At 48.5% G+C, this 70,603-nt stretch overlaps 3 protein-coding genes across 4 annotated transcripts in view; all 3 read right to left on the bottom strand.

The window, feature by feature from the left end:
- ASTL (astacin like metalloendopeptidase) overlaps positions 1 to 11,027 on the bottom strand; it is a 12,991-nt gene extending 1,964 nt beyond the window's left edge. The window contains exons 1-8 of the mRNA XM_031692044.2: positions 10,931 to 11,027; positions 10,546 to 10,671; positions 8,826 to 8,887; positions 7,522 to 7,612; positions 6,954 to 7,071; positions 6,053 to 6,234; positions 3,399 to 3,480; positions 3,152 to 3,306 (exon numbers count right to left, since the gene is read on the bottom strand). Of these exons, the coding sequence (XP_031547904.2) occupies positions 3,152 to 3,306; positions 3,399 to 3,480; positions 6,053 to 6,234; positions 6,954 to 7,071; positions 7,522 to 7,612; positions 8,826 to 8,887; positions 10,546 to 10,671; positions 10,931 to 11,027 (913 nt within the window). The remainder of the gene's footprint in view (positions 1 to 3,151; positions 3,307 to 3,398; positions 3,481 to 6,052; positions 6,235 to 6,953; positions 7,072 to 7,521; positions 7,613 to 8,825; positions 8,888 to 10,545; positions 10,672 to 10,930) is intronic.
- A 3,069-nt stretch (positions 11,028 to 14,096) lies between these two features.
- On the bottom strand, positions 14,097 to 16,499 carry DUSP2 (dual specificity phosphatase 2). The gene is made up of 4 exons (XM_072951435.1): positions 15,971 to 16,499; positions 15,737 to 15,858; positions 15,097 to 15,316; positions 14,097 to 14,979 (listed from the first exon to the last, which is right to left on the bottom strand). The coding sequence occupies exons 1-4, from the start codon at positions 16,356 to 16,358 to the stop codon at positions 14,765 to 14,767; spliced, it is 945 nt and encodes a 314-aa protein (XP_072807536.1). The 5' UTR covers positions 16,359 to 16,499; the 3' UTR covers positions 14,097 to 14,764.
- Positions 16,500 to 43,128: 26,629 nt separating this feature from the next.
- STARD7 (StAR related lipid transfer domain containing 7) lies at positions 43,129 to 63,334 on the bottom strand. Of its 2 annotated transcripts, none has more exons than XM_006220523.4 (8): positions 62,407 to 63,334; positions 53,377 to 53,585; positions 52,991 to 53,040; positions 51,618 to 51,728; positions 51,455 to 51,537; positions 50,917 to 51,016; positions 45,718 to 45,802; positions 43,129 to 44,907 (listed from the first exon to the last, which is right to left on the bottom strand). In XM_006220523.4, exons 1-8 carry the CDS (start codon positions 62,733 to 62,735, stop codon positions 44,723 to 44,725), a joined length of 1,152 nt encoding a protein of 383 aa, XP_006220585.2. In that variant the 5' UTR covers positions 62,736 to 63,334; the 3' UTR covers positions 43,129 to 44,722. The 2 variants fall into 2 exon arrangements, with proteins under 2 accessions (XP_006220585.2, XP_072807535.1); XM_072951434.1 differs by lacking the exon at positions 62,407 to 63,334 and adding an exon at positions 54,976 to 55,095.
- Positions 63,335 to 70,603: the final 7,269 nt, after the last annotated feature.

Raw genomic sequence — 70,603 nt, 5'->3', positions numbered from 1 at the left:
ATTCTGCCTCTGCCCCCCGAATCCACTTCTGCTTCTCCATTGGGTCATTATTTCAATATCCAAACATGCTTGTGGGTCCACCATCTTGGTAAACTTTCCATTGACCTATGACCCCTCCTAGCTTCCTCAATTCTATTCCTCATGCTAGTCAAACCTCTCCAGTGGTTACCCACAAAGCTCTTGCCACGTCTCCTATTCTGTAATTTTTAAGAGGGTATGGAATACTTGATGTTATATATGGGAAAGAATAGTCTAGGAAATGGTGCGAGAGCTGGATAGTCACATGCCAGAAACACAGGATTACATCTACATGACCTTGAGTTAGGCAAAGCCTTCTTAGATGTGACACCAAAAGCAGTGATAAAACAGGTAAGTTGGAATTCACATCAAAATTGAAAATGTTTGCATTCAAAGGACATCAAGAATGTTAAACCTATAAAATGTGAGAGACTGTTTCTAAATTATGTATCTGATAAGGGACATGTATCTAGAATGTATAAAGAACTCCTGCAACTCACCGGTGGAAAGACAGTCCAGTTGAAAAATGGGCAAAGGATTTGAACAGAAGAAGATATACAGATGACCAATAAACAAAGAGATGTTCAAAGTCATTGGGGAATACAAGTCAAAACTACAATGAGATCCACTTCACACCTACTTAGGTTGGTTATAATTCAAAGAATAGGTGTTGGCAAGGGTGTAGAGAGATTGGAACCTTCATATGTTGCTGGTGGGAATGAAAAATAATGCAGCCAATTTGGAGAAACAATTTTGCAATTAAATATAGAGTTACCAAAGGACCCAGAAATTCCACTCCTAAGTATATATCTAAAGGAAGAAGAAAATATGCATCTAAATAAAATCTTACACATTAATGTCTATAGTACCGTTATTCAAAATAGCCAACAAGTAGAAATAACCCAAATATCTTTCAACTGATAAATGGATAAACAAAAATGGTATATTGTTGGACAACAAAAATGAAGAGTGGCTGACCCTTGAACAACACGGGTTTGAACTGCATGGGTCCACTTATACGTGGATTCTTTTCAGTGAAGTTGCTCATAGTACTCCGTGGTTGGTTGAATCCATGGATGTGGAGGGCTGACTATTAAGTTATAGGCGAAGTTGACTGCACGGAGGGTCAGCACCTCTAACACTCATGTTGCTCAAGGGCCAGCTGCACTGATCCCTGCTACAACATAGATGAACCTTGAAAACATTATGCCATGTGAGAAAAGCCAGTCACAAAAGATCACATATTGTATGATCCATTCATATGAGATGTCCAGAGTAGGCAAATCTAGAGAGACAGAGTGTAGATTAGTGATTGCAACTCTAATGTATGTTAGAGTCAGGGGTACACAGATGCAGCAAGACCCGGGAGTAGGATTCTGGGCCATGGGACAAACACACTTCAACTTTCCAAGATGTCAAATTGTTTTCCAAAGTGCTTACAGCAATTTATACTCCTATCAGCAACGTATGAGTGTTATCATTCTTCATATTCTTACTAGTATTTGGTATTATCTGGCTTTTAAATTTTTACCAATTTAGGATATATAAAATGGTCTTTATTTGCATTTCCTTGATTACAAATAAGGTTCAATGTCTTTCTCATTTGGTTTCTTCTGTGAATTGCTTGTTAAGCCTCTTGCCCATTTTTCTACTTGGTGGTTTGTCTTTTTCTTACGGTGTAAAAGTTCTTTATATAACTGAAAACAATTAACGTTACAAAAATTCTCTTCTGATCTGTATCTTGTATTTTCACTCTTATTTAATAAATAGTATTTATGATTAATGTAGTTGGATTTATTAATCTTTCCAGTTTTATGGTTTATGTTGTCTTATTTAAGAAATCCTACCTATTCCAAGGTCATGATGATGTTTTACTATATTTTCTTCTAGAAGTTTTAAAGTTTCTATTTATGTGTAAGTCTTACATACATCTGGAATTTCTGTGCATAAGTTAGGAATTTTGTAAATGGGTGACTAGTTGTTTTAGAGCCATTTAATGGCTAGTCTATTCTTTCCCAGACATCAGCATCCCTTGTCAAGTTTCCACTTCTGAGTAGGACTGATTCCTGGATTCTCTGTTCTGTTTCAGTGGGTAACTATCTACCCTTGTAGCAACACTGTATGTTTATACAGAGACATTTTGTATACTGTACATTTTATGTACATATTAATATATGCATTTATATGCTATGCATTTATAATCTGTATAACTTCATATCTGCTAGGGAAGTCCCTCCACTTTTTTCTTCAGGAGTGTCTTGGCTATTTACTATTATGCCTTTCATGTTTTTAACATTAATGTTAGTCACCTTGTCAAGATCTTCAAATGCGTTGGGGTTTTCAGTGGGAATTTACTGAGTCTGTAGATCAGTAGAGAATTATTTTTGCATTGTGTTCCTTTTAATCGGATACACCTCTATGCATTTAAGTATTCTTAAATGATTTTAATAGTTAATTTTTTATAGAGCTTCTGTTCTTTTTATAGAGGTTTTTATACAACCTCTGTCAGGTTTATTCCTTAGGACTTTTATCTTCAATATAATAATGGTATCTTTAAGAATTCTGTTTTCTAACTTTTAATATATAGAAATACAACTGATTTTTATATGTTGATTGTATTTACCTTTAAAAATTCTTATTAGTTCTAGTAATCTGTTTATAGATTTTTTTTTTTTTTACTTTCAATGTAGAATCATCATCTATGGATAGTTGACAGTTTTTGCTTTCTTCCCATTCCTCAGGCTTAGCTTTTCTTGTCATGCCACAATGCTTAGGACTTTCACTGCAATATTGAGTAGGTGGGACAGCAGTGGAAAAAACTTGTCTTGGTCTTGATTTTAAAGTTTTGACATTAAAAATGATTTTTGCTTTGGGTTTTTGGTAGATAGAAATAGGTTAAGGTTAAGAAAGTGACCTCTATTTGCTAACAGTTTTATAATCTGCTAACACTTTTTATAATTGTGAGTGGTAACTTTTTTTCAAATGCTTTTCCTGCGTCTCTTGTGGCGAGCCCCTGATCTCGCCCTGCTCACCTCTGCAGCCTCAACTCTCACCTACTCCACCCTCGCTAACACCACCTCAACACAGGAACCTTCTTCTGGTTCCTCAAATCCCTCTGCCCCTTGTCACTCACCTTTCCCACGGGGGTCTTGGCCACTCGAGCTGCAGTCATAAAACCGGACGACCCGTGTGATGTCAGAGGTGCTCAGGTTCCATCGCTGGCCAATGTGGATGCTGGGGGCCCAGAGCGGTGTGATGGTGGGCAGCCCGCGCCGGCTGAAGGCGAGCCTGAAACCCAGTGGGCAGGGCCTGAGTCCAGACAACAGCAGGGGCTGGCAGGGCAGCGCCGAGGGAAGAGAGCAAGGAAAGGGGCTCCTCACCTCCCATAGTGCATCACGGACGAGTAATCATAGGGCACCAGCATGTTGCTGCTCAGAGATTTGATGAAATTGATTTCAAAACCTGAAAGGAGAAAAGAATCCTTGGTGATGGGGGAAGAGGGCATAGGGAGGAAGCAAAAGTGATAGGGGGTTTCTGGGAACTTATAACCTACCTGAGCTGAGAGGGTCCAAGACTACGGCCAAATGTGCATCTCCCCACCCCAAGTACTGATCCCTGACCCCCATCTCCTTGGTGCCCTGGGAAGGTTCCAGACCTGCACCAGCTGACAAGCAAGCACAGAGACTCGGTGGCTGGCCCGCCATCACTTCCTACAACTTCTCTCCACCTCTTTCTCCTCTCCAGCTCACCTTATGTGAGGCTATCTTTGTATGAACTACAGCTTCCAAAGTCACATGCTGCTCAGAGCATCCTGGATGACCCCTGCCTGCAAGATGACGCGCCTACTCCCCAGCCCAGCTGTAGAAAACCTGCAAGCCCATCGTCTGTGGTGAGGACATCCCACTCCCAGCAGCAAACCCACCTGCTCTTCCTGCCTCGGGCCAGCAGCACCCGCCCCCAGGTGTGGAGTCCAGCCCTTCCCCACCGGCCACAGCACCTGCTGCTCCTTGTCACTTGGATCTTCCAGGACCGGGAGGGACAAGGTTCCCTCCCTCGATTTCTCCCCTGCCCTTCACAGTGAGCCTCTGAAAGGACAGCTGAGTCCTCGGTCTCTGCTCCCTCAAACCCCAGGCCCAGCGAGCCACCTGCACACCCACCCATGGTCCCCAGCAGCCTCCTCATCACTGCAATGGCATCCCTACCCCTTTATAGCCCATCACCTGCTTAAAATACCTGCCCAGGAAGAGTGCTTATTTCTTCCTATTAAAGACCTTTAGGTTAAACATAATTTTGACTAGGCAACATATTCATCTGGTTCAAAAATGAAATGTTAAAGATGCATCGTCTCCCATTCCATCCCCCTTCTGAGTTCCCATCTCCCCACCCCCCACAGTTAATTACTTTAGTTTGAATATTTTAGCAGTTTGTTCTAAACATATTAACTAAATACAAACGTTTCCATTTTCCCCCATTCTTAAGCAATTTTTTCCATTAGGGTAGCTGGTTTTAACCTGTTTTATTGTTAAAAAAAAAACAAAAAAAAAAACAGCTTTTCCATTTATTTGGTGCTATTTGTTTTCCAACTCAAGTTTCTGCTTTTACCTTCACTAATTCCCTCCTGCTTTCGTTAATTTTTTCTTAACTTAGATTGAAATGCTTAATTGGGTTCCTATTTTTATTGACATAAGTATCTACGTCTGCACATTTCCCCCAGCATTGCTTTAGCTGTGAACCGCTGGGTTCTAATGTGTTGTCCTGCTTTAAGAATCCCTGTAATTTCTTTAACTCCACAGCTAAAAGAAAAGTTGGTTGTTTTTTAAAATTTCCAAGTGGGAAAGTTTTTTGTTTTGATTTGTTGTTAGTTTCTGCTTTTTACGTCATTATCAAAACATTTGTATTAACTCTGCTTTTTGAAATTTAAAGTTTATGGCTGTCATACGTTTTTACAGGTATTCCATGAGCACCTAGAAGGATTATGGTCTATTTTCAGGATATGGTGTCACTATGCCCCCTCTTCTCTTCCCTAGACTAACCTCTAGTTTCAGTCTCCATCCCACATCCCACAGAAAGGTGCTACCCATCTGCCCCCACGGCATCCCACTCTTAGGGTGGTGGCGTCTGTGCATGCTGGTCTCTCTTGGGCACTCTCCTCTGACCATTTCACCTGGCAAACCCCACAGCAGCAGCGGAGGTGCTCACACCAGAAGCCCTCCACCTACAGGAAGCTTTCCGACTCCTCCCACTCTATTCCCTTGTCCCTGAACCAAACTCCTTACGTAACTCCTTCTGCTTCCTTCCTTCGTGAAGCCATTGTCACTGCTCCTCTCACCTCCACATCAGGCTGTCCCTGCCCCCTACCCCACCAAGGGCAGGGTGCCACCATTATGGGAGTCCAATCCCCAGCACACAGCTGGTGCTCCCTGGCACCCAGTGCAGTGGCCCACTCCCCAGACCAGCCTCAGCTTTCCCACTGCCACCTCTTAGGACGTGGTCTCCTGTTCTTTCTGTCCCATGTGCCCATCAGCGCCCATTTCACAGGCACTGCATCGCTACAGCACTGCCCTCAGCTCCTGTGTCTGGCACTTGGCACACGCAGCCCACTACCTCCAGGGCTTCTGTCTCAGCTCAGCATCCCCAGCTGAGCACAGCCCCTTCCCCGACCCCACACAGCAGTGTCTGGCACGTGAGGGACTTCTGGATGGGTACACAGCGAGCAAGAGTCCTAAGACCATCAACTCCATCCTCAGAAAACTGCAGTGTCAGGGAAAGGAAGGGAAGGGAGACACAAAGCAAATTGATGCCCTAGCTCAGGGTGACTGTGGGTGGGCAGCGAAGGCTCAGGGCCCAGAGCAGTAGCCTCTGGACCACTGTCCAGGTCTCAGAGGGAAGCAGGAACCCCATCTTTCCCATGGGAGACAGGCAGCTAGTGGGGAAGATGGACAACCTCTCGCAGTAGCCAGGCAACTCCTCAGGCCTGGCACGTGCCTGCGCCCTCTCCCCTCCAGGACTCCCACCCCGGCCTGACCTGGCTCACCTGGGAGGATCTCGTTCCAGTTCACACGGATGTAGCGGTCCCGGTCAGCCCGCGAATGCTCATGCCAGAAGCCCAGCACGTGCATGAGCTCATGCAGGACGATGCCCCGGCCCCTCTGGAGACAGCTGGGTGCCAGGGATACCAGCTGCATCCCTCCACTGCGTCCTATGCTAGAGAAGCACCTGCAGGGCCGTGAGAGCGCTGAGTGGGCACCAGCCCAGAGGGTCAGCAGACCTGGGCCCCTTGCCCCTCCCCCCAAGACCAGGGACAATGAGCACCACAGGGAGGCCCCATCCCCACCTCCAGTCCTGGGCTTGCTGTTCCCCAGTCTCTTCACTGCCTGGCCTTCTGTGAAGAGGGTGACTAAAGCCCCACTTCCAGCCTGTGCTGCAAGGAGTTGGTGGGAAGTAATACTAACGGGGATGGCGGAAGCAGTTTATTACCTGAACATCCCCACATGGGGAGCCCGGAGTCAACGCTCTCACGTTCTCTTAGGCCCTTCACAAGCTAAGAAATCAGCATTACCACCACCCCCATTTCAGAGACAAGGCAGGAGGGGCTTGGAAGCTAAGGGACTTGCCAGAGTCCCCTGGCTCCTGCACCGGGAACCGGGATTGGAGGCCAAATCTGTCCCATAAAACCTGCACCCACTCCCCACACCACGACATCTCCTGGGAGATGGCGATGAGGGTTCTGTAAAGGAGGGTCAGGTACCTCCTCTCCTCCACTCTCTGCCCTGAGTATTTATAGGTCCAGCTCAGATGGGCCAGGGGTCTCTGGGACCAAGGAGGACAGGCCCAGACATTTAGACAATGGCTTCGTTAATTCCAGGCTGAACTCAAGACGGCTGAGGCGCGCAGCCTGCACGTGCACGCACGCACACACACCCAGCAGCACTTACCCAGACATGGGGACGATGGAAATGAAGTCCCTCTGGCCCTCGTAGGGGACAAACCTGATGCACGTGAAGCGTTCAAACTCAGCAAATGCCTCCAGGATGACTTGGCGGCTGGGCTTATCTGGAGGAGACATCCTGGCTCGAGCCCCAGCCAAGCCCCCAGCCCTCATGGGCCCTTGGAAGTCTGTACTCGGGCAGGAAACCGAGCTTCAGATCGCTCTCCCAAAGTGGAATGTCAGGTAAGGGCATCATAGTGTTGGGAGAAGAAAGCGGGACTCCAGACAGACCCTGGCTGTGTGACCTTGAGCAGCAGGTCACTGTCCTCCGGACCATTTGGTCTCGAAATGGATCAGACAGTTCCCTACGTGTACCTTCCCCACCAGCTCCTCCAGGATCTCAACCTCCCAGCTCAGGAGGCCCTCAGGGGTAGAGAGGGCTTGTGGGTGATGGTGGTGGAGGGGTGAGGGGATGCACGGAAAGAGGGCAAAAAAGCCCAGGTTGCATGTGGAGCGGGGGCTGGCACAGGGAAGGAGGCCCTCGGCTTCTGGGATGGGGGTGCACACTCACTCACCATACTTGCTGGAGAGCAGGAAGGGGATCTCCACGATGCCCGCATTCTTGGGCCATTTGTCGTTGGTGGCCGAGAACAGCCGGAAGGGACTCTGAGGAGAGAGGGCAGATCAGGGACCCAGGCCAGCCAAGCTTCCGACCCCTAAAGGTGCCCCACCCCAGGCCACAGGAGCCCTAAGGATGTGAGAAGCAGGCCCGGGTACAGAGGGTGGCTGGTCATTAGCAATAGGATGGCAGCAAGGGAAGTCAGCGGGCCCGCTCTGGGAGTTACCATGCACAGCACAACCCTTTCTCGTAGGTGATACAGAACTTGCAACTTCTATCAAGCTGATACACAAGACAAAATACTCATCCCTGAAGAGGCTGGCTAGGATTCCTGGCATCCCAAGAGGCCCAGTGCAGAAGGGAAGCCCCACCAGAAGCCCCACTCCACCTCTCCTGGAGCGTGGCAGCGGGCCAAGCTCCCCAGCATGTGCAGGGGGAGGAAGATGGGGATACGGTCCTCTCCTGGCCTTGGCAACTCCTTTATTCTTCTGCCAACAAACACCTTTTGAAGCATAGGCTTCACAGCACCCCAGCACGTCCTGCCCCACTGGCTACCAAAGGTCTTACTGGATTCTGCTTTTACCCTGACACTCACTGGCTAATGGGGACCAGGGGCCTTGCCCTGCCCCAGGGCTGGCCATTTGGCTCTGCAGCCCGGCCTCATGCTGCACCATCAGTGGGCAGCGTCCAAAGTGATACAGCAGTCTTGTTCTCGCCAGGTCACTGTCCTGTTGATGAGCCCCCTGCCATCTCCAGCCTCCTAAAAGATGGCACTGCCAGTCACCCCAATTCCCATCTAGCCTTCTCCCTTTCTAACTCCACCTCTCACCCCAAGCCAGGATGGTTCCTGCATTACTCCCTTTTCTGTGTTCCCCGACCATCACTACCAACCCTGATGTTTACCACAAACACCTCCCTATGGCCCCACTGGCCACTGCCAACCTGTGCTCATCTCTTCCTTTGTCCCAGCACTTCCTCAGCACCTCCCCCAGGCAGGGTAACAAGCTGGGATTTGAAGTTTCAAACCCCCTCCTACAGGAAGGCCTCCTAGGCTGAATGCTGCCACCATCACCATCAGGCTGGCTCATTTCTAACAGGACATTCACTCTGACTCTTGCAAGAAGAGGTATCTATCAAGTTGTGAGTAACAAAGATGGGTGGACCCCTCACACGTCACATTCATAACACCAAAGGGTGGGCTCAAAGGCCTCTGACACTACCTGTGAGGTTATTTACACCCATGTGCACACTCACACTCACCGGCCGGAGGATGTCCCCCTCGAGGAGAAAGCTGTTCTCTGGAGCTTCCTCTGGGATGAGCCCTGGGAAGGGAGGGCAGGAGGGAAGTGTGCAGGCCCACGTCTCCCAGAACACGCTCTAGGACAGGCCCAGCAGAGGCCTCGGCTGCCAGGCCACGGAACCCCAGGGTCTGTCCTTCCTCGGACTCTGGAGCTAGAGCTCCCCTGGGCACTGAGGCTGTGTGAGTCCCACTCCACAAGTGTGCGTGACACTTCTCAGCCTGCTCAGACAGGGCACTTCCCCCACGACCCATACAGTCCAGTCCCGCTCCTGCCTCCTGTGTTTGAGGTCCTCTGCTCTCAGGAAGCTGCCTCCATCCTCCACTCCAGCCGAAGCCACACTCCACAGAACATGCCCTGGGCTCTCCTGTCCCACCTCACCCCCTACCCACCTGTGTCATCCTCTGGACTCTTACAGTGGCAAATGACACAAACTCTAGCCCACACCGCCAGGGGAGGGCAAGCCCTGGCTCCTGTGGGCCCCCATCTCCCTCCCCTCTGACCCTTTCTCCCCTCTCCCCTCCCCCAGCTTCTTCTCCTTCCACCCTCGTTTTCTGCCACAGCTGGCAACCCTCTCCTCAGCCCCAAGAGGGATCTTAAAAGAGTGCCTGGCATCTCGAGGGGGACTTATGCTGGGTTCCCTAGAAGTGGACCCTGAGCCTGGGGTCGGGGGGTAGCCACGTGCAGGTGATTCCTGGCGGGAGCCAGGAGAGCTAGGGGGCTCTGGGGAGGCTCTGGGCTCAGCTGAGGTGCAGCCTCAGCCTGGCCCCACGAGAGCTCAGGACCCCACGTGGCATTGCAGACTTGTCCCTCCCTGAGGCAAGGGGGTCAGATCCATGTCCGGTATGAGTCACTCTGGCTGGGCCGCCCTGGGCAGAGGAGGGAGTAGCTTCCCAGCTGCGAGGTACCAGCAGCAAACATTGCCAGAAGCTGAGGGTGATGTGTGCCTCCCGGTCAAGGGCAGCATGACCATTCATACACTAGGCTCGCGGGTAGTTGGCTACCAGCAGCCCGAGGTGACAATGTTCTCCACGGCAGCTGAAGAGCAATGCCAGAGAAGCCTCAGATGGGTCTGAGATGGCCAGAACCGGACCCAGTGACCAAAAAGTGACTCACTGCCCTGCTCACAGAGGAAGAGGGGGTGGAACCCACGTGGCTACCGCACCGGGCAGATTCCCATTCACCCAGCACTTCAGCTCCCACATCTGGACGCCAATGTCTGTTTCTACCAGCTTTGTCCTGGGGTGTCTCCAGGTTCTCCCTCTTCAGCCGAAATCCCCAGACCGGGAGGCCTGAGACTCACACTTCCTTGCCTCTGGACCCCCAGCACCTCACACCTGCAGGTCGTCCTGCACCAGGTGGCGGACAGGCTTCCAAACCACCACTAATGACTCCGCTCAACACCAGACGTGGGGAGCCCCCCACTTTCACCAGGCCATTTTTTAAAAACCGCTGCTCTTCCCACTTCTTATAAAAATAACCACCCAGTAGAGAAGATAAAGAAAGAAAAAAAAAAAAGACTTAAGAAGTTGCCCATAGAAGTTCTCCTCCCCAGACCCACTGAGTGAGCTGGCGTGATTCCTCCCAGCTTTTCCCGCTTGTCTGAAAGTCCAGCACGGTCTTCACACATTACATGGACAGCATCATACCCCTCACCCGACGAGAAGACACAGTACCCTCACCTTGGTTAATCGCAGGGATGTCCTTGTCCCAAGACGTCTGGGTCTCCTCAGGGGTGAGGCCTTCTGACACTCTGGTCTCACAGGCTCCTGGGCAGCCAGAGGCTGAGGGTGCTCCTAGGATCAAACCTGGCCCAGACACGGGCGCAAACACACGGTGGCCAAAGTGCCCCCGATGGTGAGGGCAGGACACGGGGTGGGGTGGGTGGCAGGTGTCAGACCGAAAGACCCAGCCCCTTTACAAAGGTTGGCCTCCAGGAAGGAGTCCTGGGAGCCTGGCTGGCCTCCCCTTCAGCACTCCCTTAGCAGGACCAAGACTGGGTTCCAAAAGGCAGCCTCCCCCAAAATGAGGAGGGAGGAAGGCAGGAAGGTAAGGCAACCTGCTTACCTGGCAAAGAGAGCAGAGCCAGCACCCAAGGCCAGAGGCTCCCCCTGCCCATGCTGCCGGTGGTGGGCTCTGCCGGCCCCACAGCCAGCAGGGGCATGAACTCCCGCGAGACAAGGCCTCCGAATTGCAGGCTTAGAGCCAACCCCCACCCCTCCTTAAATAGCAGCTTCTCCAGCCCCCACCTGCATCCCATCCCCAACCAGCTCCACCTGCTCCCACCTGCCCCAACCAACTCCACGTGCAGCCCTGCCCGCCCTACCTGTGCCCCACCCCCAGCCCAGCCCAGCCCAGCCCGAGCCTTCTGGACCCTGGTCATGTCCTTCCTGGCCTGGCTGAAGTGGGTGAGAGGGCATGGAGAAGCAGGGCACAAGGCACTGTGGCAAAGGGGTGGGGGTCCCAGTTGGGGATGTGCCTTTCTCAGGTCTCCTCCCACCACCAGGGGGCAGAGAAACATCACAGAAGGGTGACAGGCGCTGAGAGGAACTTCATCCCCCATCCCCCTTTCCTGCCCCTGCTGTGTGCCCAGATGAACTGCCTGAGACCCTGAGGCGCCTCCAGTCTAACTGTGGAAGGAGCAAAAAGTCACTACGTTTTTATAAGCCTTTCTTGTACACATATGGGAACGTGGACAATCACAAGGGCAGGGATCAGTGAAAACTCACAAACTGAACACCGGGTGTCACCAGCGTCCCCAGAGAAGCCTGCCAGGTGGAAAAGGGGAACTTCTGGATACCTAGACCCTCACGCAGACGCTGCCCCTGTCACCCCAACATCAGCCATGCAAAATCGGCATTCATCCCCATTTCACAGATTCAGAAACTAAAGCTCCTTACCCATACTCCTCCTCTGTACCCCTTGGCCTCTCAAGAGGCCCCTCATCAGAGCTTGGTCACCAAGGGGCCCACCTGGGTTTGAATCCTGGAGGTGGAGGATTTGGGGATGCGCCCCTACCAATGTCCTGTAAACAGGCGACAGAGCCAAGGTCACTCAGCATCCTGCAGTGCTGGGAACCCAGCGTTTCTTTAAAAAGATAGGAGTCAGAATCATAGGGAGAACATGATGAAGACAGATGCCCCAGCTGCCCGGGTGGGGTGTTAACATCTGTAAGGATGGATGGAGCTGAGCTGCTTCAGATGAGTGCAATGTGGAATAATCACCATGATAATCACCCTGCTTGGGTAGAGAAATAGAGTCTTAGTTAAGGGAGGAGGGTATAGCTCAAGTGGCAGAGTGAGTGCTTAGCATACACAAGGTCCTGGGTTCAATCCCGAGCACCTCCTCTAGAAATAAATGAATAAACCTAATTACCTCCCCCACCAAAAAACAAGCAAAGAAAAGAAAGAAATGCAGTTTGTCTTGAGGACATTATGCTAAGTGAAATAGGCCAATCCCCGCAGGATAGTGTATGATTCCACTTACATGGGATCTCTGGGGTAGTCAGATTCAGAGACAGACGGTAGGGTGGTGGTCGCCAGGAGCTGCAGGTGGGGAAATGGGGAGCTGTTGTTTAATGGGGACAGAGTGTCAGTTTCCTAAGATGGAAAAGTTCTGGAGACTGGCTGCCCAACAATGTGATTGAACACGCTTAACATTACTGAGGTGCACACTTAAAGATAGCAAAGATGAAAAAAAGAGAAAAACTTTAAAAAATACAAAAAAGAAAAACCAAAAAATAAAATCTTACAAAGAAAAAATAGTAAAGGTGGTATATTTTGTTACACTTTTTTAACCACGATTTTTAAAATTTTAATAAACAAATTAAAAGGAAGAGAAAGAAATGCAGTTTGTTGGAAAGATGAACTTAAAAAAATGCGGGTGGGGAGGGGTAGGGTGTGGTGGGGTGGGGTGGGGTGAGGCTGAAATAGGAAGGGATGGGGCAGGGGTGGGGATGGGGAGGGGCCACAGCCACCAGGCCTGCTGTGTGTGAGAAGGAGCAAGGGGGCAGGAAGGCCCCCACGACTCAGGGCCTCAGATGTCCCCCATCCACCTTGAGCTGGGCGTCCGACAGAAGCCCTCATAGCAACCCCAGCTCTACGCCTCACCCTCCCTCAGAAAGCAGAGGGAACAGGGCACAGCGGGGCAGACTTTGCCCCTCATTCAGCCCCATGGAGCCAGTGCCCACCTGCGCCCGACTCCAGACACAGGGCTGAGCAGACCACAGGCCCTGCCCTCACGAGGGTCCAGGCTGGTTGAGGTGCACAGCTGCACACCTGAAAACCCTGGCTCCTGGGGCTGTCAGTAGTTAACGTTTCCTGAGCATCTACTATGCGCAGGTGCTGGGCTAAGCCTTGACTCGTGTTAAGTCTCGCTACCACCCTAAGAGGTGGGGACTGATGCTAAAACCTCATTTACAGACCAGGAAACTGAGATCGAGCAAGGTTAAGTGAAAGTGGCCCCCTGGCAAACTCCACTACCCGTACACTCAGGTGTACCCTGCCGGGCGCTCAGAGTGCCCAAGTAAGAGGCGGCATTCCGCAGGGATGACCCTGGCACTGAGGTTGGAAGAACAAAATACAGTTAGCCAGATGACACTGCTCCTGGCCAGGAGCGTCAGAGCGGTGGCTAAAGCAGGACTAGCTCTGGCAGGGCTGCCCTCAGCGGCCTCAGCGCCCTCTGCTACTGGCTGGGGCTGGGCCTGTGCCTCAGGTCTCCCCAGACAGCACCGTCCTGTGCCAGGCACACCGCTCCAGAGCGCCACACCCACCCACGGGCACACGCACTGACACACGCAGGTATGTAGGAACACATGTGTGTATGCAGACCAAGAGCAGACACAACACTCACAGGAACAGCCACAGACGGTCGCGCACGTGCACACACACATCCACATGCTCCAAAAAGGAAGCTGGACCTTCTGACCAGGGCAGTGCTGGGTCCAGCTCTGAATGGTAGGCACGGTCTTCTCCCTCCAGGACCAAAGCCATTTACTGGAATAAGGCTGGAGCCAGTTTCCCAGAAACCACTGCTTTCAGCTCTGGATTCAGAAGGCTGCCTGGGAAGGGACACTTGCATGGGGACCAGGGCCAGGAGAGGAGGTCACCCCTGTACTTCCCTCCTTCCATCTCCCAGACCTGGCCACCCAAGGGAATGTGAGGTCTGATGAAAAAACAGCTTTTGAGCACGTTCCTAGGCACTGACTTGAGATCAGACGCTTAACAAATTCTTTTTAAACAAAACAATATTTTATTGACACATCCTCAATGTTCCGTATAAATATAAAGTGCTAAGTTTCCAACCCCCGCCCACAGGGCTGGGAGGAAGTGGGAGAGGGAGTGTTAAATGTCAGTTGAACACAAATAACTTTCCAGCGCCAACAAAGGCGTGAAACACTTGCGCACACACACAAGCAAGAGGTCCGGACACGGCATCCGCATCACTTCCTCAAGCCCCAGCACAGGGCTCAGGCTCCAGGCCCCGGGGTGGACCACTCCCCATACAGGGCTCCTGGTTGTCACAGCTTGTTCCTTGGAGCCCTCAGGCTGCCAAGGGCTCCAACATGGAGGTGGGACCAACGAGAGTCCCTGGATGTAGAGTCCAGTTAGCTTCTGCCAGAGGACAGGGTTGCAGGGCACAAATGCCCCCCATTCTCCTTCTGAAATGAGGACTGAGGGTAAGCCCTCAAACCCCTAGCAGAAGAGCACCAGGTGAGAAAGTCCAGCATTTCTGCATTCCCAGCGCCCCCATCTGGGGGCTTTTCAAACTCCAAGGAAGGGATCACTCTCCCTGAGATGAGGGGGACAGTGGGGCACTGGGACCCCAGCTGCCCCCAGTCTGCCATGCCCAGGAATCAGGCAGTGCCTCAGCCCTAAGGGGCCAGCATGGTGGGGCCCAGCTTCAGTGACACAGCACTTGAGTCTCAAACTGTAGCAGCTGCCCCATGAAACTGAAGTTGGGGGAGATGACTCCCCGGCGTTGCTTAACAAAGTCGAAGGCCTCGTCCAGCCGCACGCGGCGGCTCTGTATCAGGTACGCCAGGCAGATGGTGGCAGAGCGCGAGATGCCCGCCTGGCAGTGCACCAGCACCCGGCCTCCGCTGTTCTTCACTGAGTCTGCAAGGGCAATGGGGGAGAGCGAGTCAGGCGGGAAGGTGGGCAGGGAGGAGACAGGTGCCTCAGCCTCCTCCCCTGGGGCCCCACCAGGTCCTGGGACTGAGACCCGCCTCTTACCAATGAAGCCGATGGCCTCCTGGAACCAGGCACTGATCTCCACCATCTGGTTGTCCTCCACCGGGATGCTTTTGTAGCACAACAGGCCCTCAAAGTGGTTGGGGCAGCTGGCCGAGACGTTGAGGACAGCTGTGATGCCGCAAGCCCGAAGGCCCTGCAGGTCGGATGAGTGGCTGCAGCTGCCCAGGAACAAGTAGGGCAAGATCTCCACGGGGCCACCCTGGAGGCAGAGAGGAAGGGGGGGTGGTGAGGTCTCCCTGAGGGCCTGAGCACCAAGGGGTAGGGGTGTGATAGACTGGCCCCGGAAAGAGGAGCCCTCAGCCAGTCCTGAGCAGGGATCAGACTCGGGAATATGAGGACACAAGGGGACACGCAGAGACAGTCACTCACAGACACACACGTCCTCCTCAAGCCCCAAAATATGTGGCTCACAGGACACAGATCCACAAAAGCACACATGAGCAACCCCTGACAGGCACACACAAAGGTGTGCTCTGCCATTTGGGGACACACACACACATAAGTGAGTGTGGATATGGACATCTTGCATCCACAAACGGCAGGCTCTTTTCCCCAGAAGTGCCTACCCTGCATGGTGAGGTCAGCGGGACAATGACAAGGAGCCCTGATCTCAACTCACCTGGTCATACAAGGGAGCCCTGGGGTCGGAGCAGCTGTTTTCGGCCCCAGTAGACGGCATCGCCGGGACGGGAGACTCAGAGCACAGATCGGGGCAGCAAGCCTGGAAGCGGTCGAAGCCTCCTGCAGAGAGGGCCAGGGCACGGTTAACCGGGAGGGCCCGGCTGGGGTCGGGGACAGGGCGGCAGCGGGCGGGGGAACGCGGGCGGGGGTCGCCAGCGGGGCCGGCGCTCACCTGGCAAGAAGCACACGGCGGTGGGCCCGGCGCGGGTCTCGTGCAGCAGCGCGGCGAGCAGCGCGTGGGCCGGGCCGTCGGGCGGGAGCTCGGCCACCGAGGCGCTGCCCTCGTCCAGCACCACAGCCCGCGCCAGCTCCCCGCGGGCCAGGCGCGCCCGCAGCGCGCGGTCGGGCAGCAGGCAGGCGAGGGCGGCGGCGGGGGGGCCGCGCGCGCGGCGCCGCAGCAGCGCGTTCCAGGGCACCGGCCGCGCAGCGCGCACGTGGCGGCGGCAGAAGGCCAGGAAGGGGCGGCAGTCGAGCAGCAGCGTGCGCTCGGCCTCCCGCGGCTCCCGCAGCAGCGCGCCCAGCGCCGCGCAGTCCAGCTCGCGCGCCGCCTCCAGCCCCATGTCGGCCGGCCTCGGGGCAGCCTCCTCTCCCGCTCTTCTTCCTCTCCTTCCCCTTCTCCCCGCTCTCTTCCTCTCCTTCCCCCTCTCCCCGCGCACGCCCCGGGACCTCGCGGCGGCCGCGCTGACCGAGCTGTCTGCTGGGCTCTCCGCAGCGCGGGGCCTTAAGTACCCGTGGGCCGGCCTCCCGGGTCACCATACAAGGGCAGAGCAGGAAGACGCCGGCGCCGGCGCCGCCCCCGCGGCCTCGCGCGGGGCGCAGGCTGGGCTGCCCGGGACTGGGGCCGGCTCGGGGGAGGGGTGCGCTGGGAGAGGAAGCTGGGGGCCAGCTTTGCAGGCAAGGTGTTTGCCCAAACGCCCCGCCCTCCCACTTTTGCCCCCCAGGGCCTTTCCCCAGCGCTCCCACCCTATGACCTGCTCCAGGCTGCTCGGTCCTTGGGAACTCAGCTTCTCAGAAGCACATTCCCATCTCTGGAGACCTCGGGGACACTGGTGCCCCTCGGCCTGCTGCCTCTTCCTATTCCCTTTCCTTCCCAGGACTTCCTCCCTCCTCGGAATCTGTTACAACAAAAGTTGACATGTGAGCTGCCACGGATGATTTCCACCCTGGAGGATGGGGAGCCGTGCTTTTCTCTTCTACTTAGAGAGCCTGGGCAGGAGGGACTTTATTTCCCCACTCCCTCGCCTGTTTCATGGCTGAGACCAGCACTGGGGTTTTGCAGCAGCCCAGTGGCCAAGCTAGCCCAGAACATAGTCCTGAGCCCAAGACCCTGGACATTGGCACAGCGGGTGGGGGGAAGCAGGGGCCTGTGATGACTTCCAGTTAGTCGTAGGGCAAGGCTTCTTCCCCTGGAGCCCAGGGAAACCCCAGGGGCCCAGGGTGAAGCACTTCCCCAACTCACAGGCCTGCTCTGAAGGGGAACTCTGCTGACGCTGCTGGGCTCTCCCTGCGGCCTTGTGGGAATTTCAGGAGCCTCACCGAAGGGAAGAGGGAAAAGAACAGCTACAAGCTGCCTGCCGGGCCGCCACTTTGCCCCCTCCCCAAGCCCTCCCTGGCCTGGGGCAGGCCCCCTGGACAGCAGGGACCCAGGACTGGACTTGAGTACACTGATGAGCAGCAGTAAGACTGGGGCGCTAGGGAGTCCACATCCCTTCTGCCCGCCCCCACCCCAGCCACCAGCCCTGAGGCGGATGTGGTGAGCTCCAGGTGTGCGTGGGGGGTCTGGGCCCCTGGGCTGGAGCGAAAAAATATTGGCAGCTGAACTGCGAAGCAGAGACGTTCAGGTGTGTGGGGACAGTACCCTGGAGTGGGAGTTGCCCCCGCTCCCACCCTAGCTGCATGGAATTTCAGAGCCCAAATCCCTAGGCCCTCAACCCCCTGAGTGTACAACCCTGTGCCCTTTGTAAGACCCTTCCAGCCCTGCTGCAGACTCCTATGCCCAGACCGTCTTGGACGGCTACAGCTAGGACCCGTTGTGGACCCCCAAGCCCTCCACTTGGCTGGTTAACTCTGAATTCCTCCCAGTTGTGTGCTGATGTGTCTCTGTGTGTTGGAGCATCATCTGTTTTGCAATGCTGGAGGCAGCGCTTGTAGCTTGTGTGTGCTTCGGGGCATCCCTCGGGGGAGAGAAGCCTCAAGGACTCCAAAGATTCCTGGGGCCAGGTCACCTTCTCAGGCCTCAGTGTCCCCACTTTTAAGATGGGAGTTTATAATAAACCAGCTGCTCAGCCACACTTGTTCCAAGGCTCTGAGGCTGTGCCACTGCCTGGACACCTGCAGGGTTCCATCCCTCCTTCCTAGGCCAGTCTGGAGGCTGATGTGGCCAAGCCCACAACAGAGCCAAGGAGTCTGGGCCACAGATCCCAGCGGCTGATAACGGGCCCTTATCCTTGGCATCAGCCTGGCAAATGACTTAATGGCTGACTCCAGGGGCAAATTACAGAGCACGCAGAAGGATAGTCAGGTCCAGTCTTGCTGACCCGTGGGGCTGGCGTCACCTCCTCTGCTGGGAGCCACCGACTTCCAGCTCCAAGGGGAGGAGCAGACAGGGCTGGCCAGCTGGGATCCTGGCTTAGAAGTGAAAATCAACTCAGCAGTGTGGGGGCTCCAGCCTCTTCCCGTCCTGGGGAGAGCAGCCTGCACCTTGCCGGGAAGCCCCCCGTGGGAGAGGGAGTGTACTGATGAAGGTTTGTGCTAGTGGCTCAGTCCCCGGGGCCCTGGCCAGCACTCTGGCCAGGGCCAGTGATTTCTGCCCGAGCTGGCTCCATATATGTCCCCCACTCAATGCCACTTGCTTTGGGGCTGTCCCCTTTTCAGCTCTGGAGCCCAGGCTCAAGGAGGCCTGACTTAACCATGAAGGACGGGCTCCGCTTGGCCTCTTTCCCCTATTCCCAAACTAGGGAAACCCCCACCCCCATAACTGGGCGAAAGCCTGGGCTCGGGGTAAGAGAAGAGGGGGAAGAGGACAGAACCCACGTCCCACCCCCACTTCTGCTCTGACTAAAGATCCCCTCACCCTTGGTGAGTCATGACCCAGGATGTCTCTCCCCCTCTCCACCTCCTCAAGGACCACTGGTCCCCGCAGGGCTCTGGACACGTGAGTGGAGAACAGTGTAAGGAGGGGTCTGGCTTACACTGGATGCCCCACAGGCTGCAAGTCCTAGAGGGCAGAGGGAGGGGAGGCGTGGCCATACTCAGAGGTGTTGCAAATTTTTGTTTTCCCGGACTGGCTGTTACAGAGCAGACAATGAAGTAAGATCGGGGCTCAGCTTTTTTTTTTTTTTTTAATTAAAATACCTACCTGGAACAAATGATGATTGTGCCATTCTTGTTTGTAACCATCTATTTTGACGTCTGTTTACATGTCACTGGCCTCCTGCCTTCGGGATTCCGGGTCTTTCCCTGCCCCGCCAGCCCAGCCGCCCAGCTCATGCCCCCCTTCCCCACCTCGGGTAAGCAGCTTCCCTTCCACGGGCGCTCAAAGCTCTGTGCTGATGTGGCCTTGCGTTGTGCTGTTTTCCCTCCTCCTCCCAAACCCACACCCCAAGCAGATGCCCCGAGGGAGAGAGGAAGAAATGAATGGTGTGATATGACCCTTAGGCCAGGGCAGGTATGAAGGTGAGAGTGACGAGTGACAGCCACCCCCAGCCTGCCTGAGCAGTGAGTCAGGGTGACATCAGGTTTCCTGTGCCAGGTCTCAGCCAAGGCGGCGCGGTGGCCACCCCCACAGGCTCCCGCCAGACGGGGACAGTGACTCCCCGCTCTGCCAAGATGGCCCTGTCCAGCCAGCAGGGAAGGCGGAGTCGAGGAGGGCAGAGATGGGAGGAGAGGGAGGAGGGAGTCCCTTCGGGCAGCCAGCCCTCCACAAGACAGACTCAGAAGTGGCCCACGCATGGCCGAAGGGGCTGGCGTCTGTCCCCATGTGTGTCCCGACACTTGGGCAGCCTTGCTGAGGACGGTCACCCAGACACAAGGGACACATCCAGAAGAAAGTCTCCATCTGGGGTTGATGTGGCTTTCATGGCCCTCGAATATTGCTTTTCCGTCTTTTAGCAAAGGCTCTGCACCTTCTCAGAGCATCCACAACCTGGCCACACATTCCTTTCTGTATTTATTTATTTACCAGGCCCCTCATTCAAAAAATATATGCTGAGTACCTACTGTGTGCCAGGTACTGTTCTGGGTGCTGGAGATACACAGTAAATCACCTCGGAGAGCTGACCTCATTGTTAGCATAATATTAATTTCTGTGATTATGTTTTGTTCATGGCAAGTGATACTAGTTATTCACCAAGAGTAACGATATGGTTTCCTTTTAAAATAAATTTTAGGTTTGTAAAATCTGAGCTGAATTGTACAGATGGTACCTAAAGATGTTTTTTTAAAAAAAGTGTGAAGCAGGTAGCAGACACTGGAGTCTTTGCCCAGAAGAGGATCCCTGCCGCTCCTTCTAGCTTTGGCACGATGCCCTTCTGTGGCGTTCAGTTCTCCTCCTGCCATGGTCTCCCATCAAGAGAGGAGCATGAGGCATGGAGGTGATGAGAGAAGGCCGTGGCCCGAAGGAAGGGGGTCTAGAAGAGCCAAACTCATTGCCAAGGCCAGAGCCAGCTCCACTGGTTGGGGTCCCTTCCTGCTCTGTGGGCATGTCCATCAAGGGGACCTGGGTTTGGCTGCATCCCTGGATGTGCCTGGGCTTGGAGCCAGAGGAGACCCCCCTCAGTCTCTTCCCATGCCACACACCCACTCCCAGCACACTCTTGGCCCCCAACCCATGGCCACCACAGTGATTAAACAGGTCCCATTCCCACCTGTTGACCAGAGGTACCCTTGGCTTGGGCCCAGGTAGCCAAGGGGAGAGGAAGTTACTAAGGAAGGGCTCTGTCACTAATAGTAACAGTTGGGCAAGAGGTGAGGGATTCTCAGAAATGTGACCGCACTGTGGTCACAGGGTCTGTGACAAGAGGACTCCCAGGGCTCCCCCGCAGGAAGAGCTGGGTACAGTGTGAGGGGTGGCAAGAGGACTTCGAGGCTCAGAGGAGCCAGAGACTACTCCTCCCCACTTTGTCACCCCGGCACCTTTACCACCATCAAAGACTAGGCTGGGCCACTATCCTGAAGACCAGTAATACCAGGAATATGAAGGCAATGTCATCAGGTTGCCTTGGCTCAAACACAGCTGGGCTGCTTCCTCGCTGTGTGTCCTTGGACAAGTGATTTAACCTCTCTGTGCTTTCATTAAAAAATAGCGATTACTAGCGCTGTGCTAGGTGCCTTCGAGGCATTACTGCATCTCAGCTTCAGGGCTTGGGGTTGGCATCACTACCCTCACTTTGCAGATAGGGAAACTGAGGCCCAAAGTGTTTAGGATGCTGAACCAAGGCTGCACAGCCTGAAGATGGGAGCTCTGGGATTGGAACCAGGGCTTCAGCCACTAGACTGCCCTGCTTCTGGGCCCACTTGTGTCCTGTATCACCCCCTCGCCAGCACACAGCTCCTGCCAGGCCTCATCTCTCTCCATAATGACAACTACACAACTAACCCTGATTGATGCTTGCCCTGTGCCTGGCCCTCTTCTAAGACCTTTGCAGGAATTACTGCATTTAAACCACAAAGAACCCTGAGGGGTGGGAAAGATTGGTACCCCAGATGCAAATGAGGGAACCAAGGCATTGAGAGGCTAACTAACTTACTCAGCTGTCATGGTTAGCAGGTGGTAGAAACAGAGCTTGAATTCTGGAAGCCGGGTCCCCACCCCACCTGCCGAGGCTCTCCCCATCCACCTCCCACCCTCACCCGAAGCCCTCCTATCTCTCTGCTGGACTCTGGCCACACATGCCATGATCTCGGAGGACCCTGCTATTTTTAGGGTTATCAGTGCTGTCTCCTCGGCTCAGCTACAGACTCCTTGGGGACGCACAAGGCACAGGGCATGGAGAAGCACAGGGCCCAGCTCACAGTGGGAGCCTGAGGATGCATCTCTGTAGATGTGGTGCCTTATCTCTGTGCCCCCAGCTAGCCCTCATGCAGAAAGTCGGTTACTGAGGAAGTTGAAAACCCACAACCTTGGACAGAAGTCAGTGTCAGGATGGGACCTGCCTGGTCCCTCCCCACACCCTGCCCCCGCTCCATGGCAGAAGAGATGCCCTGGGGCCTTCCTAGCAGAGGATGGTTCCAGAGAGTAAATACATCAGCGTGTGAGTGGAAGAGCCCCTTGTAACGTGTGCAGGGATTTAGATGTCCCGAGTTCCAGGGCGGGCTCTGCCAGCACAGCTCAGAGGTCCTGGGCTCACTGATGCCACGGGGTTCCCTCCTGTCCCAGCACTCATGCACCCACCAGGGATTTGGAGAGCCAGGCTCCGATCTGGGTGTTGGGGCTGCACCACAAGCAGGACTGATAAGCTTCCTGCCCTCGTGGGGCTGACCTTCCAGTGAGGAGACAGAAACTAGTAAAAATTTACAGTGAGATGTTGGGGAGGCGGACGAGGGGAGGAGAGAAATAGGTGAGGAAGATGAAGAGGTACAAACTTCCAGTTGCAAAATACGTGACTCATGGGTATGAAGTGTACAGCGTGGGAACATAGTCAATAATTATGTAATATCTTCGGATGGTGACAGAGTATCTAGACTTATTATGGTGATTGTTTTGAAATGCATAGAAACATGGAGTCACTGTGTTGTGTAAAAGGAACTAGCACGTGTTGTGGTTTAATTATATTTCCAAAACAAACAAAAAATTCATAGAAAAATTGATCAGATTTATGGTTGCCAGAATGGGGGGACTGGGGGGACTGGATGAAGGCCGTCAAAACGTACAAACTTCCAGTTGTAAGACAAATAAGTACAAGGGATGTAACGTACAACATGGTAAATGCAATTAACGCTACTGCATGTTGTATAAGAACATGGTTAGGAGGAAATTCTGAGTTCTTATCGCAAAGAAAAAAACAGATTTTTTTCTGTTTCTTTAATTTTGTATCTGTAGGAGATGATGGATGTTCACTAAACTTGACACAGTCATCATTTCAGGGTGGATGTAAGTCAGATCATGATGCGGTCCACCCTAAACTTACACAGGGCTGTATGTCAGGTATATCTCTATAAAACTTGAAGGAAAAAATGAGATCATGTCATCCAAGGGTGGGTGCTGTGGATGACGCCCCAGAGGGGAATGAGATCGAGGGGGAAGCCTCCAGGAGGAGTGGCCTTGGAGCTGTAACTTGAGGGATGAGAACGGGCCAGCCAGGGAGGAGGCAGGGAAGCGCAATACCAGCCAGCAATCGGAGGCGGCACGGGGGTGGGGGGTGTTGGTGGGGGCAAGGACATAGGCCCTGCATTGGAAGAAGCTGGCAGGCCCCCAGAGTTGCTGGGCGGGCGACTGGAGAGTCAGAGTTCCAGCAGCTTTACAGCCAGTTCCTATTGGATCTGGTTGGCCTGAGTAGATCTGATTTGATTAAAAGGACAATGAGAATTGTTGGAGCGTTTTAATTAAGGGGAGCCACCCACCTGATTGACACCAGAACAGCCCCTCCGGCTGTAGGTGGAGAATGGCTCGTGGCTGCAGGGAGATCAAGGGATGGTGACTGGACCTGGGGTTGCAGTGAATGCAGTGGGGCAGATCCAGGATCAGGTGTGGGGAGAACAGACAGGAATTGTGGACAGAGCAGGGGAGAAGGGCTCCTGGGTTTGAACTGAGCAGGGCGGGTGGGAGGCTGACTAAGAAAATGAGGAAGCCTGAGCCTTCTTCCCCTCCTTCCTGACCCCCCGGGCTCACCTGGGCACGTGCGCCATGGGACAGGGGACTCCGGAACCAGGGAGGGATGCCAGCTGCTGCGTGTGGTCCCCCCACTCCAGGGCTCACCTTTACAACCAGGAGAAGGACACCTGTGCAGGCACAGGACAGAGAAGAGAGGTTCTGGGGGGCTGAGGAGTGGCCTGGGGGCCGAGGCTGGGGTTGTGCAGCACAGATGGCTGGGGGTGGATGCCAGAGAGGAAGTGCCTTCCGAGGATTAGGGAGGATTAGGACCTCAAATCGGATTATGGTGCCCTTGAAGATGACAGCTTCTGAAAAAGCTGAAGCCATCATTGCTCAGAGAGTCGCCCTGGACCCCCACAACCACAAGCGCACATACACGTGCACACAGACACTCACACACCTGCCCTCACTGGTACACACAGTGTCACACGTCATCAAACATGATCAGACCCAAGCCCCTTCCCATCACCTATGGACCTTTGCTCGTGCCACTGGGATGTGGCCTCCCCAGCTCCAGGACAACCCACAGAAACCCCTCCATGAGCAGTCCCACCCCAGTAGCCCCAGGGGCCAATCCACAGACCTGCAGGCCCAGCCCTGGCTCCGGGACCCACTGCACTGTCTCACGGACACCCACCTGCCTGTGCAGCCCACAAACCTTCACACCTGACCACCTGTCCTGAGACCTGTCCCGAGACCTGTCCCTGCCCAGCAGCACCCCACTCCCGTTTAACTTGGATACAAGTCCCCAAATCCATTTCTCACTCAGACAGCTCAGATGTGACAGTCCCCTTCCCTTCATGGCTGCTGTACCCTGTCTGCACTGCCGCAGAAAAAAGTTGGCTTTCTGCCTGGTAGGGGGTCCAAGTAGGGCCATTCCTCAGGGCTGGCCTCAGCCCGCTGGAGGCTCACACACACACATACACCTTGCAGCGTCGTCTCCTGCATCAGTGCTCTTCTTTGGAGGGGATGTCACCTTGAGGTTAAACAAGATTGCCCATAGTAGTCTTTGATTTTGAAAATACTGTGGTAATGGCTTTCCTGAGTGACAGGCACTGTGCTGGCTGCCCCAGGAACACTTCACTATGAGCTGGGCTTTCCTGTCATCCCCACTGACACAATCCCTTGGAGCCCATCCACTGCCCCAAGTCAGGAACCCCCGCTCCAGGGAGAGGGCAGCCCAGCCAGAGCTGCCCAAGGGGCCAGGCCAGGCGGCCCCCTCGGCAGGCCCTTCTCGAGCATCCCAACCAGGAAGTTTCTCCCTGCTGCCCCTGCTCCTTTCCAGGGTGTAGCTGCTGGCCCTGTCGCCAGACCGACTCACGCACAGCCCGGCCTAGGCGAGGATTGCCTGCCTCAGTTTCCCCAGGGGCAGGAGCAGGCCTTGGATTTAGTCTGAGACAGGACAGGCCTCTGGAGGCTAGGCCAGGCAGGGGCAGTAGCGGCCTAGGCTCAGCTTCCCAGAGCCAGCAGGGGCCAGGCGTGGCCAGGCACCCGGTGGTCCTGCCATCGTGGGGCTGGCTGGCTGGGTTGCAAGATCACCCGGCAGTGGGCCCGAGTGAGGGCGGGCAGCAGGCCAGCACAAGGCCATGGGCCCCAGGGCGCAGCCCCAAAGACAACAGTCATTAGGCCGGAAACCCAGGCAGTGGGAGCTTCCTCATTGCTGGTCTGGGAGCTGAGGGCGAGGGAGGGACACCAGGCACACAGGAGGGCTGGGAGGATGTGCTGCCCTTGCCGGTAAGAGGACCCACAGAAGGGCAGAAGGTGGTGCCAGGGAGGCATCTGGTGCAGCAGCCAGAAAGTCCTGCCGCTGGGAGGCCATCTGCCCCACCTCCCCGCCCCCTTCCCAGCCCCACTTCTCCTCTCCCTTCTCTCCCCTTCTTTCCCCTCCTCCCCCAGCCCCTCTCTCCTCCCTCCACTCCTTCAGGCTGCCTTCCACCCTCAGCCTTTTTACTAATATCCACCTCAGGCAGAGGCGGCCCAGGAAGGCGGAGGAGCAGTGAGGTGAGGCAGGGACCCGGCCCCAGTCTCAGTGGGTGACCCTGGGCAAGGCTCCTCTCCGCAGGGCTGCAGCCTCCTCATGCAGACAGGAAGGTTGGGGCCCCTGACAGCCGCACGTGCTTGAGTGTGGAGCCCACGTCTCCCTGCTCAGAGACCACGAGCAGTGACGGCCCAGATCACACTCATGGGCCTGGCCTTGAGGGCCCCGCTGATTTCTCCTCAGGCCAGGGTCTCTGGGAGCCCCCTCCATCCTGCCCTGCGGCACCACACCCATTCCAGACCCAGCACAGCTTGGGCACATGCCTTGTGGGGAGAGCAGGGTGGGCAGCCGCAGCCAGAAGAGGAGCTCAGCCACCATTCCCTGAGCGTCAGGGCAAGGTACCCCCACCATCCTGCCCCCCTACCCTGCCCGCCAGCCAGGCCTACCCTCAGCCTGAGGTTTATGTCATCAAGGCAGAAGGGGTGCTAGGAAACCAGGACTATGAGGTCAGGACACAGAACTTCCCCAGCACCCCCATAAGGAAGGTGCGGAAGAGCCTGGAGACATCTTTTCCCTCTGGGTGCCAAAGCCCCTCACTGAGGCCGGGGGATGGCAGGCACAAACTGAAGAGTTCCTTCCAGCACAGGAGGCGCACGCTCTAGAACAAGAGTTTTGGTAGCTTCCCCATGTACCAGGATCGCATCTCCCTGCACCCTTCGCCACCCATCAGACCCTTTTGCCTAGCCACAAGCTCCAGTCCAGAATGTCCAGTTTGCTGATGGGCCCAGCTGGGAGCCACTCAGAATGTAGAGCCACATTCCCCAGGTCCTGGAGGCCAGACCAGCACTAGATAACCCTCTGCTGCCCCATCTGAGACCCCGAGAGCTTCCTGGCTCTGTTCCAGCAGTCCCATGATGTTGCCTCATTTTAAAAAATTAACTGATTTACTTAAAATGATGTACATATACCACTGTACTCTTATGCCATTATCAAACATACACAAACACTAAAAAGGCTAGATAAAACTAAACACAAGTGTCAGTCTAACAGGTTCTTCCTACACTCTAGCAGACCTAGATCCCACTGAGGAACAGCATGTTTAATGATGGGGGGAGGGTGCTCTTGAGGTTTTCTAAGTAGTAAAGAGTTTGTTTATAAAAAAAACAAAATTTATTGGAGCACCCAAAGGTAATGGGAGATTGGTTAGAAAGACCCACAGCTATGTCACTGAGGCCTCTCGAAGAACTAGAATGGCCTGGGACAGTGTTGAAACTGGACATGAGATTGAACAAGGATCATCACTTCCTGGCTGAAAGCAAGAACCATTTGGCAATATTTTCAAACTCACACTTCTGCAGACTTACCATGTGCTAGCTACATTTCATCACATTCTCATCAGTTTTACATCACTTTAAGAGATAGGAATTGCTCATTCTCCCCATTTTGCAGATGAAAAAAACTGAGACTCAGAGATTTTCCTTAGCGTGCTCAAGGTTGAGCTAGAAGCCAGCCCTTTCTTTTCCCATGTAGTCCCTATGCTCTGTGCCTTGGTCCTGCCTCCCCGACAACAGTGAGCAACACCATGGTGTATCCGGATCCCAAACCCACTACCCATGGCCTACGGGAGAGGTTCCCAAGGATGGGCAGCAGGCCTGCTGGGCTGTCTTCCTTCATGGCTCCTGGCAGCCTCTGATCTTGGCTGGAGTCAGCAGTCACCCCCCTTGCCCACCCAAAGGGAGCAGGACCCCCAGAAGGGGACCTCACATGTAGTTACAAATTAGAGGGGCCAGATTCCATCTTCCAGGGACTGGGGACCCCCTTCCACCTCGGACAGAAGCCCACCTCGCCTCCACCTCCAGGAAGCCTGCCTGGTAGCCCTCATGGAGCACTGACTCCCTCTTAGGAGCACAACAGCACCGCTGAGCCCTCCAGGGCTTGCTGTCCATTGGCTCATCTTCTGTGATCGCCCACCTCCCCACTCAGAGCTCCAGGGGCCGGAGGCTTCCTTGCTGGCACCCTGGACATGGAGGGACTGGGTACTGGAGCATCCAGAGCAGTGGGATGGCCGAGTGGGTCTGGAGGGCACTGGGTAAGACAGTGACCAGCTGCCTGAAAGCCCTGAGGAGAGGCCAGGTGGGGTTCACCCCACATTTACCCTGCAGGGGAACAGGGCCACTCCTCCAGACTGGGTCCAGTGCGGGGGGGGGGGGTGACAGGTTCCAGTGAGGAAGAGGCCTCACAGCCCCTGTCAACCAATGAAACAGAAACTGCTTGCATACGAGCGACGGGGTGGCATCTTCCCCTTCCCAGCGAGCACTGCTGGGCGGCCCCTTGCGGGCGGCCGGCTGGTGGGCAGGCGCAGTGAGTCATGTCACCCCAGCCTCAGCAGCCTCCTGGGGAAGGGCCTCGCCTGGCTGTTGTGGGAATTGAATGAGCTGCCATCCGGGAAGGCATCATTTTGGAAATTATGAAGGGCTATCTCGGTGTAAAATGTAAATCTTTAAGGAACAACAGGCTCATGAGTGTGGGGAAGTGGGTGGCCTCCCAGGACGCCCTTCCCTCTCCTTGTGTCCCCTTCAGAACTTTAAGTGCACTTCCCGGAAGTTGTGGTCACTTCTGCTTATGCCCCAGGGGCCAGAGGGTGGTCATGTGGCCACACCTACCTGCAGGGAAAGCTTTGATTATCCTGGGCATCTATGGGCCCAGCTAAAATCCCAATCTCCACTGTCCCAAGCAGGCTTGTCAAAAACCGACACCATTTAACACTCATCCAAGATAACAGAAAAGCAGAATTCTTACAACACTACAAATAGAAAAATAAGTCTTCTTCACCCCAACAAACATCATACTTAACAATGAAACTCTGGGATCATCTTCCATGAAGGAGGAGGAAGACAAGTGAACCCACCCAGACAGCTGCTATGCCACGATCTAGGGGTCCTGGGGGTCCTTCAATAGGGCAGGAAAGAGATATCAGAGAAGAGCATAAAAGATCATTCTTCAGGGAACTATATTCAAGACCTTGTAATAACTTTTAATGAAAAAGAGTATGAAAATGAACATATGTGTGTATATATGTGTATGACTGGGACATTGTGTTGTACACCAGAAATTGACACATTGTAACTGACTATACTTCAGTTAAAAAAAAGATCATTATTTGTCGAAAATATGACTGCCTAAGAGAATCATCTGACAAGTGCTAGGATTAAAAAGGGAAGTCAGCGATCACCAGATACATGGTCATCATACAACAATCGTTGCTTTTCTAAACACCAGAAAAACCAAGGAGAAATTGTAACGGAATTTTGCCATTCAAAATACTAACCCAAACTGTAAGGTACCAAGAACTAAGCCTCACAGGAATGCGTAAGACCTGTATGAAGACAGCTATAAAATTTGGCTGAAGGACAAGATAGAGTTAATTACACAGATAATTGTGCCGTGCCCTTCAGCAGGAACATTTGCATAAAGATGTCGGGTCCCACCTGACTTGATCTGTGAGTGATCACAACCCAATCAAAATGACAAGCAGTTTTAATGGGATCTGACAAGCCGGTTTTCATAGTCAACCGAAAGAGAAAATGTCCAAAAATAGCAAAGAAAAAGAGAAAATGTCCAAAAATAGCCAAGAAATTTTTGAAAATTAAGAACAAAGAGGTCTCTCTTGATACAAAAATAAACTGCAAAAGTCTAATGATTTTAAAAGAGTGTTTCTGGCATAGTAACAGACAAATGGATCAATGGAACCAACTAGAAATTCAAAAGCCCAGTGTGATAAAGGTGGCATTTCAAACCAAAAGAGCCAAGATTGGACTTTACAATATGTAGCAAGACTAGAACTGGCTGTCCATTAAAAGAATTTTTTGATCCATGTCTCATATCATTCACAAATATATAAGGTCAAAATATACAAGTTTTAGGGAATATGTTTGGGATAGAAGAGCTTAAACAAAATAAAGAACACAAAAGCCATGTATGAAAGAACTGAAAGCTTTGACCTCATATAAATTAAAATTTTCTGTACAATCAAATTCACCATAAACAAAGGTAAAGAGCAAGCGACAGACATGGAGAAAATATTAGAAAAGCAACAGGTAAAAGGTTATTTTATTCATTCATTCATTCATGGAACAATTAATTAGGGGGTACCTACTATGTGCCAGGCGTGGTCCTAGGTGCTGGAAATATGAGCACGAACAAATGACAAACCCCTGCCCTCTTGGTTCTTATATTTTAACAGGGCAGGGAGGGAAGGCAGTCATGAAAGAAAAAAAAACAGGGAAGGAGGAAAGGGAGTGTGGAGAAGGCAGGTAAGATGTGAGGCCCTCTGAATGTGAATAAGAAAAAGTCAAGGAACACAATAGAAAAAGGACAAAGAGCAGCAACTTAGAATTCACAGACCAAGAAATGCAAATGTCCAGGAAGCATGCAAAACGCGGGCTCTCCCCACTGAAGGGATGCAGGGGCATTATTTGTCCATCAGGCTGGGAACCATCAGTGCTGGGAGGGGCCGGGAGATGGGCAACCTCGTGTCCTGTTGCTGGGAGTGTCAGCTGGTCTCTTTCTTTAGAGGGCAGTTGGTCAGGACCTATCCAAACGTGGAAAACCCTTTGACCCCAAGAATCTGTAAAAAACCAGTGAGGTAAACCTACCACACTGATACAGAACAAGCTCCAAGACAACATGAGAAAAGTGAGTTGCAAAATAACGCCATGCAGTATGATGGCATTTCTATCAAGAAGAGAAAGCTCTACATTCTGTAGAAACACAGATGTGTATGAAGACGCTCTAAGAGGAAAAGTCTGGTTATAAACCGAGGAGAAGTGTTGAGCTGCCAGGAGGCTGACGGTGACTTGGAGGGGTGGGGGGCGACATTGCCATGGCTGGGCAGGACAGTGAGTGCTGGGAAGGGCCCCGAGGTATGCTGGGGGGATATAGGGCATGGGTGGCTCTGACAAGGAAGGAGAATGCCGTGTTAATGCTGGTGAGGGGCCTGGCCAAGGGGAATTTTTAGGCCCTGAGCAGACCAAAGGGGTGGGCTCCGGCCGGGTGGGCAAAAAGAGGCCCCCAGTGACACTGACCCACACACCTTAGGCCAGGTGGCCCCTCCGCGCCCTGTGCTGGCTGACTCTGGTTGGGATGCCTCTATCCGGCCTTCAAGACTCCCCTTAGGTCTCACTTCCTCCAGGAAGGCTTCCCAGACCCTCAGACTGAACCCAGGTCCTCTCCCAGGGCCTCCCAGAGACCAGGCTCACCTCTGCCCTTCACTGGCCCCATCACCAGACCCTCCCAGTACTTGGGCCTTCCTGAATTCAGGGAGTGGGCCTTGGCAGTTTCACTTTCCCTACTTCTGGCCCCAACAGGTCCTCCATCAGTGTGGACTGTTTGCCCTGTTTCTTCCTTCATTTTTGGTTTCACCCTTGGGTACCAGGCCTCCCCGGGGGGAGCTGGGAGCCCTTGTTCAGATTTTAATCCCCATCCTTCCAAAAGGCTACAGTCCTGTCCTTCTCTCACTAGCCCCCCACCCCCAACCCCAGCTGAAGAGTCAGATTCTGCCTGGCCAGGAACCAGGCGGGCGGGGGAGGCCTGGCCAGGAGCAGGATGTGACAACTCCCACGCAGCCCAGGGTCTTTTTCCGTAGCTCAGAACACAGCGTACCAGGTGGCCGCCTTTGCTGGGAGCCACCTTGCTTCTCACAGCCCCCTCTCTGCTCACATCCTGTTTCCACCCGCTGACACCCTGGGCCCCAAGCCCTGGGCCCCTACCCCCGCCTTCTGGGTTTTCACAGCACCTTTCCTGGGTCGTTCTAGGGGTACAGGCCTCTTGTTTTCAACTCCCGGGGGGCTTGAAAAATTTTACACTTGATTCTGCTCTCCTGGTGGGACAGTCACATGTGGTCTAGCCGGGCAGGCTCAGCAGAGGCCAGCACCAGGGTGGAGGGGAGGGGCGAGAGGAAGGAGGGAGGGGAAGGGTCAGGTCAGGGCCAGGCCAGGCTCCAAGCCTGGTTCTCCCACCAACAGGGCCACACCTTCTGGACAACCCAACCTTTCCATGTGGAAGGGCAGCTATCGCTGGACCAAACTCTGACTGCCGTTGTCCTAAGAGCCCCCTCTACCATCAGTCTACTCTGGTCTGTGCCAACTCCAAGGAGGGTGGAAGGGTGGAGGCCAGCTCCCCATCACATTCCGGCACTGGGTTACCGCCCGCACACTTGGCTGCCTGGTCGTAGCTTCACTTACTCTAACGTAAGCATGTTCCCACATCTCCAGCACCTGCCCACACCCGCAGGAACCAGAGACCCTTGCTCCTGCCCACGGCACTTCATGCCTCTCAGGTCCACTCCCGTCCCTGCCAAGTCCTGAATGCCCTTCCCTCCTGGACCTTCCAACTCTGACACCTGGAAAGCCCTAATGTCGTCTCAGTCTGACTGTGGAGGCTAAAGGCTGCTGGAGAAAACCACCAAATGGGTCAGACTCAGGAGTCCCTTGACCTCTTGTGCCCCTCTCCCACTCCCTGGCTACCTGGCTGCCGTGTGAGCTATGTTTAGTACACAGAGCTGGGAAGCCAGGGTGGAAATTTTAACATTGGATCCCTACCTCACAGCACTATTTACACCTAATGGAGTAAATATCCTAATGTAAAATGTAAAAACATAAAGCTAAGAGATGAGCATGTAGGAGGAGATCCTCTTTATTTTGAGGGAGTAAAGATTTTAAAAGCACAGATTATTGTTGAAAAAAATGATGGATTCCACCACAGAAAAATGAAAGATCTTTGTTCAATAAACACCATAGACAGAGTTAACAGACAAGTGATAGATTGGGAGAAAATGTTTGCAATCTCTAAAACTGACAAGGGTTATTGTATATATATTACACTTAATTTCATAAAATTAACTATTAAGGAATTCTAATTTAGCATATGCAAGGAATTTTTGCAATTCAAGAAGAAAAATAGAGGAATTAGAGAAAAATATCAATAGAGAAATGGATATAGCCATAATCAGCAACTTATATAAGGGAAGTGCGAGTGGTTAACAAGTATGTGAAGAAATACTTAAACTCCCTAGCCATTAGAAAAGTCAAAAATAAAACTATAAGACATCCTTCTACACCATTCAGATTGGCAAAAAGATAAAGAAAATATGAAAACGAATATATGTATGTATATGCATGACTGGGACATAGTGCTGTACACCAGAAATTGACACATTGTAACTGATGGTCCTTCAATTAATTAATTAGTTAATAAAGATTAAATATCAATGCCAGATAATACCAAGTGTTGGCAAGGATGTAGGGAAAGCAATGTGGCAGGACTGAGTCAAAAATATATTCCGTATTAGCAAAATCTCTGTGTATTTTTACTCTCTAAAAAAGAAAAGCACAAAAACCAAAAACTAGAAAACTGCTGCTATAAGAAGTGTGGGATAGGGTGGGATAGGGTGAGGAGGGGAAAAATGGCAGGGGAAGAAAAGGAATGATACTCCCATTCTGTCTCATATGAAATACAAAATAACACACAGTGTGGATTTATATATAACAATATAGAATGAAAAATAACTGGAAATATACTCAATGTTAGATATGACTCTTACCTCACACCATATATAAAAATTAACTTAAGCAGATCACAGTCCTAAAGGTAAAAAGCTAAAACTGTAAAATATCTAGAAGACAACATAGAAGAAAATTTTTGCATCCTTGAGTTCGGCAAAGGTGTCTTAGAACACAAATATAAAGGAAGATTGATAAACTGGATTTCATCAAAATTATAAATTTGTTCTGCTTAAAAGATACTATTACAAAAAAAGGCCAGCCACAGCCAGGGAAGAAATATTCCCAACACATATATCAGACAAAGGACTTGCATCTAAAATATGTAAATACAGAACTCAACAATAAAATGACAGTTCAATTTAAAATGAACAAAAGTTTTGAATAGATATTCCTACAAATGGCCACTAACCCCATGAAAAGATGCCCAGCATTATTAGTCACTGGCGAGATGCAAATCAAAATCACAATGAGATACCACATCACACCCATCAGGATGGCTAGAATGACAAAACAGTAACAAGTGTTGTTAAGGATGTGCAGAAATCAGAACCTTCATAAGTTGCTAGTGGGAATGTAAAATGGTGCAGCTGCTTTGGAAAATAATTTGTTGGCGTCTTAAAAAATTAAACACAAAGTTATCACATGACCTATCAATTCTACTTCAAGGTATAATAAACTCAGGAGAACTGTAAACATATGTCCACACAAAAACTTTGTAATCACATTATTTAATAGCCAAAAAGCGGAACAAACTCAAATGTCTAGCAACTGATGAATAAGTAAGCAAAATGTGGTATATGCATGCAGTGGAATATCACTCAGTCGTAAAAAGGAATGAAGTACTGATTCATATTACAGTGTGGATTAACCCTGAAAACATGACGCTAAGTGAAAGAAGCCAGTCACAAAAGACCACATATTGTATGATTCTATTTATATCGAAGGTTCCATAGGGACAGAAAGTAGATTAGTGGCTGCTTGGGAACAGGAGGAGGAAGAGGATGAGAGAGAGACTGCTAATGAGTCTGGGGATTTTTTGGTGGGGTTGTGAAAACATTTAGAATTAAATAGCAGTGACGGTTTGCACAACTTTGTGCATATCCTAAAAACCACTGAACTGTACTCTTTAAAAGGGTGAATTTTATGATATACGTATGATAACTCAATTATTAAAAAGAAGAGAAAAAATAAAACTCTTACATTGTAAAAACTCTTACAGTGTAATGAGAAGACAAACAACCCAATAAAATATGAGCAAGAGATTTCAAAGGACACTTCATAGAAGAGGATTCATGAATGGCAATAAGCATATAAAGATGCTAACTATCATTAGTCATTAGGAAATGCAAATTAAAAGTATAACGAGAAAACTGGCCGTAACAAGTTTTGGCAAGAAGATGGGGCCACTGGAACTCTCACACACTGCTGGTGGGAATATAAAATGTCACAACCACTTTGGAAGACAGTTTGGTGGTTGCTTAAGAATATTTAAACATACAACTGCCATATGATTCAGCCATTCCTCCCCCAGGTATTTATCTGAAAACAAAAACCTTGAAAACATATTCGCACAGACTTGTACATAAATGTTTATAGAAGCTCTATTTGTATTAGTCAAAAATTGGGAACTGTCCAAATGTCCCTCAATAGGTGAGTGAATAGACAAACTGTGGTAGGTCCATTCAGTGGACTAATTCTTAGCAATATAAAGAAATGAACCACTGATAAATGCAACATGGACAGATCTCAGAATCATTATACCAGATGATTTCATCTATGTAAAATCCCAGAAAACATAAGGCTATTTTATGGAGACAGCAGATCAGTGGTTGCCTGGGGATGGGGCTGGGGGAGAATTACGAGGGACACAAGGAAACTTTTCTGGATGATGAAATATTCACTATCTTAGGGGGAGGGTATAGCTCAAGTGGTAGAGCGCATGCTTAGCATGCACAAGGTCCTAGGTTCAATCCCTAGTATCTCCATTAAAAAAAATTAAATAAGTAAACCTAATTACCACCCCACCATCAAAAAAAATTAAAACTGAAACAACCAAAAAGAAATATTATCTTAATTATGATGATGACATCAAAGGTGTATACAAGTCAAATTGATTAGATTGTTCCTTTAAAAAATTTTTCTTTCAGAGAAGAGATCATTTTATTGATTGATTGATGCAGTACTAGGGACTGAACCCAAGATGATTCATTTTAAATACATGCAGTTAATTGTACCTTGATTACACTTCAGTAAAGTTGGGAAAAGGGAAACGATGTAAAGAAATGAACAAAAACAGATGCAAGTAAAGATGTCAGATGGAAAACACACATTTGCTTTTGCTCCCTCCTGAAACCTCACTTTGACCACAGCAAAGGAAGCAAAATTTAAGGCAAACCCACAACCCACACAATCAAAGACAAAGGGGAGGAACAACAGGAAAAATGTTTTGGAAACTGGAAAGCAGATGCACAAAATGGTAATGGTCAGAGGGGAACAAAAACTTGAATTCCTGGCCAATAATGGGGACAAGAGTCAATCCAGCTTACAGAGCAGAATCCCCAAAGGCTCAGGATAAGCGAGGCACCAAGTCGGGTGAAGTGAGGGGCTACAATAAGAACCGTTAAAGGTCTGTGTCAAGCGCAGCCAGCCCACAGTACAGTGAAATTCATAGCCAGCCACCGACACGCACATGCTCACAGTCCCCAGTCCAGCTTTCTTAATACGGGCCTGTAAAAACCGACGGCTTTTAGCCATCCAAGGAAAGCCTCCGTCATATAGGAGAGACTACTGGGGAAAAGCCACTTGGACAAAACAAATTACGCAGAAGAAACATTAACAAGGATCTAACATTCTTAGAGGGAGAAGATACTACACCTATGAAATAAGGACAGTTACCACAAAAAGGGAATATTTAAAAAACAGATCTCTTGGGCTGTAAAAATAAGACAGCAGAAATTAAAAACAATTTCAGGGCTGGAAGATAAAGATGAGGGAAAATTCCAGAAAGTAGAGCAAGAAGACATATGGTTGAAAACAGAAGAAAAAAGATAAGAAAATGAGAGCACAAGTTCGGCAGACTGAACATCTGAATAACAGAAAGGCTAAAAGAGAGAAAAGGGAACAGGAAATAATTCAAGAAAATTCTCCAGAACTGAAAGACGAATTTACCAACAAGGGCCCAAAGATAGCACAATAGGTAAAAACAACCCAGACAGTATCAAATCTCACAAGCTTGGAGGCTGGAGGATGGGGGAGGCTACAAATCACAGATAAAAAACAAGGGGTCAAAACATCATCAGACTTTGCCAAAGTTCTCCAGGAAAACTGCTTCCAACTGGCATTTCAGTACTTGGCTAAACTGTCCAACATGTGAGGACCTGAAAAATTTTTACCATCCAGGGACCCTTTTTCTTTTGACAATCGAGAAGGAAATAAACAAAGACAGAGGAAGAATGGGATACAGAGAACACGGGATGGACATGGAGGGAATCCCAGGTGGGAGGAGAAGGCAGATTTAGGCACCAGGTGGGTACCAAGTGCAGCACCGTCTTCCCAGCCCCAGAGGAGAAACTGTGAACACCTGCTGGGTTGAACAGCCAGAGACCACAACAGGCACGGAGGGTGCGGGACTGAATTTGTGATAACACAGCAACCAGAGAAAACAAAACACCAAGTACTCACTGGGGAAATAAAAGGCTGTGCAAGACAGTAATCATAGTGTCTTGTCTGTGAATAACATTTCCATGCTCATGACAACAGAAATGCTAAATAACACTGTAAATAAAATTCAATGTAACTACCTTGGGAGGATGAGGAGATGGGAAGGTTGGAGGCAAAGGAAGGATGAGGGGAATTTTCATACACAGTCATCCCTCGGTATCCACGGGGGACTGGCTCTAGGAACCCCCTTCAGATACCAAAATCCTAGGATGCTCAAGTCCCTTATAGAAAATGGTACAGTATTTGCACATAATCTCCGCACATCCTCCCGTATACTTTAAATCGTCTCTAGATTACTTATAGTACCTAATGCAATGTAAATGCTATGTAAATGGTTGCTGTCTTTTGGGGAACTTTCTGGAATTTTTTTAAAAATATATTTTCAATCCAAGGTTGGTTGAATCCATGGCTGTGGAACCCAGGGGTATGGAGGACCAACTGCAATGCCTAAAATGAAAAAAGTTGGGGTGTGGTAATATAAGACCATGATTTAGAGACCCGGAGGAAATACCAGTATAACCCCCCGTGATGGGTGAAACTGGCTGTCCCCAGGCAGGGAAATGGTAGCAAAGAGGGTTTCACAACGCACTTTGTAAGAATTATTGACTTTTTATACTATGTGCTTGAATGCTTAGATAAAACTACAAATAAATTACGTACAGATATAAGGAAGTAGAAAAAAGCCCCTGAGTCTCTGACTTATAAGGATTAAAGATAATTTTTCTTTATATTCTTATGTATAAAATAAATGCATCCCCTTTTTAACCACATGATTATTGCTTTGGAAAATAGAAGAGTATGAAGGCAAAATCCAAGAAAGTGTCAAGAACGTTCTCCGTGATGACTCAGCATGACACGTTCCAGACAGCCTGTCGGTCTCGTGATGGAGTCCTGCCCCCGCCGCCCGGCCCGCCGCTGGTCCTTGGTGCAGAGCTGCGGTGTTCTGTCCACATCAGTGCCGTCCGCCCAGCTGCTTCACCAATTCTTTTGAAAGTCATCAGGCACATAGGGGGTCTTCAGTAACTAAAGCCCCGGTAATAGCACCACATCCTGCCTTCATTCTAGGCACTGACTAGCAATCAAACAAGAATTATAACAGGGGATGTAGGAATTACAGCCGGAGGGTGGAACATCAAACGGCTGGTCCTCCACCTGGCCTACCAGTCCTGGCTGGGTCTGGAGGAGCTGACCACCTCCCTAGCCTGGGGACTGGATTGGCCATTAGGAGCGGGAAGGCTGGAGGGAGCAGGCAGCAGATGGAAGCTCTGCCTTGTCTCCAGGGTCACCGGGTTGGGGGCCTGTGAAGTTCCCACTTGCCCTCTGCCTCGCCTTCCCCTCGACCTACTACACACACCCACACGGGCTGTGGTCGTCTGACCCACTTCCTCTCTCGTTTATTCATAGGTCTTGGTGCCAGTGAAAGCTTGGAGGGAGGGGTGGTGGTGCCCAAGCAGACCACAGTGAGCGGTCGGTTTCGATGAGTCGTGAAGTCCACCGGCAGCGGGAGAAGCGGCTCCCGGCAGGCGGCGCAGCCCTGCCCCCTGCTGCCGCCGCAGTGAACTTCAGCACGGGTGCCCGTGGCCGGGCACGGAAGTCCTGCTGGTCTCCACAAGGGGCCATTTCTTTTGAAAAGTCGTTCTTGAGTTGAGCTCTCTGCAATCTCCTCTTACTGTGGATTGAACTGTGTCCTCTCAAAACTCATACGTTGAAGTCCTAACTCCCCGACACCACAGCATGTGACCTCGCTTGGAAATAGTCATTTCAGATGTCATCCGTTAAGAGGAGGATATACCGGAATAGAACGGGCCTGTGATCAGTGTGACTGGTCTCACAGAAAGGGGAAATTTGGACACAGACACACGCACACAGGGAGAACGCCGCATGAACGTGGGGGCAGAGATGGGGTGATGCCTCTAGAAGACAGGGGATGCCAGAGCTTGCGCCAGGCACCAGGAGCTGGGAGAGGCACGGAACAGTTTCTCCCTCGCAGCCTCAGCAGGAGCCAACCCTGCTGACACCTTGATCTCAGACTTCCAGCCTCCGGAACTGTTGCTGTTCAGGCCACGCAGTGCGTGGTACTTTGTTATGGCAGTTCTAGCAAACTGGCTATTTTGCCCTTTGAACTGAGTCTCTGAACAGTCCATGAAGTGATGCATTTAAAATTGTAGAAATGTTTTGGCCAAAAATTGGCAAAGCCTGCCTGGGCCCCGTCTTCATTGGCTCCCTCTTCCTCAGCAAAATTACCTCTCAACTTGTACTGACATGTGGCTGCTCAAAGTAGAGACTACTTCTCAGCCCTGGGTCTTTTGCCTAAATTCTGGCCCCTGGGCTACAAGCAGACATGATGTGCCCCCCCTGGGAAGTGTCCTCAAGGGGAGGGGCATTCTCTTTTTCCCTGGCTCCTTCCCACCCGCAGAGCACGACATGATGGCCGGACATGGAGCCGGCCCCACGGAGGCACTGAGCAGACATAGCTTGCGATGCTCACCTGCCAGAGAACAGAGGCGGGTGCAGTCCCGGGCTCCACATTTTAGGAAGAACATTGACAAACTGTAGTACATCCAGGATTGTAACAGTGCTTGGGGCTCACCCCCAGAGATTCTGATGTAACTGTGATTCCACCCCCTTGTGATGAGGGTGGGACAAGACTGCAGGAGCCTGGGGCTGGGAGGACTGCGGGCTACCGGGCCAGCCCTGGGGCGGCTACATTCACAAGGGAACATCAAGGTTAGTCTTGTTTAGGCCAAATTGTGAGTTGAGTTTCTGTCCCTCAAGGCTGAACATAATCCTAACTCACATCCACAGCAGAGTTTTAAGATATGATAAAATGCATTAACCATAAAAACACCCAAACAGGACTACTTTCAAACATCCACCCTACATTTTTAAGGTGTGGTTAGGCTCTTTAAAAATAGATGATAAAGTTAGGTCATTTATAAGTTCTATGTCTGAAAAAAATTTTTAAGTGCATTTGTGGACCAGAATCGACCAGCATGAGGTTATTAAAGCTACTGTGACAGTGTGTGGCCTGGGAGTTCCTTTGGAATGATGCTCTATCAAGTACCACTGAGGTTGTTAAAAAAACAAGCACATTTTCATTAAAAATCACTTCCATCCACAGGCTTTAGTTTAATTTTTTAGACACTTTCAAGCTTAATAATTAGAAATCAGAGCTCTCATATTTTATGAAGTATATTTTCGTTTTGGAAAGTATTTAAACTCCTTTCCTACCCTGCTCGGTTCAGAGACTTGTTATTTTGTAATTAAACATTTTTATAAAATACAACCTCAAGATGTCCCTAAGAAAACTGCCCTATCTTTTTGTATTAACTCGTATGTCGTGGTAGTGGTGCACATCCTGATGTTTTCAAGGAAGAAATTATATTTATGCTCCCAAAACCCAGACAAAGAGCACCATCAAACAATTCGCAATTAAATGATGGAGCTGGGGGTAGCGGAGGCATAAACCTCATGAAATTAACAAAGACAAATAAAAAGAAAGCCTAGGATCCATGTTCCAAAGTTAAGTCAACAGCCCTGGCAAGGAATCTAGCATGACAGCATTTCTGAGAAACTAACCTAAGTTTGAAGCCATGCTGCCAGAGGTGTCTGTAGAAATCAAAGCTAGAGGTCTGCATCCTTGCTCTGTCACTTCCTGTGTGACCTTGAGCAAGAAAATTACTTAATCCCTGATGCCATTTCCTGCCTATAAAACAGGGAGAGCCACATACCCACCGGGCTGTTGTAGAATTAGATGAGACCCTGCACAAAGCACGAAGCACCGTGTCTGGCACAGCAGGTGCTCGGTAACGGTGCTATTATTAGCTGATGCCAAGCCCAGCAGAAGCCAACAGCGGGACAAGATTGGTAACAAGTTAATGGCAGCTTATATTAGTAGTTCGCAGCTCAAGGGAGCTTGCTGCCTATTTTCTATCCTTTCGCTTGCATTAACATGCCCCCCACCCCCGAGCGATTCTGATGTAACTGGCCAGGGGTGGGAGTTTTCAAAACTTCCAGGTGTTGCTGTTTGGGAACCGCCGCACTGGACTATCTCAGGCACCCGTGAAGCCACATTACAAAGGGCAGCTGCTAACTTAGCTACTGACAAAAGACAGAACTGGATACTGAACGCGGGGGTGATTGCTGTTAAGTCATCTGGGGGCAACTGGGGAAATTTTAATATGGACTCAATTATTAGACAGTATGACCATTGTCTGTCAGTGTGCTAATGTCGCACAGTACATCCTTATTATAAAAAGCATGCTCATCCTTTACCAAGGACCCGCCAACATGGGCCGCGTTCACACCAAAACTGTGAAGGCGGCTCAGGTCATCGTTGAGAAATACTACACACGCCTGGGCAGCTACTTCCACACCAACAAGCCCATGTGTGAGATCGCCATTATTCCCAGCAAGAAACTGCGACAAGATAGCAGGTTGTGTCACACATCTGATGGAATGGGTTCAGAGAGGCCCAGTGAGGCATCTCCATCAAGCTGCAGGAGGAGGAGAGAAAGGAGAGACAGTTACACGCCTGAGGTCTCAACCCTGGATCAGGAGATCACTGAAGTAGGTCCTGACACTAAGGAAATACTGAAGCTCTTGGACTTCTGCCAGTCTGTCCAAACTGCAGGTCACTCCGCTGACAGGACGAATTTCAAAACACCACGGGGAGCTGTTTGAATCTTTCTGCTGTGCTGTAATATCTTCAATAAACCTTGGACAGAAAAACAAAGCATGCTCAAGTGCTTAGGTGTGAAACGCTTTGCAACTTACTTTCAAATGGTCATGAAAAAGTGCATTAGTCTACTTGGGCCATCAGCACAAAACACCTTAGATTGAGTGATTTAAACAACAGAAATTTATTTCTCATAGTTCTGGAGGCCGAAAGTCCAAGATCAAGGTGCTGGCTTCTTCTGTTCCTGGTGACAGTTCTCTCTCTGGCTTACCTCCAGCTGCCCTGTGTCCTCACATGTGGGAGGGAGGACAACCAAGCCTCTGGTCTCTTCTTATAAGGGCCCCAATCCCATCATGGGAGCCCCACCCACATGCTCTCATCTAAACTATTGCCTCCCAAAGGCCACATCTCCAACACCGTCACATTGGGGGTTAGAGGTCCAGCATACCAACTTTAGGACACAGTCTAGTCCAGAACAAAGTGCGTACAGAGAGGAAGATAAAGCAAGTGAACAACCAGCAAAGGTAGGGGAAGGCACACAAGGTCTTAGTATCATTACTCTTTCCACTTCTCAACACGTATGAACATTTTCAAAATAAAAAGCTGGAAGATTTTTGAAGCTGCAGATGACATGAACCACAGGAAAAGCTGAGTCACATGAGCACCATCCTCAAGAACGCGAGGTGCTGTCCAACGGGAGCACTTTCTAGTGTCGTTCCAAGGACAGGGTGTGACCCAGCGGTAGACACTGAGGCCCATTTGGTCTCCAGGTAAAGAACTTCCTGAAACCAGAGCTGTCTGACCACGGAAGTGTTGCTCACAAGAACTCAGCTGCTTCTCAGCGTAACTGCTCATGCAGAGCCTGGATTCGGCAGGGGTGCTGAGCAGGGGCCCCCGCATTAGGATGGAGGCCAGAATCTCCAGCTTCCCAAACCTACAGTCACAGACACATGTGCAGCATAGCACACGACCTCACAGGCGGTCTGCCAGGAGAGAGGTCTTTCCAGTGACTATTTGGGAGCAACAGGGAGACGACCGTTGTAGTTTGGCTGTGCATTTGTGTTCACGTAGTGCTTCCCCTCTGGCAAAATCACAAATTCATGTGATGCTCCGGGTGTCTCTAATGTATCAATCACCTTGGAACAAATCTGCATTCCAGCAGGATGGCCTGTGTGACCCCACTTCCCACCAGGTCTCGCGCTGTGAGCTCTCCATCCTCCCTCCCCGGCCAGGGTCCTGATGTGTGCCCACCGTCCACACCCGGGCTCGAGTCCCCTCCCCCCATCACTCCCTCCCTAGTAATACTATCAGCAAAATCGTTTCCTCCGTCAATCCTTATTTTAAAGCAAAGGGTATGCGTCAGTAGTAGATCAAGACAAGGAAGTGGTAACAGGTCGTTTGTTTTCAGTTGCCAAACAGGTCACCAGGAAAGGGCTGACAGTCTAGACAAGGGGTGAGCTGTGTGTCAGTTACTGCCAAGAAAGACCAAGCTCCGCCGCTCCCACGTGCCAACTTCATGATCAGGAAGAAGTAAGTCCAGTAGGCAAGATTTCCCTGCCAACATCTGTCCAAAGACACACTCTCTGGTACCAATCTTTATGTATTTATTCACACATTTGATAAAAATGTCACAGTCAGGAGTTAAATCATTACAATGACACGAGTAACTGTACAGACCAACCCCAAGCGCAGAGTGGAAGTGCCACACCCAGCTCCGCAGCACCCATGTGCTCCCACCACACCCACCCATGTCCCAACCACCACGTGCGCTAAATTCACACCCAACCCAGCGGTTCTGCTCTGGCTGCGTCACGTCCCAGGGATGAGAAGAGAAAAGAAGCTGGGACTGCCTGACGCACCTCTGCTCCGCCAACGACGCAGAGAAGGCAAGACATGAAACACCGGGGTAGGCATTTCCTTGGCACAAAACTTAGGCAACAAAAAGGTCAAGGGGCTTAAAGTTAGTCTCAGGTTTAGCTCCTCTTTTCAACAACACAAAAGGGTAGCGGGGGTTGGGGGGAGAACCTAGTCACTCAGCTAGACCAGACCAATCCCACCTGATTGTGACTGTATCCAAACTGCGCCGTCTGCTTTTATTTCAGCTCGGAAGAGGAAAACCTCTTCAGAGGAACGAGAGAGGGACACATAAACCACATCCTCCTTATATTAGCATTTGGGACAAGATTCCATCTATTCGTTCACACAGCTTGTCTACAGCTTTGAGAGGGAGCCGCCCAACCCCCATCTCTCTGCCTGTAGCCCCCCCAACATGGACAAGTCCTTGGCATCCAATCAAACCTGAAGTGTGAAAAATATGCCTGAATCAAAAAGGTGTTCTCTGTACACCTGGACTATGGGAAAATCTATTCAACTCCCCAATTCCCACTTTTTGACACAAAGGTTAAAAAAAAAATGCTAAAGTGTTATGGTTTGAGCATTTCCACTGACCCTGTCAAAAACACTGACAATACAGAGCGATGTCTAAAAGGATCAGCTTCCCAGTGTTCTTGGTAAATGGGCTACAGGAGGCAACTACGAAAGTTAATATAGACCGTGAATACAGACGAACTGGCCAACTCCACGGAAACTGCTTCGGGTAGGGTCAGTCAGTGGGGTGTGAATGGGAGGTGAAGAGACATTTCTTGGTACAAACTTTGCCCCTAAAGGTAGGAGCAAGGTGAGGACAAGGCACTTACACTGCCAAGCAACAGTTCACACCCCTCAACACCAAGACTGTGACCAAGAGCGCTCCCCATGACCCTCACTGGAGACTCAACCACCCAGTCGGTCCAGCTGGACGTTCAGAACCAAAGGAAACCCAAAGTGCTGCAGAACCGAGGCTGAGAATGGAATGTGGGTGGAGGAAACCACTCAGAGGAAGCAATAGATGTCGTCCCCTCTGGCCTGAGATGAGACGTTGGTTCCAGATTAGCTCAGTGAAACATTGAATCTCAAAATGCTCGGCCTGAGAACTGTCTGACAATGCCTCCACGGATGCCTCCTTCTCTGTTTTGATAAAGAGCAGAAGGGCTCTGAATGAGACTGGACACCATTGCTGAATTATCTTGCACTGGTGGTTACAGCAGACACCTCTAACACATGTCCCGTTCCGCAGTGGAGCGATAAGAAACCGAGGCAGGGCTGGAAGCAGCCTGTCCCTCTTCTCCTGAAGTCCTTCACGCATACTCGATCCGGGCAGGGCCGCAGCTGCCCTCGCTCTTCCGCTCGGAAGATGGGGCGGTGGCCTTGGCTTCACTACCCACTTCCAGAGGCTTAGACGAGATGTAGTCCTTAACTTTGATCTCCATGTTCTTGGCTTTCAGCGTGGCCATGTGCAGCTTCTCCAGGAAATCTGGCATGCCTGTTGGGAGAGGGAAATCTAGACAGACGGACATACAACCCCGCAGTAGTCTTAAAACCAGAAGGGCCTCTTTCTTTCATGGTAGGGAGCCAATGCCTCCTTACAGAGATCGCAGCCTGACTGACATGACAACCAAAGCATACAGGAGTGAAAACAACCCATAACCCCTGAGACCCTGTGAAAAGGGGTGCTGATCAGGTCACACAAATCCCCAAAGGCTCTCTTTCAGGTGATTAAAAAAATACCATGTATCAGTGGCACAGCCTAAGTATCTGCCAACCTTGTTTAGGGAAATGTCAAACAGAAACACCCAATCTCTCCCTCATCATTCTCCCCTGAGGTGTAAGAAGTGGCCTATAGAGGACCAGAAGGAAGAAAACTACATGAGGGTGCTTTTAAGGCAAGAGATTAAAAGGGAAAGGTGCAGTCACAGCAGTGACATGCAGCCTTTGTCAAGCAAGAAGGGTGGTGGCCCCTCTCTCCAGGTGACTGTCCTGTAATCACATTTTCTATGCTAGATTTTATGGCTTCCAACACTAAGCAGCAAATTTTAAAATACATTAATGTGCACAGTCCATATTTAAGGCATTAAGCTGATGTTCTTCTTATAACTCTCCTCTGGGCCTAAGTTCCTTTTTGGGACTCACTCCAAATTGCAGTTGGAAGCTTTAATAACTTCAAAACAATATTCAAGAATGAACTTGAAAGGGCTTTAGTGAGACGAGCATGAATCTCCTTGTTGCCATTATGAAGCTAGAGAAAAAAACACTCAGCCCAGGTTCCAGGCCCTCTTTACAAGTGCCCACTCACCACTGGAAACCATCCAACTAACGCAGTAGCGAGGAAATACAGTCTGGGGATTGTCACTGTATGTCAACAAGTAGTCAAAGCCATTCTGGAAAAGAAAAACCACAAAGATGAATTACCCCCCACATAACACACAACAACCAAGATCAGATTCTGGGGTGGAAAGTGGCATTTTTTTCACCCTGTGCAAAAAATTCTGAGTTATTAACACCAAAGACCTGAGAGGTTATGATCTTGTGAGGCTGCCCCAGGCTGGTGTCTGGGAACCTGGCTCCCGACGGCTCCCAGTCGACAGTTAAATGCTAAAGGGTGGCTCCCTGGGTCTCATCTGTGCAAACAGTGCGCTTGATGCTGAGCATCTGCTTTCCTCCTGGGGCTGGTATTCTAGGACAAGCTAGGCAGAGGGCGCCTATGTGAGCAGCCCCCAGTAAGAATCTCGGGTGCTGAATCTCTAATTGGCTTCCTTGGGCAAGAAAAAAAAAAAATCACACAGATGTTGCTGTGTCTTTGTTGCTGGGGGAGGACGTGCCCTGTGAGCCCTCACGGAGGGAGCACATGAGGAAGCCTGCAGTGGATTCTTCCAGATTCTGCCTGGGTCCTTCTCCTTTTGATCCAGCTGTGCATCCTTCCTGCGTCACTGTGATAAATCTCAGCCATGAGAGTAACTGCAAGCTGGGTCCTTCTAGGGAATCTTCGAACGTGAACGTGGGGGCATCCTGAGGACCCTATGCTTACCCGCAGTGTTTAAACATCTTAATCATATCAAAATGATATGAACTCTACTACCACTTCTACTAATAGCAAACACATACAGCACTTAACCACGTGCCAGGAACTGCTTCAGCTGCTCACAATCCTATTAGGTAGGTACTGTTATCCCCCATTTTATAGATGAGGAAACTGAGCACAAAGAGGCTAAGTGACTTCGCCCAGGGCAGCCCACATACTCAACAAGAGCCAGGATGAACCCAGAATTCTGACCACAAGGCCCAGGCACCCACTCTCTGGCTCAGTCCACTCATTGCCTGGTACAGTGAGGATAAGGATTAAAGAGATTCTAGGTATCCTGAGCCTAGGAGAGGTACGAGCCAAAGGGGGTAAGAGACAGCCACTTCCAAGTCTGCACTGCTTAAAGCAGCCTGGCCACAACTGTCGGTGGCAGCACTATGACTTTAACCTCTCATGTCTTCACACCAAAATCCATCTTCTTTATTTCCTGGGTGAAATGTTGTAACCTTTTATTCATTTACTCAACATGTATCTGAATGTCTGCTCTGTGTCTGGCACTGTGCTAGGTGCCACAGAGGAAATAAAAATGCGCCAGTCCTTGCCCTCAGGAGCTTCCAACTAACAGGTTAAACAGGTGCCGTAACAGAGACACAGACTGAATACCACGGAGGTAAAGAGGAAGGAGAGGTGAAGCCCGCGTGATGGTAACAGTAACAGCACCCACCACAGAGGCTGGCTACTAGACTGAATGAGTTAGTACACGCAGACTAAATTATTCTTCCCATAAAACACTAGTCAAAAGACCAGGGTTCTCATCCACTACTGCTTATATCGAAAACAATGGTTACCTACTGGAAGGAAGGAACTGGGTAGAAGGAACAGGGATGTAAGCTAAATTACTCTGTTTCTTTTATATATTTGACTTTGGAAACACACATTTTTCATTATTACTTTTTAAATTTTTATTTATTTTTTATTTTTAAAGTGGTGATTTCTTTACACACACACACACACAAAATAGAGGTACTGGGGATTAAGCCCAGGATCTCGTGCATGCTAAGCAGGCACTCTACCATTGAGCTACACCCTCCCACCTTTCTGCATTATTTAATAGAAGAAGCTTAAATGTAATAAGCAGTATCTAAAAAAACTAGCAAACAAGGAACCTAAGCATGACCTGAGTTGGTAGGAAAAACCACAAAGAGAGGACCTAATTCGAGTGACTTTAAAACTCAGTATTTTGCACACAGTGTATACATATCCTAAGGACAAAATAGAGGTAACTCTCTACGGTCCTGAATTTGAATTAAAAGTACTGGTGTGCACTTAGGATGCACCTTTCAAACAGACAACCCTGATTACTCAGTTCTATCTTCTGAAAAGGCCTAAAAACAATGAGCAAGCCCCGAGCTATGAGAACTCCTAGAGGCCAAACTGTGGTAGTTAAATGCCATGTCCTTAAAGGGCATAAGGGCCCCTAGAAGAAATGCTAATTTCCAGGTTAACAGCTAAAACTATTCAAGATGAACCTGGAATACCTTACAGTAACAGAAAACAGGAGAGTTCCTGAGGTCAAGTCAAAAGGATTGCAGCCAGTAACAAGAGGTTCCTAACAGCCGAAAGTGTGACAATTTGAGCATCGACAAGAATAACTGTAATGGATTAAGACCAATCTAGTATGTTTAAATTTGTGCGTTTATAAAGGCATTTCTTTAAAAAACAAAAACAAAAAACCGAAACTTTACCTTTGAAGAATCGCTACAGAGAAATAATTCATTATTTAAAAAACTAGTAAATGGGGGGAGGGTCTAGAGCTCAAAAAACTAGTAAATGGGGGGAGGGTAGAGCGCATGCTTAGCATGCATGAGGTCCTGGGTTCAATCCTCAGTATTTCTAAGAATAAATAAGTAAACCTAATTACTACCCCCACCCTCCCCCAAAAAACTTAGTAATGAAGGAAACAAATCAAGCATTCCTCTTACTTCCCTTCCCTGCGAACTACAGGAAACCAAACAGTTTATGAGGAAATTTTCACCTAAAGTATTTCACCTAATAAATGGAAATAAGTGAAGAAAGAATTAAGAAATTACAAAATTAGCATTTTGTAACCCCAAATGAAATAGAGCTGAGCAATAATCATCATTTTCAAATTCACAAAAAAAGGGGGAAATCAGACATTGTTTGTCTTCTAATAACAACCTCGAAACAAACAACCTGAATCTGTTCAAGCCTCGAGATCGAAGTACCCGCATCCAGGAAACACAGGGGACAGAGACATGTTAAATGACACTATGGACACTATAGGGATACAACCAGCAAGATCCAAATAAAGAACTTGCCTCTTCAATAAATATAACCGCAAAAAAAAAAAAAAAAAAAAAGGAGGGAACTCAAGAAATAGATACAAAGCTACAGACAGTATGAACATGTTTCAGTGTCTGGATCTTATCTGGATCCTGATGCAAATAAACCAACTACAAAAAAATTCACGGACGATCAAGAAAGTTTGAATACTATATATATCTGATTTTAGAGAATTACGATATTGAGATTACGTTTTCAATAATCTCTTTTCTTTCTGAGATAAATACTGAAATATCTATGGAAGAATTCATGTAAGAGTTCTTCTAGAGCACAACAAGAATCTGCTTCCAAATAATCAGGGAGTGGGAAAGGGAACGGGGGAGGGAACCGACAAAGCAAGTCTGGCCATGGCTCGGTCCCTGTCGGGAAGAACACAGACGGTTCACTACACTATCCTACTTCTTGACCTTCTGTATACATTTCAAATTTTCCCAATAAATAGTAAAACAAACCAAACACCATACCTTGGCCCAAGGATCTACCTTCCATCTGGCAAATCCCAACTCAGCTGTCTGGTTTTCAAGTCCCTCTGCACATGGTGACTGTCACTTTTCACCCCTCCCTAACCTCTACATTCCTTTCTGAACAGTGAGTCTCTGAACATCCCAGGCTCATTTCTGCCTTTGTCTCTGGTGGAATCATGTCATCTGCCTCCAGTGCACTTCCTGCTCTCCTCCACCCACAGTCTGCCTTTTCACAAGAACCAACTTTTCAAAAGAACTAACCTTTTGCATAAGAACTTGCCACAATATACTAAAAGAATTATACAGATTAATCCATATTGTTCCCCCAACCCCAAATGAAATTATTTCTTGGATGCAACACACTCTGCCAGGTGCAGAACTCTGCCTGAGCTGTCTCATGGTCATGGTATCTAAAGCAGTAATGCGGGAACTTTTTTTTTCCCCCAAATAGGAAATACATGGCCAAGGTTCAAATCTCAAAAGCAACATAAAGTGAAAGAGTGAGGTGCAATCCTGACTCCCACACCATCCCCACCCTGACCCAGGCTCTCCTGTCTAAAGGTAGCTAGCCACCAACAGCAGACTTCCTGTCCAGCTACTAAAGCAAGGACTTTACAACATTTTTAACTATTTTTACAACACACTGTGAATAATCCTTTTTACACTGCAATCTAGTTCTCTCTCTCATACACACACACCCATACATATTTCTGTAACCAAACGTTTCATGAAATATGCTTACACTCAGTTTCTATTCTATTAATTCCTTTTCTTTTTAAGTACTAAATTAATTTTGTTTTCCACTATTGGGTAGCAGTCCGTGGTTTGAAAAATACTGCTTTAAAAATGATGCAGAAGTAACACACAGATCTCCCAGTAAAACAAGAGTGAAACACCACACCGACTGAGGCGAACCACCATTCCCGTCACACCAGAAGTCCCACTTCAGGTGGAGAAACGAAACAACTTGCCGAGAACAAAACCATGCTAAAAGAACACAGTCATATAGCTCTAAAACAAAGCCATTATAAAGTGAAACAGAACTAAAACCAGCAACCACAATAATTAATATGTACACTCAACAGAGATTTGGCTAAAAAAATAAAAAATAAAACACTGCACTAAGTTGAAGAAAATACTTTTCTCAAAGAAAGGTCACAAAATTCTAAAGAAGGCAGAGAGCATGAATCTAGCTCTCTCATTTTACAGACAAGGAAACAGAGTCCAGAAAGGCAGCAGGTGTTCTGCCCACTGTGGTGAAATTTTGATGGGAAAGGTGCTCGCCCAAGAACGCTGTCACTGACGAGTCAGGGGCCATCATCTCCGAGCTGTCCCGCAGTAACGGGAGCCAATGGCCGCCACTGCTTTGTCTTGGGGGCTCTCCAGGTACACTGTTCTACAGCAGGGGTCCTCAAGGGTGGTCCCCAGACCAGCAGCATCAGCCTCACCTGGGAACTTCTTAAAAAGTGCAAATTCTCAGCCACAGCCCAGTACTGCTGTAACAAGCTCCAGGGGATTCTGACACGTGCCACGTTCAAGAACCACTGGGCACAGCAAGCCAAGCTCCCCGGGTTCAGATAAAAGGCACACCTTGAGAAAATCCCAAAGCCACTCCACATCACCTCCTGGATGGTGTAGAACTCACCTCATCAAATGACTTGTGGGGACGGATAACCATCTGGGACTCGTATGATCTGACCCTGACAAATTCTGGAGACTCTGGCACACTGGGGTGCTCTACGGCACTAGGAAGAGAAAAGTTAAGGAAACTCATAGTAATTTACTGTCTACAAAGAAAATAGCACAGGAGCTAAAGTTAAGAGGAAAATCTAAAAGGCTGCCTCTAATCTTAAATTAAAACAGAAGTCACTAAGATGAATGAATCTAAAGTAAGTTCTAAAAACAAAGTGAGTTAACTTGGTGATTCCTGGCTCGCTAGGCTTTGTGTTGAAGAAGAGAGCATTTCTTTTTTTAATTATCAACAGTAAGGAACTAAATTCGTTAGTTTACTGAAAAGCTGACATCCCCTCAGTCCTCACAGCCCACTCAAGTTCTAGCTGGGACGCACGGGGCCCTGGCTTCACCTCTAAGGCACTGCGGACAAACACACTCCCACCACAGACACCCATGAACGAAGACACAGCTAAGGGGACTGAGCAGGAGCCACAGGTCACCATACATACCGCGACACCAACACCATCACGTTGTTCTCCTGATCCACGCTGTACCGCCGAACATAAACATAATCCCGTGAGTACATTGGATACTGAAGGAAAGGAGGGGCAGGATTAGTGCGCTGCCTCACATGGACATGATAAAAGTAAAACCAGAAGAGAAAATACTCACAGGAAAATGGGTTACCCAGTGAAGAACCTCAGATCCACTAACCACATCCCTCTCGATCACTTCCAGCTTGATCACCAGGGCATCCCACTTTTTTCTATACTCTGTATCCAGCTGCGGGAAGAGAAAAGACCATGAGAGCCCAAGAGATCCAAAACAGAGCTGCGGGAGATGTCTCCAGATGCCTGGACCTCTGACCCAAGGACCTTCTTCTGAAAACAGTGATCTGACCCAAAAGGCAGTGCCAGAGTGTCAAAAGACATGGCTGTGTTCACTACATAAGAGTCTTTTAAAATCCCTTCTTGTAGGCCAATACCATTACCTAGAAAGTGAATCTTAACAAGAAAAAGCCAAATCAAAGAAAGTGTAAGAAAAAAATATCGCAATAGATATGTCTGGGGAAAATACAGCAGACAGTGAAACAGGTTAAGGGTAAAATGATTCTAGTAAGTCATCAACAGACAGAAAGTCCAAAAATACGAGCAGACACCTCACACAAATGCAAGCAGCATATTTTTAAAAATTTCTAGCATCACTAGTAACTAAGGAATTTCAAAATACAACACAGATCATAAACATCCAAACCAACAAAAATTAAATACAGACTGACAAAATTCAGTGCTTAGGGGAAAGCATGCTCTTGTATATTCACAGTGGGTGTTATAATCATCAAACTAGCTACTGCAAGTCCAGTAAAACATGAAAGATCCAGGAAGGGAAAAAAATTTTTTTATAGAACCCTGGGTAATCCCACCTCCCCTTTTCATACATTTCCCTCCAAGGAGGAAAGCAGTCTTTGAACAGACACCCTTCATCTTTACTAAATAAACATCGTCACTGTGGACTAGTTTCAGACTACTAAATCCTGACTGGATCCGCACGGAAGGGAAAAATGCCATAAAAGACATCATTGGGCCAACAGATAAATCCAGAACACAAAGATTCTGTAAATACTGCATCAGTGGTACATTTACTGGCTAATAATGGTACCATGGCTAGTTAAGCGAATACATCTAGTTTTTAAAATATACATATCAAAGGATTTTGGAATAAAGGGTATATAACCTACCCTCAAATTGTTTAGAAAAAAAACCATAAAGCCTTATAAGATAAATTAAAGCACTCAAATCCATCCCTCTATTTGATCTTCCCAACAGCCCTGTAAGGGATCAAATCAGCCTTATCCCCACTGGACAAACAAAGAAATCCTAAGTCCAACGTTTACCCAGATGCTATTGGACATGAGATGAGGGTTAAGAGACAGATGGACGTACTGAAGCCAGTGTCCTCTGAGTCAGAGAAATGACTCATGCAGACAATGGCAAGTAGATTTCTAGGCTCAGCAGCTCCAAGACTGGGGAGAAAAATTTACTCACCTGAACATTGAAGAACTGCCGGGGTGTCACATCCGTGTAGGTTCCAAAAACTAGAACGACAGGAAAGAATACGGATGTTTGCCACGGTCTCATCACTCACCTCACTGTCACTTAACTGCATCTCAATTACAGAGCACTGGACAGATCTTAGAGGCAGATTCGGGAACGAGAAGTCACATTGGGGCAGCAAAGTTAGACAATCTATAGCAAAGTATAGCAAAGACATGGAGACGCTCGTCATCTGGGAGAGGAAAAACAACAAACAGCAAACAGGGCAAATTTCCTGAGGAACAACCAGAATAGAAGCGTTTGGAGAGCAGGAGGAACACGGCGCTGTGCACCCGCCGACCGCGGAGCACACCCCCAGGCAGCCAGGCTGGGCTCACCTCTGTACTGGTAAAGGTGGGTGCCTGCAATGGGCCGCCGCCACAGCTTGAAGTGTTTCTTGTCCATCACCATTTCCCATGGTTGCTCTTTGCCTCCTGAATCCTCATGCCCTTGGGTTTGGGATTTTGGTTCGGGAGGGGGACGTTCAACTCCAGAGCTCTGAAACAAACCTGACATTTCCTCCAACCGTTTCATCTCATCAATGGATCTGGAAAGGAATAAAACAGGCACAGTGCATAGTCAGTCCTGTGAAATGAAATGTCCACACAAACAAGAGTACAGAACAGTGTGGGTTTAAAGCAGTATAAAGTGTAGTGAATAAAAATATGAGTCTGAATCCTAGTCCAACATTCATCAACTAGAGTGTTACATTACTTAACCAATCCTTATTTCTTAATCTGTAAAATGGGGATAATAATGGTACCTACTCCAAAGGCTGACTATAAAAATTAAATAAATTTACATGTAAAGTGCTTAGTACCTGGCATACAATTAGCCTTCAAATGTTAAATAATCATTATGATTTATAATTATGAAGGTCATTTGATGTTTTGCCCATTTTTATTGCATTGTCTTCCTATCACATTATAAGAGTATTTATGTATTTTTCCTTCTCTCTTTTAAAGAGGTAACTGACATAGGATAAGAATCATCCTTTTATTGTATACCAATCAGTGCTTTTTAGTATAGTCTCAAGGTTGTACAACCATTACTACTAATTCCAGAACACTGTCGTCATCCCCCAGAGAAACCCATCCCCAACAGTAGTCACTCCTCACAGCCCCTGAGAGCCACTCACCTACCTTCTGATGCTATGGACTTGCCTATTCTGGACATTTCATATAAATGGAATCTTACAATAGCTGGTCTCTTCGATCTGGCTTTTTTCACTTAGCATATTTACAAGGTTCATTCACGCTGTACTTTATGCTTTTACGGCTAAATAATATTCCACTCTATGGATGTATCACATTTTGTTTATCCATTCACCAGGTGATGGACATTTTGGTAGTTCCCACTTTTTGGCTATTATGAATAATACTGCTGTGAATACTGGCGTACAAGTTTTGTATACACATAAGCTTCTGTTTTCTTGGGTAGATTCCTGGCAGTGTTATTTGCTGGGTCATGGTAATTCAATGTTTAACTTTTGAGGAAGTGCCAGATTATTTTCCAAAGCAGCTGTTCCGTTTCATATTCATGCCAACCATGTATGAGGGTTCCAACTGCTTCACATCTTTGCCAACACTTGCTCTTGTCCATCTCTTTGATTCTAACAATCCTACTGGGTGTGAAGTATTATCTCATTGTGGTCTTCTATTTGTATTCTCCGAATAACGACTAATGATGTTGAGCGTATTTTCACGTGCTTATCGAACATTTGTTTATCTTCTCTGGAGAAAGATCTACTGAAATCTTAGATTATTCACCTTCTTGATAGTAACCTTTAACGCACAGAAGTTTTCAATTTTGATAAAGTCCAGTTAATCTTTTTTCTTTGACTGCTTAGTTCTTGGTGTTTTATCTAAGAAACCACTGCCTAATCCAAGGTCATTAAGAACTAATGCCTATATTTTCTTCTAAGGGTTTTAGCTTACATTCAGGTCTTTGATCCAATTAAATTTCTGTGTATGGTGTGAGGCAGGGGGTGTAAATTCACTATTTTGCATGTGCATCTTCAGTTGTCCCACCACCATCTGTTGAAGACTATTCTTTCTCCACTGAATTGTCTTGGCACCTTTACTGAGAAATCAAATTGACCACAATGGTAAGAGTTTATTTCTAAACTCTAAAATTGTATACACCTACAATTTACATATCTATCCTTATGCCAGTACCATATCATCCTAATCACTGTAGCTTTGTAGTACGTTTTAAAGTCAGGAAGGGTGAGTCCTCCAATTCTGTCCTTTTTCAAGACTGTTTTGACTATTCTGGGTCTTTCATTTCCATCTAAGCACTGGTATTAGCTTGTCAATTTTCACAAAATAACCTGCTATGATTTTGATAGGAACTGTGTTGAATTTACAGATCACTTTGGGTTGTACTGCCGTCTTAACAATATCAAGACTTTCAATCCATGAACACAGTATATCCTTCCATTTATTTACGTCTTTTAACATTTCTTTCAATGATCTTTTGTGGTTTTCAGGGTGTCTTGTACTTATTTTGTTAAATTTATTCCTTAGTATTTTATTCTTTTTGATGCTATGGCAAATGAAATTGTTTTCCTAACTTTTATTTTCAGACTGTTCATTGCTAGTTTACAGAAATACAACCTTGTAAACTGATCTTATATCCTGCAAGCTTGCTGAACTTATTTATTAGCTCTAATAAATTCCTATGGATTCCTTACAATTATCTATATACAAGATCATGTTAGCTGTAAATAGAGTTAGTTTTACCTTCTTTTCCAATCTGGATGCTTTTCATTTCTTTGTTCTGCCTAATTTCCCTGGCAAGATTATGCAGTACAATGTTGAAGGGTGAGCAGACATCTGTCTTGTTCCTGATCTTAGGCAAAAGCTTTATCTTTCACCAATAACTATGCTGTTAGCTGTGTTTTTTTGTAGATACCCTTTACCATGTTGAGGAAGTTTCCTTCTATTCCTAGTTCGTGAATTTTTTTTTTAATTATGAAAGGAGGTTGGATTTTGTCAAATGCTTTTCCTGCGTCTATTAAGATGATCATGATCATGTGGTTTTTGTACATCATTCTAATAATGCAATATATTAAATTGATTTTTATATGATGAACTAGCCTTGCTTTCCTGGGACAAATCCCTCTTGTTCATTGAATATAATACTTTTTATATGTTGCTGGACTCGGTTTGTTAGTATTTTGTCCAGGGCTACATAAAGCTTTAAAATATTCAAAACAATACCATATGGGGTGGGTTACAGCTCAGTAGAAGAGCACATGCTTAGCATGTACGAGGTCCTGGATTCAATCCCCAGTACCTCCATTAAAAAAAAAAAGTTAAATTATGTGTCATTATATATCATTTAGGGATGTATACATACGTATAAAGACAGATGGGAATGGAATACAACAAATAGGGATAATCTGGAGGACAGAGGATATTTCAGTTGGAAAAGGGTCCAGAAAAGGCTTTAACTGTATTTACAATATTTTATATCTTAAATGTAACTGCACTTGTAACATTCATGTTATTTCTAAACCCTGTTAATACATGAAACATTTTATTTATATTTTTTAAAAACATGGCTTGCATTTTCCCCAAAACCTTTAAGTAGCAAATAGGAAAGCAAGATTGCTGGCTGTGTCACATACAAATGCTTCTGTGATACAAGACTGAAGACACCACCTACTGACACATCCTGTCTATTACTCCTCCTCAACCTTCCAGAAAAACACACGGTTCAAGGTTAACTCCTAGGCAGCGTTAACCATATATACTTTTACATTTATTCCTCTATAGAAACATATCACATTATCTTATAATTAATCTATCTTTATATCTGTCCCACTTACTATACTGTGAATTCCCTAAAGGCTCAGAATCAGTCTTTTTCATATTTTCATTTCCAGCTCCAATCAAGTGCCTGGTAAACATGACATGCTCAACAAATGTTCACTGAATAAATTGAGTGAATAAATAAATATGGAAGTAGCCCTCAATAATTCAAATTCTTACTTAAAGATCACATTTATACACTGCTTTAAAAGCCAAAATTTCAATGTTACACTGGTAAACCAAGATTAAAAGTTTAGAGCAATCCAAAGCGATGGTGAGGGTAGAGATCTGGGTTCTTTTCGAGGCCTGGCTCTGCCAACTAGTGGTGTGATCTTATGCAAGTCATTTTACTTGCAAAGCCCTCCCTTTTCCCACCTATAAAGTGGGAATACTATTCCTTAAAGGTTTCTATTAGCTCTAAAGTTCCAATTCTCTGAATTTTGAACTTTGGACTTAGATGAAAATATTTACCTATGGGTACATTTGTTGTTTTAACTGCCTGAGATCTTTTTCTCTTTGGGGAGAATCCCGAAATAGGTGGGATACAGCCCCCCTCTTAACCCCTAGCAGTGACAGCACAGATCCTAATTTAAGTGAGGTTAATCAGAGACTTCTGGTAGAGGATTTGAATCTTGAGAAAATGACACAAGGCACAGGTTTTAGATTTTCTCTGTGATCTTGAGGGAGTTGAGAATCCAACCAATCTAGGAAACACAACCAGCAATACTGCCCAAAGAGTATTCCTGTAGCAGGTCCTGGCTGTTCTCTTGGCCAATCCGTTCTCTGGCCTTCTTGTCAATGATCTGAGTGACCTAACACCTTTCTGATTAATCTCTTTCTGGCTTAAGTTAACCAATATCAGTTTGCTTGCAACCAAGGACCCTAGCCAGTACAATTTATACTGATGTTCTGATGAAAAAGGTTTAACCATTTTTTTTAAAGTTTCAATTTGAATCAAAAGTTGCAAAATAGGATTGACTGCTATCACTGTAAAAACTGTCCAACTGTAGAAAAAGGGAAGGAACTTTAAAGTAGGCAATAAGACCTTGCAGAGGAGAAAGCAAAAGTAAAACCACAGCTAGACCTGTTCAGAGAATAATCCAGGCATCCTGTGGAACCAGCTATGGCACTTCTCAGGAACCAGTAAAGCAGTCTTTGGTAAAAACCAAGCATGACTCTTGAATGTCCTTCTTATCACATAATAGAGAGGCAGGAACATCTCATTAAAAATACATTAGAGGCTCATAAAATTATATAGTAACATGGTTTTAAGGAAATTAAACTATATGTCTATAGGCAATATTTTTAACAGCCTTCTAAGACTCAGCACAGCCTCTGACCCACTGCTTCATCAACCTCTCCTACCTGATTAAAAGTCACCAGGTGGCCTTGATTAGACATGAGACTAAGTCCCTAGAAGGGGATAGCAATGTCTTGTGAAGGTATGACATTCATTCTTTGAAGAGCACAATGTGAATGCTGGAGTGAGATTACATCATGAAAATGTCAATGATTGTCATGTTCCAGGTTCAAGAATCTCCGAAGGGTCTCAACTCCTAAACTCTGACATGACAGACATAATTGTTAGCACACAGGCACACGGTCACCATCATATATGTGAAGGAAGGAAAAACCTCTCACCATAAACCTCAAGTTAGCCTGCAGTATCCAGTCTTATTTGGATGGGATAGGTGTCTAAACCTTATTATCTAATAGACTTAAACAAGCAATAAGAAGAGAGGAAAGAAGGACAAAAGAGATTATTCCCCAAATAGTAACAGAACCAGCAGATTAGTAAGAGGATCAAGGGAAGACAGTCAATGCTTTCCTTTCTCCAAAACTGAAGTCATTTCAATATTTGAGAAAGACTGGATGGACTAAGACCTATGGAAATTGAAGACATAACATCAATAAAACAGAAAAATAAGTATAATCATATTTGGCTCATCTAGGGGCCCCTCCCTGCCCTAGGTGTAGAGCTTGATATAAGGCTCCAAAATGATTCAGATGAAGCCGTCCCTGTAATCAGTAACTTCAGCAAGACAACTGCCTCATTTCAATGATCCTCTCCTCAAGTTCCCAGTTATGGTCAAAGTTAGAGAACTTCATCAAGTACAATCGTTACGGGACATATCCAGCAGTAAAAGACATCAACCAGCTCACTGCAATTCTGGGCCAAACTGGTTAACCATAAAATAATCAAGGCAATCTCAAAAAATTTAAGTCAGCTTTTACATACTTCTGATTATCTGCGAAGGTATAATAGTAAAAACCCTCAGATGACAGGGGCAAAAAAAAGTTCCTTTAAGCCAAAAGGACATTTTGTTGATCATTTATCTAATCAATAGAACACTGAAAAGTTAAAAGTATTCTGAATGCTCTCTCTGAAAGACCGAAATGGGAAAATGGACAATTTTCTTTACGAAACTTCACAGGCACTTATTTACTCAAACTTCTAGAGTAATGAATTGTAACTTTTAAAAAAAGAGGGGAGAGATTAATGGAACATTTTCCCCTAGCCTTTCATATTTCTTAACTTCCTTCCTCTTTTTCTTCCTGTAAAAAACTTTTTTAAAGTTTCAGAGCAATCAAAAATTACTGCTGTATTTTTCCAAAAGGTTTTCCCTTGGCTCACAGATTGCCAGCTAGCACCAAAAACAGTGATTAAAAGTTATTTTGTTTGATCGTTTAACTGAAGCCAATTGGGTAAGAATACTAGACTAAGCATTAAAAGTCCTAATTTCTACACATGGCCTATCAGTGAGTCAAAGCCACTTTGTTCCAGTTACTTCTTTTCTCAAATTTTCTTGCTGTTCTTCGATTAATGAGTTCCTATTTGTTAAGATGTTCTTAAGCACAAGAGAATGGAAAGCAAGGTTTTTCTTTGTCATTCTGAAAAGAAATTCAACTAACATAAGAAAAAACACATGCCAGTTTAAAGCACACATTCAAAGAGAGGTCCTGCATGCTCCATCACTGTTTGTTTAAGGCAACAGTATCAGAATTAGTTTGTACCAGGGCACGTTGGTACAGAAACAGCACAGAAGGGCCAAGGGCTGGGATTTAAGGGCCATGGGACAATTATGCTTTTTCCATTAATTAAAGAAATGCACTTGTCCCGAGGCACGCTCAACTGTGCTCCATTATGGAAGAAATCATACCCAAAATCGTCTCATTAGAACAAACAAAATCTAAGATGTTCTAAGCTAGCTGTGACAACCTGAGTAGTGCTTCCTTTAAAGCAAATAATATTTAAACAACAAGCCAAAAAAAGTTAACCTGTGCTCAGAATACTTCATGCAAGAAAATACAAACACAATAAGCTATGAAAACAAAAACCTGTGAAATCACTGTACAATCAAGACGCAGATCAACAGCATGTCTGCCTCCCTACAGAGACACTAAAAAAACCCCATCAAAATGGGTAAGTTGCTCAAATTTTAAGCATATGATTGAATTCAAGCATGAATTAGATGGGTATGGAGTGTTAAAAGAGGAGCGTCACTGGAACAACTCTGGAGAGGGTCAAAAAGGGCACCTTAAGTATATTCACTGGCCTCTGTCTAAGCTTCTGAAATTCCCAAGCGGGTTATCGCAGAACAGTATCTTTTTAGCAGCTGGATTAGTACCAAGAATGTTTCAACCATCTGATCTCTTTCTGCCACAGTGGGCAGTCACTACTGACTCAAATGTTTACCACATCTATTTCCTATCTTATTTTCCCCTCCAGCTCCTGCAAATCAGAGGGCTTAGGACGTCGTCCAAAAAAACACGCGAAATAAGCCAAAGAATGACATCTACCACCTAGGTCCTAACGCTATTCAACTCCCACCCCCAAAACATCTTCCCTCTCTTTAGTACCCAAGAGCTCTTTCCTGGTCTTTCTTCTCTTCCCCAAATAGATTCAACTAGGAATTTTCCCTTCAACTTTCACCACTGTGGAACACGTTGTATTTCATCATAAAAGACTGAATGAAAATTCAAACACTTAATTGGTAATTTCTCAATTTAAAAGTTTCCGTCCCATAAATTATTTTATTTCTCACACCCAAGAACACAATTAGAACCACTGGACAAATAGCAAAAGAACAGTGACAGAAACTAGGCAAGCTACCCATCACATTTCACTATCTTAATTTTTCTGTGAATAAGGCTGTTTGTAGTGATGATTTTAAATTGCATTTAAAAGCCATCTTTCCTGCTAGGAAAAATATTACCAGCTCTTAAGATACACCTGCATTTACCCACAATTCACAGTGTTGCACAAATAGCTGCCTGGCATCCAGGTGCCACACCTCCAAACAGGTCACGGTACTTTACTGAAATATTTCCACTTTTAACCTAACCAAAAATGTGGAGTAACAGAAGAAATGGCTAAAATAAGTACACTTGTGTGGGATTTATCTGGGGTAGGGGACAATCCTACGTTCTTGAAATCACAGTCTCAGAGTTGAGGGGGCAGTGTCTGTGGTGGGATAGATAGAACAGTTTAAGAACATTTGTTAAAAAAGAAAATACAGTGACAATGTAAAACAAGACCCAAAGCAAGGTTTCCCCATGGTATTACGTGAAAACTGTAAGGGCTCGACTAGGTTTAGAACCATGGATTGAAAAATTTAATCAGTGGTATTGCACTTTTCACAAAGAAGTTCTGATGGTGACAGCGTGATTTCTAAGCCTAATGAAACTGTACTTCCAAAGTTCTAGCGGCAGTAGCATAAAACTCACCTAATTCTTCCAGGTTAAAATGTCTGCACTTCTGGTTTGTATGGAGGGGGGTGGGGCAAAATCATTTCCAGCCTCATAATTCTGCCAACGAATCACAATGACAAAAGCGCTCCCCTGGCATTTCTCATGAAGTCCCATTTGGGATGAAATAATTTTGTAAACTGCATTATCTATACCCTCAGGTCAAGTTTAAAACCTGTTTGGAATCTGCACCTTTCTGGATGTGTTAAAGATTATGTGAATATACAAACTACTATGCAAAGAATAGATAAACAACAAGGCCCTACTGTATAGCACAGGGAACTATATTCAATGGCTTGTAAGTAACCTGTAATGAAGGATATGAAAAATAATACACAAGTAAAAAAAAAAAGGTTATGTGAACAATGGCCTACATGCCTATTTTTCTTTTGTTGGAGGGGGGAGGGAGGATTAAGTTTACTTTTTTTTAGAGGAGATACGGGGGTTTGAACCCCAGACCTTATGTATGCTAAGCATGCACTCTACCACTTGAGCTACACCCTCCCCCCGAATACCTATTTTTCACAATGTTATTTTAGTGTCATGCTTCCCAAAGTCTTCGTCCTCCACTAACCTACACCTGCAGTTATTTCTAGCTCGACAAATCAAGTTAACACATAGAGGCAATAAAGAAACGTGGTTTGCTACAACAGGATCAAGCTACTTGCATCGTCACTTCCAGTACCACTCGGTACATGAGAGGCACTGACCGCCAAGGCAGGCCCCAGGGCTCCATGTCCCCACCTCCACACCCGGCCTCCCCACCTCAGGGAACAGGCACGACCACGCCACCGGGCCTACCTCTGCAACTCCTCCTCCTGGATCCTCTCCTCGTCCCACGCAAACACGCCGGCGAGCGCCGCCATCAAGGCAGAGGCATGGCCCGGGCGTCCGCGCAGCCGGCGCCAGAGGCGGCCGAGGAGGATGCGGCGCGAGCTCTCCGAGTAGAGGCGGCCGTAGAGCTGCGCGATCTGCTGCGCGCGCCGCACGCGCAGGCCCGTCACGAAGCGGCACTGATTGGCCAGCAGGGCGAGCAGGCCCCCGCCCCGCAGCCCCGCGCGCCCGGCCGCCGCCGCCGCCGCGCCCACCAGCCAGGCGGCCAGGCCGGCCGGCGGCCTTCGCGGGAACATGTCGTCCGCGCGCTCCGCCGGGGCCCGGTGCCCCCTGCACCCGCCGCGCGCCCGGAGGCTAGCGAGGCCTCGCCCACGCGACGAAGGGAACGAGTCCGGGAGGCCGCAGGCGACCTTCCGCCGAGTCCCTCTAATTGGCGGGCCCCGAACTCGTCTCACGGTCTAACAGGTCCTTCATCTCTCTCTGCAGCAACCGCTGAGGACGAGTCTCCTCTGGGGGAGGGACTCGGTCATGGCAGGGGCCGCGGGGGCAGGCCCACAACCGCTGCAAGAGGCGCTCGCTGGTGCGGGCTGCGCCCCGGGCGAACCGACGGCGGGTCAGCCCTGTCGGTCGCCTGCCTCCTTGACGTCTTCAAACCGGCGCCAGGAGTCGTGGTGCATTGCTGGCGGGAAGCGGTGAGGTGGCGGCGAGGTCCCGAGCGCCCCGCGTTCGCCACGCGTGCTGCCAGCCTGCAACCTACCCCGGTCCCGCCGCCCGGCCCTGACTGGGCGCGGCCATGACTCCCGGTGCTGATTGGCGGCGTCAAGTGCTAGTCACCGCCCCTCCCCGCCCCTTAGCGCGGCGCGCCGGGACCCCTTGCTAGCAAGCTAGGTGGCGCGGCGGCGGGAGTTAGTCAAGGGCGCCTCGGAGACTGACCGTCAGACCCCGCCGCCGCCGCCATCTTCCGGCCACCCGACCCCGCCCCGTGAGGGGGCGCGGCCAGGTACCTGCTAGACTCCTGCGCGGTGCTCGCACAATTGCTCCGAGAGCCCGGCGGCCCGTCGCCTCGTTCAATTTGAGCCTAGGGTGGGATGGGGTCTCGGTATTGCCTCTGCGGGGCGCTGCGTGTGTGCAGGTTGGGGGGCCAGGGGCGGAACGGTGTAGACACCTTTGGGGAATGGAGACCATGCTGAGGCTTGGTGGCAGCTGCCATCAAAAGCTCCCTTGGCCTCCCCGGGTGGCTCTCCCCGAAGCTCCCGGGACGCCGAGACCGCCTCCGAGGGTCGGAGCCTGAGCACTTGCCTTCTGTCTGCGAACCCGCGACGCAAGAGTGGGCAGGTGTGACATCCTTAGAGCCCAGGACACTTTCCAGAGAGCTGCGTGGGCAAGTGACCCGTCGCAGTCTGGAAATGCGGTAGCCCTTTGGTAAAAGGGTAGCAGAATGGAACTGCTTGGAGCAGATGCCCCTGTCGAGTAGTAGCTGTCCCTCTCTTCTTTGACCCAAAGGTGGCAGCGTGAGAAGATAAACAGTTTTGCACCATCCATGAACCTGCGTAAATGATCTTGAAAGGGCATTAAATTACTATTCTGTACCCAATCTCATTAAAACGAAAATGCTGGATGTCCAATAGGGAAACCTTACACGAAATTGTTCCCTTACATTTTTAAGCACCCGATTGACAAACAAAATACTGTAAAAGGAAGTCGATGTGAAAGGGACTGTGCGTGCCAAGGCAGTGCATTTAGAAATTTTACTTTTAATGCACCTCTTTGAGCAATTTTAGATGTTCTTAATAAAAGATGTTTCTCCAAAAAGGAAAAAAAAAAAAAGACTCTACTGGGAGCTGAAATTTCGATCTGTCCAGACGGTCTGATTTTACTCTGAGGATTAGTACTGACGTTTATTTTCCCTTGAAAGTGGGTAAGGAGAATTGGATATATAACAGAAAATAGTGTTTGATACTTTGTTGAGCCAGGGTTTTCACAGTGATGGTGGGATGGCTGGAAGGGAGTATGAGGGGAGAGGTTGAATTTTCCTACTGTCCTTACTTTGATTAAAAGGAGCTTAGCATTTCTTCTTGTTTCTTTTTTGTTTCACTTTCTGTTTGTTTTGTTTTATTCTGCTTACCAAAATGAATTCTCAGGATCGCCAGCTGAGCCCCTCTAATCTGGCTGTTTTTCCCATCTTTTTTGCCTCTTTCCCCTTGGTACATAAAACAATTAAGTTCATCTTCAAAAAAGCTTTGGAAAAACAGAGACTTAACTTTTCCTCTTCCCGGATACCACCTCCTTCTCCTTCCTTTTACAGCTATGATTTTGATTTTGAAAGGATGGCATAAACCTGCTCGCTGTATCCATTTCTGTACCTATCAATTCTTTAGAATTTTAAAAATCCATTTCTTCTACACCATTCTCTCTACCACTTTGTAGTTCAGACCTTAATAATACTCTCTGGCCTAACCTCTCTTCCAGTCCATTATCAAACTTTGTTTTGCTTTTGTATCCCCAGAACAATGTTGAAAAAGTTTATTCCCTCTGTATACATTTAAGTTGATTCAAAATTCTTCATCATGAACTCATGTTATATAAGTTGTGTTCTGCCTGTTAGACCCACAACAAAGTTGAATAGGCCCAGCCATAATCCGTAGTAAGACAGAAGGGGTACATCCAGAATTGGGATGTGCCAGGGGCACAGTAAGCCACACGAACAGATGGCCTACATATCTTTGTCACCTGCTGTTTGTGCACGGATGCCTCTCCCTCAGCTCACACCCAAGGCTGCATAGAAGGTGGAGTCCCCTTATGACCAGCTGATAAAGGAGGGAAAAAACCAGTTTGATTTGCTTATAGGTCAGAGTGGTATGTGGGTGCAAGCTGAAAATGAACTGTGGCTGCACTATCACCTCACCCTAGGGTAATCTTGAAAGACAGTGGCAAGGGAAATTCTCCTAATGAATAAATCCTCTCAGTGGTGCACCTGGGCATCCGCTTTGTAGCCAAGGTTGGACTGTGTATGGGCTCATGGCACTAGCAGATGGCTTGGCTGGTTGAGAGAGAAAGAAGGGCCCAGGAGTAGAAAGAAGATCAAGGACAAAATTTCTAAATCTTGTCTATGGGCAAAAGGTATGCAGATGCCCACCAGAGAGCATCTACGATGAAAGAGGCACTAAACAACCAAGCAGAGACAGTGACTCGCCAGCTGGTGTCAGCCAGATGCTATCAGCCACCTCGGCACTGGCAGTGAATAGAGTAGCCACCGTGGCAGGGATGAGAACACTACGTGGACCCGAGAGCACGGGCTCCCGTTCACAAGGGCTGATGTAGCTACTACCGCTGCTGAACGCCCAATCTGCCAGCCATGAATTAAATGCTGAGCCCCCCAAATGGCAGAATTCCTCATAGAGAACAGCCAGCCACTTGATGACAAGTTGCCTACATTGGATGCCTTCCATCCTGGAAATGGCAACAATTTATTTTGATTGGAATTGCTGCGTGCTGGGTATGGTTTGCCTTTTTTGTCTATAGGGCCTCAGCCAGCACCACTTTCTTGAGTGCTTACTGAATGTCTGACACAGGGTCTCATATAATGTCGAAGCTGACCAAAGGACCCCCTGCATAGCAAAGGAGGCATGACAGTGGCACATGACCATGGGAGCCACTGGCCCTGCCACATTCTGTACCATCCAGAAGACACCAGCTTGAGCAGAGAGGAGACGCCTGTGAAGGCACAGCTGAGGTGCCAGCACAGATATGCTACCAACTAAGTACACAGTTTACATACACTCTTATCAGCAATCAATATGGTGCTGTGTCCCAGTAGGAAGGACAGATAGGTCCAGGAACCAAGGCGTGCAGGAAGGAGTGGCTCCACTTACCATTAACTCCGTTGGGGTATTTCTGTCACCACAACTCTGAGCTTTGAGAGTTTTGAGGTCCTGATTCCCAAAGAGAACATATTTCCAGCAGGGGGTTATAGCAAAAGTCCCGCTGAACTCTAATTCACACTTGCCACTAGGCACTTTGAGCTTCTTATGCCCAGGGACTAGCAGGCAAGAAGCAGGAGTCACCATCCTGGCAGCCGTAATTGACCCTGATCATCAGGAGGAACCAGGACTCTAGTTACACAATGGGAGCAAAAAGGATGATGTTTGGCAAGCAGACGATCCAGCTGGGTGTCTCTCTGTTACACTCTTGCTCGGTTTTGATGGTAAACAGACAAGTGCAGCAGCCATGACCTAAAAAGGGCTTGGCGACCAGGGGCTCAGCAGGGGTGCTTCCTGAGGGTGAGAAGAATCAAGAGTAAGGAGGGAGATGATGAGCATCAGTTGGGGCCTCAAGATCAGCTGCAGTGATGGGGGCTGGGGTTTGTCCCATTAGCCATCAGTTTCCCCAGGAAAAAGTAGAGCTGCTCCCAGAACTTATACAAGGAAGTGGATCTGGGTAGCATAAAGAGTAATACACACCACAACAGGCCACCCAGGCGGACCTTCACGACTGCAGGGCCTCTGCCCTAGCTGCTGGGAGTATTGCTGGCTAACAGCCCTCAGTTATCCGCCCTCTTCAGGAACTGCCCCCAGGTGAAGAGAGCTTCCTCACCCAAACTTGCACCCTCCCCTCTGGGGACAGCAGGCATCCAGGGACTGGTTGAAGCTGGGGTGTAAAGGCCTGGTCCCTTCACCCCCAACTCAGGACAACTCAAAAGGCCATCCTAGCTTCAGAACTCTCTGTAGAGGGAGGAGGGAAATAGCTCAGTGGCAGAGTGCATGCTTAGCATGCCTAAGGTCCTGGGTTCAATCCCCAGTGCCTCCGCAAAAAAAAAAAAAAACCAAACAAACCAAAACACAACTCTCTGTGGGGTCACCTGAGGCCTTTGTCGAGACTACTTGGCACCCCACCTTCTCCCTTTGACCAAGGCCGCTTCCTTCCCTTCCTCTGTAGGTGTTGAAGCTGAGAGCATCCCCAATACCACATGCTAATCTCCATCCCAAATCTGTCATGGAGCTTAGTAGAGTATGCCCATGCAGGGAGCTGGTATTGGGAGTTAGGTCATGGCTGTCTCTCTGCCTCCAAAGTGTAAGGGACACTGCACTGCACTTCCCAGCCGTCCTTCTCTGGTGTCCCTTAGCTGATGCCCTTGCCCTGTCCTGCCCTTCCTTATGGCCGGCAGGTCCCAGGTCCTGGACTGGACAGCATCTCTCCCAGTTTGGGGATCTGGCAAAGAGTTAGGAAGCACCTATTTATCGGCTTAGCAGTGGCATGTGTAGAAATCATTCCTCTGGCATCCACCTGAGAACAGGCGTTCCCCAGAGGGTTAAATGGACTCCCTCTGAGTGAATTAGGGTTAGTTTTGACGCCTATGCCTTAGTCCCTTTCCCCAAGTACTTGGAAAGTAATTTGCTTGAGTTGGATGCAACCCCTGGGCTCCAACTGTCAGGCCAAAAGATAACAGTAATTGCCTTCTCTTCACTTCAGAAGGGTATGTCACCCAAAGCTCTATTCATCTATTATTAAGAATGGAAAGTGTTTACAGTGTCTTCCACTTACTCATCAGTATGTGGAATCTCTTAATAGCAGGCAATTTCCCCCTAATTCATAACCTAAAAACAATTCATGAGAGCATGTTTTTTTCCATCAAGGATGGGGCTGTACATGGAACTGCAAGGCCAAAGACAGGTCACCTCTTCCCAGAACCAGATGGAAATCCTTGGTGAGAATGCTGTTCTGGCAGACTCCACCAGCCTTGCCTCTGGAGGAAGGCTTCCCTGCCTGACTTACACAAGTGAGAACTGCCCCCGTTTTCTCTACTGGACAGTGGACAGCCTGGAGCCCTGAGGCTGAAGTGGGACCCGTGACTCCTCGTGCTGCCTGCCTTCCCTGTGATCAGTGCCTTTCTGACTCAGTGCAGGTTACTTCAGCCTGGCCTAGTTCACAACAGTCCTGGAAGTGGACCGCTCAGTGCAGTGTGGGAGGGGCAGAGGAACCAGCTCAGCTACAGCTGGGAGATCTTCAGGTACAGAGATGCCTGACCACGTACAAGCAAGTCAAGACTCAAGTTCCAGGCTCTAGAAGTAGTAGAGCAGCCCGGGCCAGGAGGCCAGTGGGGCCGTCATCAGGACTGTGGGGCAAGTGGTGATGAGAAACTGCATCTAAGACTGTTGGCCTGAAGCCTCTTCCTTCAGTCCCTCCTGTTAGGACCTAGGTAGACCCATCTTAAATGCCACCTTCCATAAGGCCATTTCCACCTTTGCAAACCTTACCTATTTTCTTCCCTGTGCAAGGAGCCCCACTAGGGGTGATACTCCTGTCCCCTCTCTCCCCTTTTATTTGCTTTGCCTCAGGGAACATACAAGATGACCATTCTGGTCATGCATAGGCCAGCTCCACCCATCCTTCCTCTTGGGAGTGAGCTGCCTGCAGGGTACAGTATCCCACGGCTCTTGCTGAGGTGGGCTCAACCTGTCCGAGGTCAAGGGTCCGGGGAGGCTCTCCCTGGTCTAGCACAACTGGATGGGTTAGTCGGCCTCATTAAGGGATTTATGTCAGCAGTCTACTTAGCTAACAGACCTGAGCTGTCCTCCAGCCCAGCCTCTCTGCCAATAATGAAGGGGATGTTTTGGCCTCTGTCGGCCCCTCCTTTATTTCTCAGACCCTCAAAAAGACCTTAGAACAGCTTTCCTGTCCCCTTCAGTCTTGCCCATCTTGTAATTCCCATTGCATTTTTTTGGAGTGTCTCTAGAATGACCTTTCATTATTTGGGTAACTACCTTATTTCCTTCCCTCACCAGCTGAGATCTAAGAGAGGCACTCCGGAGATCAGCTGGGTAGACAAATACAAATGAAAAGAATAACTTCAGGAGACAGACTTGGGAACAATGACGAGGTCACGTCACGAGTGTGCTAATGGGGCTCCAGATAAGACTCTGTCAGGAGCAGCAACGGGGGCAGCGTGACTCTGCGGGGGAAGGGAAGGCTCAGAACATGGGGCGGCCCCACAGGCCCGGCGTCCTCTCCAATTCTGGGCGACACTGTGTCTCAGCTGCTCAGCCTCTGTTCCCCCTTCCTTTAGTAAAAATACTTTTATTTCCTTTTCATGGGACCACCTCTCCTTCCTTTCACCCGTGTGACTCTATTCCCAGCATCAGGGGTTGACAAGTGACCCCAGACCAAGCCAGTCAGGGCACTCAAACTTCCTGGCCGCTGGGACTTATTTGGGAACAAGGCCAGTCCCAAGTTGGTCAAATTAGAGTGAACCCTGGGACACTTGTAAACTGCAAGGAAGGAGAGCTTGCTTTGTTTTTGGTTGAACTTATGCTCTGAGGAAAGTCTGGAGCTAAGTAACCCTTGTGTCACCATTAGGGAAAAGCCTGGCTGGGAAATGGAGCCAGCTTCTGGGAGTGAGAATAGTGACAAGGTCCAGAGAGCACCTCTGGAGCCCCTGAATTCACTGCATTGCTTGCCTTTGCTGGTACTCAGCCAGTAAATTCCTTTCTTGCATGACCAATTTGAGTGTTCAGTCACTTTGCAACTAAAAGCGTACTCACTAAATATACCCTTACGTAAGATCAGAAAAGAGGTTTCAACATAAAGAGGAAAAATAGCGAATGTTGGTGAGAATGTGGAGAAATTGGAAACCTCATGCATTGCTGATAGGAACATAAAATGAGGCAGCTACTTTGGAGAACAGTCTGGCAGTTCCTCAGACTATTAAACACAGTCACCATGACCCAGCAATTCCACTCTTAAACATTACCCAGGAGGACCGAAAACATACGTTCACACAAAGACTTGTACAGAAATGTTTGTCGAAGCATTAGTGACAATAGCCAAAGAGCAGGAACAACCCAAATGTCTGTCACCTGATGAATGGATAAACAAAATGTGGTATACACCTATGGTAGAATATTAGCCATAAAAATCAATGAAGGACTGATACATGTTACAACATGGTTGAGCCTTGAAAACATTTGCTAAGTGCCAGAAGCCAGACAGGAAAGGCCACATGGTCCATTTACATGAAATGTCCAGAATAGCTAAATCTGTTGAGACAGAAAGTAGATTAGTGGTTGTAAGGGGCTGGGCTGGGGACAGGAATGGGGCCAATGGGTACAGGTTTCCTTTGGGGATGATAAAAATGTCCTGGAATTAGTGGTGATGGTTACACAGCCTT

This window comes from Vicugna pacos, chromosome 28 (genome assembly GCF_048564905.1).
Source record: "Vicugna pacos chromosome 28, VicPac4, whole genome shotgun sequence".
NCBI lineage: Eukaryota > Metazoa > Chordata > Mammalia > Artiodactyla > Camelidae > Vicugna > Vicugna pacos.
Note: the sequence above shows the minus strand (reverse complement) of the source record. Positions and strands in the feature narration are given on the sequence as shown.

Bases quoted from the DNA above. Each gene is read 5' to 3' on its own strand.
- DUSP2 (XM_072951435.1), bottom strand. From the start codon at position 16,358: ATGGGGCTGGAGGCGGCGCGCGAGCTGGACTGCGCGGCGCTGGGCGCG. The intron at 15,317-15,736 runs GTGAGTTGAGAT...CTCTGCCTCCAG, and splicing joins GGGCTCCCTTGTATGACCAG to GGTGGCCCCGTGGAGATCTT. The intron at 14,980-15,096 runs GTAAGAGGCGGG...TTGCCCTTGCAG, and splicing joins GGAGGCCATCGGCTTCATTG to ACTCAGTGAAGAACAGCGGA.
- STARD7 (XM_006220523.4), bottom strand. From the start codon at position 62,735: ATGTTCCCGCGAAGGCCGCCGGCCGGCCTGGCCGCCTGGCTGGTGGGC. The intron at 51,729-52,990 runs GTGAGTAAATTT...CTCTTCCCGCAG, and splicing joins GGCAGTTCTTCAATGTTCAG to CTGGATACAGAGTATAGAAA. The intron at 45,803-50,916 runs GTGAGTTCTACA...TTTCTTTTCCAG, and splicing joins CCCACAAGTCATTTGATGAG to AATGGCTTTGACTACTTGTT.